Source organism: Takifugu flavidus, chromosome 4, assembly GCF_003711565.1.
Source record: "Takifugu flavidus isolate HTHZ2018 chromosome 4, ASM371156v2, whole genome shotgun sequence".
NCBI lineage: Eukaryota > Metazoa > Chordata > Actinopteri > Tetraodontiformes > Tetraodontidae > Takifugu > Takifugu flavidus.
The window spans coordinates 4190962-4260091 of NC_079523.1; the positions used below are offsets into that span (position 1 = coordinate 4190962).

Here is a 69130-nt window from a genome sequence, read left to right on the forward strand (position 1 = left end):
TTGCTAAATAACAACCCCGGCGTGCAGGGGCTCATTTAGGTAAATGTTTGGTATATGTATCCATCACAGATGTTATATTCAACCTCGGCTCACCGCAGGGATCCCAACCGGCACACCGGAGAGATAATGATGCTTTTTATATTTCACCTTAGAAAACAACACGCGTTTGAAAGGAGACGCGTAGGCTAACTGACTGTTGCAATCAAGACCACTAAAGAGGCAGTGACTCGAGTTAAAGTTAGAGAAAATAAAAGAAAATACCGCATCAAATACCCAGGTTTTTTTTCCAAATAGGACCACATGTATAGATCTTTTTACTGGTGCCCATCCATTTAAGATTTCCTCAGTCAGAAGGTCCTGAGCCAGACTGCCGGCGAGTTTGATGCCACAACAGAAGAACTCGCTGTTTTCAGATTTCTCAGCAGGAAGCTAACAGGGCTGAGTCGGCTCAGCGTTGGCAGCATTTCAATTAAACAATTACTTGGTGTGTAAAAGCACACTTGATATATTTTTCTGAAATAGAAAATAATAAATTTAGACTATTTAAATTTATAGTTTCTGGATTTAAAAAAAAAAAAAACGAGTTGAATCTGTATTTATCCTGACTGCTGGACTGTGAGGACATGGTCAGGGAGCCGCTGATGGCGCCTTGTGGTACCCACCTCTGGGACCCTGGCAGTGGATCTGCTTGAAAGACCACAGAACCTGACTGACATTGCAAAAGTACCACCTTGTATCATGAATCCAGCCCTGATATGCTTCAGCAGACATGGCTTCCATTTAGGGGGGGGGGATGGTTCACATTCAGATATATCTCACCGGCAACTGGGAAAGGTGATGTGGATGGGACATTTATTCGCCTTTATAGCCCTTTATTCATCGACGCTTGATTGCTAACTGAAAAGCAACAGGTGTTGCAATGACAGGAGCAAAAAAAGATGTTCCATTAATGTGGAATTCGATAAAGCACAGGAATAACCTGCAGTTTAAAATGAACAGAGGCAAGAGTGTATCAGATTGTATTATTAGGCCATAAGCAGACATCCAACCAGGAGCCATGGGTAAAAAATATACCCTACTTTGCCCCCACACAGGGAGATCAGAAGAAGACTGGCAATCACTTGGCTGCCTGCTGTATTTACCGACAGATATCATACATATGCAGAAGGACGAGCAAATATATGCAAAGAAATGTCAACCTTAAAATGAAGATGAAACCAGGAGCATGAGCAGTGAGGCAGACACACGCTCCCAAGCCTGTTTATGTCACATTTCTGAATGAGCTGCGATCCACCCACTGGAATCTTTTGCCCAGGGGTGAAATCCAGGAGAAGAAGATGTTACCTGTCATGGCAGCTAACAGCCAAACTTCATATTAGAGCTTCAGTGGTGCAAGTGATACAAACGCTGATGAAACTGTGCCACTCCCAGATCTTCCACAGGGGCACCACAGAACGGCTTGGAGATGGGGGAAATTATTGGGTGTGTTCTTTCAGAGGATGGCATCCAAACCGATACGGGGTGCAACAGTGCTTTCTAGTGGCCGACTGGATAATTGCATGGTTAGGAAAAAAGACAGTTTCGTTATTTTTGCTGGGGTTTCGTGACTTAATGACTAATCTTTCCAAAGGAAATCATTTCTGACCCGTTTTCATTTCTGTGGGTATGAATTGAGATGAAGCTTGTTTTTCGTGTTTTTAGATATCGATGTCGATGACTGGATGGAGGCAGTTGGGTAATGGACCGCTGCAAGTGACGCTCATGAAAAGAGACTACAGAAGAGATTACACTTGCAGGGGGCACTTTAGAAGTCATATGCGTTAATACACATTATTCACGGTCACCCATGCGGGGAAGAACAATTCCAAGCTCGAAGGAAAAGGTGGATATACGTAGTCACCAGAGAACAGCCATCCATGCACTTTTGACACCAGGCTGAGTGTCGATTCGCTCTCATTCCCACGACGCCACATTTGAACATTTAAATGGGTGTTTTGCCAACTCCAAAGTTGTTTCACACCATTGCAAGTTTTCAGTTGAATCTAGGCCAGAGGAGCCCAGAGCAGAGCGCGAAATGTGGGTCAAATTGAGCCGCGCAGCATCTTTTACCCGCTCTGAGGAGTTCCAGAAGGGCCTGTGACTGCAGCTTTGTTTGATCACTGCTGGCACAACGTGCAACAGTCAGTCACGTGAGCTAAAATGAGAATAAACGTCAGGAGTTTGCATTGATCTTGAAACATTTCAACGATTAGAGCGGCATTTTGTGGAGAAAGTGGCGCTTCCCAGAGGACCACTGGTGTGAGATGACTGAGGGTTTTCTCTGGAGCGCCACCTTGAGGTCACCTCTAAACTCTGCTGATGCTGATTCCAAACACCACAACACTCGGAGAGGTGATGATGTCTGCTCACAGGGAAAATATCACTGGCTCTGCCCCTCTGTACACAGATGGTCTTGAAATGAAGTGGCTACGGCATTTATGGCGACCTCGGGCCGGGTTATAATGACTTTGCTGACCTCATAACATTTAGCAGCATCAATATTTTGATCTGACAACGGACAAAGTGTGTTTCGCTGTCCCCTCACGTTAACCGTTTGGTGTCTCGGTTAGACGCCTGCGTTCTCTTCTGCAGCACATCATGGAAGTTAAAGACGAGCGACCAGACTTTCGTCTTCTGGGGAGAAAATGAGCCAGACGCGGCCTGTTGCCTCTCATTAGTGACATGCAGCTCCTTCATTTAAACAGACAGACTGCTCTGACTGTGCGTGACAGCTGGAGACCAGCACTTAAGGAGAATAAAACAAATCAGAGCTTTTTTTTTAACGATGATTTGTTTAATTCGGGGGAGGATGAGGAGACGCTCTAACTCACTCTGTGTGTGTGTGTGTGTGTGTGTGTGTGTGTGTGTGTGTGTGTGTGTGACTAGCTATACGCCATTCCAAATCTGTTTATTCTGCACAATTTGGCATCAAACACAACAGAGTGCTGAGCGCTGGCTGCTGCTTGAGGTGCCCCATTAAAAATGGAATTTATTGCAGCCTTAAGAGCAAGCCCGGGCCCCGCATTCTGCGCTCCCCCTCTGAGACGCACTGTTTCTCCCCCGGTACTGTTGGTGCAGGGCGCCTCCTGCAGCAGCTGTCAGGCAAGCCATCAGAATGGCTCATTACAGGCCGAAACGGAGGCATGATGTGGCTGGCGTGCCCACCTACCTGTCAGCACATCACCGCTCATGTGCTGCTTATACATCGAGCCGTCAATCAAGGCAGAACAAGCGGAAAGTTGAGCTGGTGCAGTGTCCAGCACCCCCGGATGTGGGAAATTCCTTAAAACCTTGCGTGATAATTAGGCCACAATGACTTAAAAACTTTTCAGCTGTTTAGTTCACACTTGTAACCAGATTGAAGAGCGAAAAACGTGAACTCGGGGCCCACATCGTGCTGCATAAATCTCCTCAACCAATGATAAATTCATATTTAATGGCCACGGCTATCGTCTGCGAAGGAGGAGCATTCTTTCATTATTGCCTCTTTCCCCCGCTGCTTGGTCGAGATAATTGATTTCTCTGTGGTAACAAGGTATCGACCACGCACGGTAGCAGGCTGAGAAGATGGTTCGATTCAAAGGAGGGGTGGAGAGACGGAGCAGAGGGCAGAAAAGAAAAATGGAGAGAATCAGGGATGGAGCTGGAAAAGAAGAAATAAAGCGAGCGAAAGCAAATGCGCCGAAAGCCAACACGCCAGGCAATTATTTGCAGTTTGGAAAAAAAAACTGCCTGGCTTTAGGTGGGTGTAAATTGGACAAAAACTTGTTTTTTAGGGCTTTTATAATCCTTGTGCTGAACATAGTTTGGTATGACAGTGTTGTATGTTTAATTCACCAAATGGAAAGCATATTGATCGCAATCTGTCCCATAATTCTCTGAAAACAGTGTCACCAGCAAATCTGGACGGCCGCTTTTCCGAACACATGCTCGGCCGCTAAGAGAGCACCGGTCCCGCTTCCTCCCGCTCATTCATGCGTGACAAACTGCCCGTTTTTATGTGATCCCAGGGGTGGATTTTCAGCTGGGTTCAATAAACATCCAAACGTTTCCAGTTGGTTCTCCAAATAAACAGAACGCCCCCCCCTCCCCCTCCCCCCCGGCAAGTCACAAAATATGCAAACAAGCAAACAACAAATTCAGGGCACTTAACGAGATTTTGTGCAATGCTTAACGCATCGATCCCGCACGCGAGGATCCGACATCTCGGGCGATGACGTCACCGGCCCTGGCCTCACACGGGGGTCGCCGCGCGTGCACGCAGGCCGCAGTATCAATCACTCGATAATAACTGAATTAAACAATCTATTGATTCTCGAGCTTCCGCAGTGGTTCCTCCTGCCTGTAGTCGACTGTATAAATAGAGCTCAACAGTGCTGCTGCTGTTGTATGTTTACCAGCTTACATTCTAATTTATTTAAGAGCTCTTAATTGGACTAGTAACTCATTTGGCCCATTCTGGTCCCACAGCAGAGTAAAGCTCCATCACTGTACACCGGTGCATGCTGGGATGCGGCGCTACCGAGACCCAGTGCACACAAGCATCTGTTTGATGTCTGCCGCAGCCGGGCGCGTGCTGCACTCGCGCAGCATAGATAAACACGCCATTTCCCCGGCGAGAGGACAGATCAACACACGGGGGACCCCATTTCAGGCTAATGAACTATTAATGCTGATTTGAAATTCAAACATTTTTTGGGAGGGGGGGGGGCTCCGCGAAGCTCCTCCACACGTGGGAGAATGTGGACGGACTCCGGCAGCTGTGCTCCACGCGCAACGGTCCTCGTGAGCGGTTGGATTGAATGAGGTCATATAATATGTATGTCAATGGGCTCAGGCCGGCTTAGCAGCCTGCTAATGGCGAACCTATAAGATGAACAAATGACCCATGATTTATTTCCTAATAATGTTAGACCTCACAGCCTGCCCACTCAACCCAATAGATTATGGAAATATCTATAATGACTATTGGAACAATGAGCTAAATTGCATTATCATTCAGCGCCATGTCGGCCTTGGAATAACTGGCGCTGCGTTTCTGCTCTCCAATAAAGATGTGGGATGACAATGTCCCACCTTCAATACGCGCCAGGAAAATGGTGTTAAACATAAAGACGGCTTCAGTTCCATATTTCAAGATGAATTAAACTCACCAAGGTAAATAAAGCAGTTGTTTTATTTTCAGCTCAGTCATGATCTTTTTTCTCTCATCCACGATGTGACAGGGAAACAATCCTTAACATTTTTCCCGCAGATTATCTGGTGACATTTTCAGCATCAACTACCTGCTATTTCATTAGAAAAATAATAGATATAAGGAAATATACATACAGAGGTATATAAAAAAATGTGATTAGGATTTTTTTTAAGGTATTACAACTTCAAACACACATGTGCAAAACACTTATCTCTTCAATAGGTAAAACAGATTTAAATGAGTAAATACTGTGAATTAGTATTTGGCAACGTTACCAGTGATATGAATGAGAGATTCAGCAAAACAGACATTTAGTGGTAAAGGAAAGCAATAGTGTGCATGAAAATCACTTTTCACATTAAGAAAACCCAGATGTAATTGAGGAGGTGTTTTGTTTGGGGAGTTCCAGACCCTTGACTAAAAAAAATATAGCAGCGATTTGCACAGGGGATTAACTTATAGTAATTCCAATGATGTGTTAATGTGCCTGTGTAATGATTGTCAAAAAACTGCCTGCGTGCATCATTTACAGTAGACTCTTCAATAAGCTTGTGCATCGAAACTGGCGCAACGATGCCCTCTAGTGGCGATCTCTCCCAAGTCGAGAAAACTGGCTGCAGGAAGCAGCGCAAAGTGTACAAGTCCAACATCCCATTTAAAATTCAATTTGACATAAAAGTAGGGTTTAAGTAAATAAAGTGTCATGATTGGTTTACGTCACTGCGAGCAATCAGCAGATAGATAACCAAATGGCTAAAAACAAAGATTTCAGTTTGAGCCAAACTGCATAGGAAACAAAATGTCAAAAATGGAAACCTGGTCTATTCAACACATTTGAACAGCCTTGATGCTGCAGTTACAACCACAGGTGCAAAGACTGACCAGAATAACCTTAAACACAAACATATAATATTACAGAGAAGACAATAATGACCATCACACAAAGGTCTCCACTGTTTCGCTTAATAATAAAATCAGTATGAGATGATATTTAACATTTATATGAATTTGAATAATTAAATGTAGGTGCAGAGTAAGATATCTGATTAGTTTTTTTGGATTCAGTACAAGATTAAAGTGAATTATTAGTTATATGGTTAAATTTGCACAGCTGTTTTCCCACATGATTATCTAAAGGCAGATATTGTACTTTAAGTTACCTGTGGGTAAAACACAGGAAGGTATTTTCTTTGGTCATTGCCTGTTACTTCAGCTGCGGAGAAGGGAAGAAGTTGGCCTGATCGTGAGACGCTGCCGTTGCTTTCTTGCTCCCAAATCTGAAAACAGGAAGTGCCAGACAGAAAGTTTGATTTCCATGAGAACCTTTGTAGTGAAATAATCAGCAGTCTGCATCTGGCGCACGCTTTACGTTCAATCCTCCACCGTGCGCGTCAGATTAAAAGCAGACTTACAGGGTGGTGCTGGAGAAGGTGTGCATGACACGCTGGGACAGCGAGCTGGACGAAGGCGTTTTCACCATCTTCTGCTGCTCTGGAGTTGTCAGTGGGCCCAAAATGCTCACTAAAATTTGATAAGTTCTTGGTTTACAACAGCAGACAAAGTGAGTATGACAATATTCTACATCGCATGTCAAAGTCACCCTGATTTACCTTTTTGATCTGGAGTCTGGGGAACATTGTCCATGCTAATATTATCTGGATAAGCAAACTGGTCCCAGTACTTGCTGGGAATACTGAGCAAGCGCTCGATAACCTACAGTAGAAGGTGGGGGAAAAAACCCAGCATTTTAAATTAAAGTTGTAACGTCTGTTTTGTACTCCTCAGAGGAGCCCCGGCCTTCACTTTACCTTCGGTTGTCTGCTCGTGTCGTTCAGGATGGTCATGGGGTCTGGGTCAGGAACAGCATGGCCCACCAGCGTGGGACCAAACACCCTGGCCAGGTTTCTCACATCCATCTTAGTGTCGATGCTCTGTGAGACTCTGAGGGGAGGTAGATGGAGATAATGACAACATCATTACGGGCTTTTAAAGTTGAGACATTTTGGCTTTAGCTCACTGAGGCGACTACAGGAACTAAACTTACTTCTGCAGATGGATCATCAGACAGGCTAAAGTGTCTCTGTTGGGTCGAGGCAGCTCACTGATGGCTCGATACATCATGGCCAGACTGTTGCCATCATCCATGATTTCTTTAAAGAAAAAAAAAGACATATTAATAATAAGTGCCAGGAAAGAAGCACCACATACAGACACACGAATGCTCTGTGTCATTAGGTCTCACCAGCTGCTTCAAAAAAGGCTTTGTTGAGCTGGAAGGTGAGCAGTGGCTCTGGGAGTCTCCTGAAGAAATCCTTTAGGACACCCGTTATGACATTGATATCCTCTATTTTGCTTAGCGAAGGTAAAGTTTTTCCTCTCACTAACTTCTCCTTCAGCTGTTTCACCAGGCGCTCGGGGCCAGAGAGTCTGTAGAGACCCACCTGCACCAGAGGAACGGGATCAAGAAATGAGCTCCTACAACACTGAAGGGAATGGAGGACAGGTACGAGACCAGCGTCTTCTCCTCACCTCATGGAGGCCTCTCTGCTCGATCTCCTTTATGCAATAAATAACCAAAGCAGGTATTTGGGGGGAGGTCACTGGAGCAAAGTCGGCCAGGGTGACCTGTTCAACACAACACAACCATTTAGTTTCCCATGAAATTAAAGGCCTAAAATTAGGATGCAGAGAAGTAGCTGAAATGCTGAGCTGCACCTCTGTTGTCTTCATGGGAGTGCTAATAGCGATGGGATTACAGGGCATGGGGCAGCGGTCACGGCACTCTGGGTGGGTCACCACCCGACAGTCCTGGCAGCGAAGACACATCTTTCCAAACTTTGTTCTCCTCCCACAAGCCACACAAAACTCAGACTTGATCACCTTAACAGAGGAAACACCACGTTCAGTACATGATCCGAGTAGCTGAACTATAAAAACTATTACAAAGGTTATATCTAGACCCGAGTCTTACTGTTTTGGGGATAAAGTGGTGTTTTTTGCCTCCTCCAGGTGTTTGGAGGTGAAGTGGTTGTGAGACTGGTGTGCTGGGAGCCTCACTGGCCGTCTCAGACTGGTCAGTCGTGGTCGTGTCAGCCCATGTTTGGGCGGCTGTAAGGATAAACAAGCAAGTACAAATGTTTTGTTGTAAGGCTTTAAAATAAATGTATAGATATTTTAAGAAGATGTTACCGCTCTTCCTGCTCCGTGTCCAGTACGGCACAGTTTCAATGGTGGAGACGGCTTCAAGAGCACGACCGTTCACAGGCAGGGTGATGGTAGTTTTAGTCACAATGGACTCGTTCATCTGGACATTTGATTAAAAATAGGCATTTATTATTCTTAGAGGTGTACTTATTCTTGGCCATATTTGTGTCATTTGTGTCTGAATTCAACTTAAAACATTCGGTACTTTTTCAAATGTATAATTCAGCGTTACCCTTTCGGCTGTGCGTCCAGTGGAGCGAGGTTTCTTCAGTGCTTGAGGAGGGACCTCTGGAAGTCGTCTCGATGAGCGCTGGGGTCAAAAATGATCGTCAAAGGTAACTTTTTAGACACCTATTCTTCTCTCATACATGTATTTCTTAGAAACTATGAGGAAAAATATAAAAAATCTCTATATAAAATACGTAAAACTATGTGTGCTGATTATGCTAATAAGTGATGATCACGTTAGAGGTAAAACATGATTTTTAAACACTTGGAAATGCAGCTTATGAAATAACTGAGAATGTAAATAGCTTCAAGCAGGTGATCAACTAATCAACAAACACTGGTGGGTTTAATTAAATTAGTTAATTGAACATATTTAGCAAACATTATCAAAAAATATAGACATAGGGTCAGAAAATCTCCAGAGTGGCTGAATAATTTTAAAAGCCTGCCCAAATGTCCATCCTTACATCCCACATATTGGGTATATTCATGAAAATGTACAACTCAATGCATTTTATTCATATATCAAAGATTTTACTCACTCTTTTCTGACGTTTTCTTAGCCTCACTGTCCTCATGACAGAGGAATCCCAGTCCTGCAGTCAAAGTTCACAATCACAATAATACTGATGCGCAAGCAGCAAATCTAGTCAAATATTCAGTAATTCCTCAAGAACTCAGTTGGTTTACCAGTGAGTCGTCCGTTTGGTCATAGCTGATGTCCGACAGCAAAGAAGTCGATTCATCGATGGTGGTTAACCTGGAAAACAAAAAAATCAGGTTATCCTCAATAGGCTGGAGCCCTTAAAAGATGATTGTAAAACATTCACACCAGCTGTAAGCAAAAAATTGATTTTATATAGTTAGTTGGTCTTTTACAACATCAAATGTGCGCGTTTATTAAAATTGCATGATGAGTATCTGACCTTCGACTGGAGTTGAGGTTGTTTTTAGCAGCCTGTGCAGCCTCTGAGTGGCTACTGAGGAAGGCCAGGGCTGAGCGCTGCTCTTCACTCAGGTGAACGCTGTTGCCGCTACTGTCAGAAGTCAGCAGCTCCTTGATAAGCTGCAGCTGTCGTTCCTTTTTCGTCCACAAAACCCAGAGCAAATCCATTTGTAATGAGACCTGTTATTTCCATATGTCCTTAAAAGTGTGCCTCTGATACAGTGTTATACCCACTAGTTTCTCATAGACTGCCTCTGCCTTTTGACGTCGGCGGATCTCCACATCGACCTGGTTGCGAGCGTGCTTTAATTTAACTTCCAAGGCCCCTCGCTCTGTCTCTACCTTAGCCAGCACCTCTTTACAGGAAACCAGCTCCTCATCTGTCCGCATCCACTTTTTACGGCAGTCTTCAAAGTTCACTGCCATCTGGATGAACTCTGCATTTTAAAATAGATGAGATCATTTCAGAAGTTTAGACAGATGATTAATGCATTATAAAACATAAACGTAGCACTTTCGACATCACACTCATCATGTTTGTTTGTACCTTAACACAACATGACCTCCATTGTGTCATGCACAGTCCTTAACAGTTAGAACCCGCTCTAACTAGACTAAAACACCCAGTGTCTGCTGCACTGTCACACAGAGCTGGCAAATAGCAAAGCAAAGCGTGGAAGTAACTTACGTGGTTCAATGCTCTCATTCAGACCATCCACATGGGCTCTGAGCAGCTGAAACTGGTTGTACAGGTTCATCACAGGCGACTCCATTGTGTATTACTGCAGCTTGATTAGCTAAAGTTGACATGTACTTCAATTAGTACAAGGAAAAGTTTGATGATCCTCTTCAAGATTTGTTGACAGAACAGTGAATATTTGGTGCCTTTCGATATGTCAGTACAGTATCACCAAAGCACGAACATTTATGGGCTGCATGTCGGGATAACGCAAACAACTATGCGTGATGATGACGGTATTTAGAACGCATTCGTATTCTAAATAAGGAATACCAGACCTAAAGGCTGAGTATTTGTTGAATTTATGTACATGCTAACGTTAGCTCAACATTGTTGATCTAACGTACCCACTTCACCCCAACGGTGTTCAGAGCAAAAACAAAAAGTGAGACACCTACCCTAACAATGTTTCGGCTTCGTTAGTGGTGTTGACATGTAAAAACACCCACTTTCGTCGTGAAAGGCAAAGGATCGATCGAGAATCTAGAGTAAGAGAAGGCAATGTCACACCTCCCTGATAAACCTGTGTGTTCTTCAAACTTCAAAATCAGCGCCGGTTTTTCTTCTTCGTTGGTTTCCTGCGGAAGGTGACCGCTCGGCCGCCACCCATCGTTGAGATCTGTAACTGCATGGGTGCGCCGACGGTTTTCAAATCAAGTTCTTTCTGTGCCAAAATATGAAGCCCTACAACAACAACAATACCATCAACAATAATAACAATGTCATTATAGACATGTAAACGTATAGCATGTTTTGGCTAATTACTTAAATGCACTGAATAGCACTCTGCCCTACAGCTTTTTGAAGTTCAATACTTTCATTATGTGGGTTGCCTTTATTGATTTTACTATCGAAGCCCATAATTAATTTAAAATTTACTCAACCTTTATCCATGTCTAGAATTTCAAAAGGCCTTAAATTATCCAATATGGTGTTGTAAATCTTATCCACATATAATGCCATCAATCAAAGTTCATCTTAATCTTAATCAGATATGGATGGCATATCTGGGTGAGGCAGCTCTCCGGTGCATCATCTAATGGGTATAAGTCAGACAGACAAACTCAGACACTAAATCCATTTCTTGTTAAAACATGGATGTGCCATTAACACATTAAGAATTTTTATTTTTTTAAAAGCACTTAACAGTAGCTTCTAAATAACTTGCCTGTACTATCATATATATATGCAGGTCCATTAGTTGACTTGAAAATAATAGAATTTGTCAGTCAGTAAGTGCCCCCTGTCCTAATCAATTATTACAGTATCTGTATCTGAATATATCCTCCAGCTGCTTATTAATGTCTTATCTTAACTTCCACAAGCTATTTATGCTATCTCCAGGAAAATAAGTGATTACAAAACAGAGCCATTACCAAGAAATCTGTTTTAAACCATATTTTATTTGACAGACAACATAATCCAATGCACCCCAACAATCATATAAAATGTTGCACACTAATAGATTGTATGAGAATGTCTGTCCATGTTTCCAAGCTGTTTTTAAGACACAATATTTACCTGAAGAATGAGTTCACAGATTTTAGCTGTCTTTCTATAAGTTGCATGGATATGTCAAGTCTGTAGTTTTCAAAGTCTGTAGTTTTTAAGTGCATTTGGGAGTGAACAGATTATCGAGAGGCTCTAATGCACCAAAGTTTTAGAGAAAGCTCCGGCAGATTGTGCTGACTACAGGGCCAAGACCCAAACAGTGGAACCGCCTGAAGCGTAATGGATTCATAAACATCCTCAAGGGAAACTGGCAGATATACATTTACTTAAGAGGCTCCAATAGGTAGAACACACCCTCTTTACATCCTGTGAGTGTTTGTGCTCAGAAAGCAAATCATTACAATCTGGATATAAAGGAAACAAGAGTTTGGTGTAGCATTTCTTTAACTTTGGCTCATTCACAGGGGTCTTAAATCAGGTAAAGTGCATAGACACACCAACACAATCTACAGTTTTGTTTTATTTTGGGATATATTGAGCCTTGAAATAAACTGTGTTCTCTTTGAAACTGTGGAACATTACTGCATATTGTAAAGTTTAGCTCTGATTTTGTCCAGATTGCAATATCATTGTATAATAGCAGTGAGGTCTCAACAGGATTTGCATTTTTAAAGTGTGCTTGTTTTTAGTGTTCGTCAGACACAGGTTCTTTAGAAAATGAATTAATGTTGCTTTAGTCAACAAGGTGTTTTTACAACATGGAATGTGATGCTGCTTTTATCACCTACGAGTGTCAGGTAAATTTGTTCATCCTTAGTGATCCTGCAAGGAGGAGGAGAAGCTCTGGAGCACATAATATGCACCAGGGCAGCCCAAACATCCCATTAATTGGATCACAAGTGGAATATCCCCCTCAGAGTGGTTACTGGAAAGGCTCTTCCCTTCACCCCTTCAATAACAACAAGATTTCTATGGTCCATTTTTGAAACCTGACACTTGGTAAACACTCAGATTCCAACATGTTCATAAGTAGATGAAACAAGTCATTTCGTCCTGGCTTTGGAAAAATGGGGAGGGGGTGTTAGAAAAATACATTTATTGAAGCAAGATGGGTGTTTGTCCTAAGAAAAGGCAAGATTTTCCCAGATAAAACTGCAGCACCCGCACTGTTTATAGTATACCTGTATTTTAAAAAAGAGATGTAAAGCTCAGATCTCTCAAATATGTTCAAATAATTCCCACTGTTTCACAGAGAAGGCAGTGCTAAAGGCTGAAGCTAAAGTAGAAATCTTGCTTTTTCAACTCACTGGAGTTCCCAAAAGCAAAACCTGTGAATTAAATAACAGCAACAGATAAAGCATGATGATTCACTGTCAGTGCACAAGGAAGTGACTGAAGTCAAAGTGCCAATCGTCTTGATTTATTATTTAAAACAACGATCCTGCATGCAGAGAACTGTAGAGTTGAGAACTACAGAGGCTCCAGCTGTCTCGGTCTCGCACTGACAAACATCCATGAGACAGCGTGCCGCCGATACTGTAGCTGCTAGAAGCTAAGAGAGTCAAAACAGGCAACGGTGTGGGCTTTTCCTGGAACGCTCTTCATGACCCCACAGTGCAAATGAGAATAACAGCGATGAGAATGATGGCCACGGCAGTAACGATGAGTGCAAGCAGTTTGCAGACCTTGACCCGGCAAAGGGCGGCCTCTTTCCGCCGGAGAAGGCCACCGTAGCCTGGGGTGTAGATGTCTTCCATCCAGAACTCCATGTTGTTGGGGTTCAGAGACTCTTCAGCCTGAGCAGCATCGTGACAAACATTTTAAAACATATTTATATACATATATAAAATCAATCCAAGCCAGTTTTATCCAAGCTATAAATGATTTTGATACGATGTGGTCTATGTTTGGACCAGTAAAGCTTACTTGTAAACCAACAGGTGTGACCCGTGACTCTCTGTCGTCTACGGTCCATATGGGCCTCCCCCTCCCCTCGACCATCCTGGGGTCCACCATCTTCCCAGAGATGAGCCCACCTGACATTTTGCTTTCTTTTTGGTGGAACAGAGATGAGTTAAACACCTGTTCCACCAGGTTGGAGGACTTTTGGGAGATAAGGTTAGCTGTGCTGCCTGTCTGGTCTGCCTGAAAAGAAAACGGAGGTTTCATTTATAATGTAAACCTGACAACACATGCACAGCTTGAAAGTTCAGGCAAATTTTATCACAAGAGTAATGAAAAATCTGCCAGTTCTTCTATGCAGCCCACACCACTACATCATTTACTGTTAGGGTTTAACCAAACCGCTAAGTGATCTCCACGGGTTGCTAACCAGCCACGTGTGTGGTCTTGGGTCTCTCCAACAGAACACCAACATACTGGTAAGACTAAAGACATGGTGATTAAATGTTAAGAGAAAAACTAAAAAGGAATCCGATAAAAAAAATTTGAATTACTCTACCTGTCCTTGTGAAGATTTTTCATCTTTGCTTTTAGAGAAAGACACCGTCCAGTCTCTTGCAGAGGTAGAGACGTTTGCCTGTTTGTCATCAGAGACAATTTTCTCCTCCAGCTGCGTCTTGGAAGCACGGCGAGACGAAGCGTCCTTCTTTCCTTCTTTCCTGCCCTTTGAATCGGCCTGACTTTTGCTGCTCTCTGTTTTCTCCCCAGGAGTGTTCCATCGGTTCCAGTCCAGACTGCTGGTGCTGGTCCCTGGGAACAGACGCCCCGATGACAGAGGCTGCGGCTCTGATGAATCAGAAGGCGTTAAAGGGTGGCTCATAAATGAGGAGACCCCACTGAGAGGCTCCAGCCATCGCCCAGTGGTGTTCTCCCCTCCCCCACTAATGGGCTGTTGGATCTTTTCATCCAGTCGTTGCAGAGCAGAAAGCACCTGGGAAATCTCAGACTTTACATCATTTAGTGAATCCAACTGTCGTTCTATCTGGCTCATACGCAGCAGCAGCTTACAGACGCTAGCTTTGAGCCCATCATCGCTGCTTTCCAGAGAGTGGAAAAGCCTTTGTAGTTGTCCGAGGCGGCCGCGTCTGGCCTCGTGGGTGTCCTGATTCACACCTCCGATGCCATCAGTGGCGTGCAGGACTCCTGTGGAGCCGCACATGCTTATGTCATCTAAGAAACGAAAGATGGCGCTGATATCGTCATCTGCGAAATCGGGATCATCTAACGAGGTCATGAAGGACAGGCGATCGGCGTGGACCAGGCCACGGAGTCGGCGGGGGTCTGGAGGATCCGTCTGAGTTCCCTGAGCCTTAAATATTTCACCTGTACTTGGCAATCCACTGTCCTCACTCTCACCCTCGCAGGATTCCCTCACACTGCTGATAGCAGGGGATGACCGTCTGGGAGGTTCCCCGCCTTGTGACTCCATCCCAAATCCAGCGGTGCCCCGACCTATCCGATCTTCTAGACTATGACTCTTGTTACTCCAGACCAACTTCTGGTTCTTTGGAGGTTTCAGATGCTGAGGGGACCACTCTGGGATCGCCCCAGGTCCAAAATAAGTTGAGTCCTGCAGATCATCCAGGCTCTCATGTTTAGTCCGTTGCTCTGGCGACTGGTGAACCATTATCGGTGACGGATAAGGATTTGGGATCGCATCGAAACTGTGATGGTTAAAGGCTTTCTGACCCTTACCGGGACTGGGAGACTCGTTGTTGATGGTGACTTGTGGTATCAGAGGTGGTTGATTGTGAAAGTCCTTCCGAAAGATGTTCCTCCTCTGGTTGACGGATGATGCCTGGTCAGTCTCAAACACATCCATGTGCACTGACTCTCCACTCGACTCGCTGTCCGTCTCCAGAGGCAGGTAAATGTTCTTCATGTTTTCGCTGAGGACTTGACCAGTCGAGTACAAATGTGTCGTGTGAGGCAAATCGAAAGACACAGCCCTCGCCCTGATTGGAGGGGAGGAGACGAGGGAGATTGGATCGGGAGGAAGACTACCTCGCTTGCGGACTGAGTAATTTGATCTTGGAAACAACAAGTGCTGGTCAATAGGTCTGTCGCTGGAGTCAGAGTGGGTGCGTGTCTTTTCTGGACCATAAATATTCATTTGGTGGATTCCAGGCAAAGGAGGGCCTGGGAATTGGTCGACAGGGAGGACCGTTTGAGCTCTGGTTGGTTGGATGGTATCATAAGCCACGCCCATCATTTGAATAAGATTGAATATAGTTACAATGTCGGCAGCGACGCCTATAGGCGACAGCCCCTGACCTCTGGCACTAACCCTGTCTCTGAAGAGAGTGGCTGGGAAACACGGGTCCCGGCTGGCAGCAGCAAATAACAAACTCCTGAGCTCAAGAAGGTGCTCCAAGTCAAAGCGGGTACTGACCAAGCGGCAGAGGTCTTGGAAGGAGAGCAGCTGACGCATACTGGCCAGTTCCTCCAGAATTCCCAGGAGGACATCAGGATATTCCTGCTGCTGCAGGTTATCCATGGCTGATCACCTGAGGACACAGCAGGTAGCCCAAAAGGTATCACGTTAGGGCCATCCAAAAAACAGAATTACAGAACGACTACAGCCGACCAATAAGATTGTTAATGTGCTCACTTTTGTTAAAGTGTGTAAAATAGCTTCATTTTATGCTGCCACGTGACTTTGGTTTTGTGAGTTGTCTGCTTAATGCATATTAATGCAATATAAATGACATTTTTAAAAGGTTAGATTCCCTTGAATGTCGTCAGTTTCAGATTTTCTGTAGCAGTCGACTTCTTGAGTTTGCCCTCAGATGGAGAAAGCCCTTTGAGTGTGACTCTGGAAAGTGACCTTGTTTTTGCACCCTAAAATAACCTACAATCATCTGACTGCTGACGCCATCACACCACTTCTTTACCTTTGCAATTCATTGACATTTTCTAACAGCTGCAGCATGCATTGATTTAAACAAATATATCAAAATTATTTCCATGCACCTGAGAATTAAACCGTCTCACGAAGACATAACGGTGTGCCGTGTGCATCGGCTGTTGTATTTGATGGAGAATAATGCCGTGGAGGAAATGAAATATGGGTTGCAGATTTTATTTAAAGGTACAGCCAGAGCTCAGCTGCCCCTCAGAGTATTTCCACTTACCTGAATTTACAGGACGGACATGACATTTACAGCTTCATTCACAGAAAATGAAAACTCTATAACATCCATATCTATGGCAACGGCGTCATATTGCATAGATCCGGAGCGACTCGTGCTGCCATTCTTCTCGCGCGGGCTTCTGTCTTGGTAGCAGCGATGAGAGGACAGTTGAACCAGAAGAGAAAATTAGAAATCAGGTCATCTTCCCACAAGTCCCTGCAGTCCCCTAAGGGACCTTAAAATACATCCGAACGGTTCCCCCCTCTCCAAAGATCAGCTACGGCAGAGCAGAGTGCTGCAACACCTCTAATTGAAGCGTTGGAGGACTGACAAAACACTCCTGGCTGGACTCTCACGTGGATGAATGGGTCAGCTCCACAAGCACGCTTTCACAGGACTCCAGAGCGATCACTCCTGCCGTTGACCCTATGTATAAAGGTCAGTTTAAAAATTGATGTTAGCAAATTGATACTCCTAAGACTTGAAACTGACAGTAAACCATAAAGTGTAGGCTAAATTGACTGCTCCCCTCCCAGACTTTTCACCATTACTTTGCATTAACATCCATAACGGATTCCACTTGAAACCCCATTAGAGGAAAGGAGACGGGCTTTCACTGCTGAGTACTAGCACTCTGATACAATCACAGCGGACGTCTCTTGATTCAGCTAACAACTCACACAACTGCACATCCATCAGCCGATTCACCAGGAATCAATGGGGTGAGAAGTGATGGGGCTGTAGCTATAATGTATTACCAACAGGACTCAAAGGTGAAAAAGAAGATCAAGCTTTCAGAAAATAAACTGTATTTTAAATCAATTTGATGATACATGAATTTAACAGACTTCAAACTTTTATAAATGAGGTTAAGACTTGAGTTACAGAAGAGTACCGACAGATATGGGGGCATTATTATATTAACAAAGTAAATGTTGAATTAAAAACCAGTCTGCCAGATAAAATACAAAGTCGCCCCTCAATAAAAGCAGCTGGGATTAAGTTACATGAAATTAAGATTTCCGATGAGAAATACTAATTTCGAGATTCTCCTTCTCGCTTCTTGGGTTTTGTTTTCAACACTTGAGTGACAACAGTGGGAGTCAGCGAAGGATTCAAGGCCGGATCCAGTGCTGGGTTGAGGGCGAGCAGATCCAGAACTGCGACGCCATCATTACCTGCAGGAGAATGACATGATGAAGCACTGAGACACACTCGCATGTCCATGTTCTTACTGTAGGCAGTGAAAGTGCTGACCAGTGTTGTCCTCCTCACAGCTTTCGTCTGGATCTAAACTGTGCACAGAAACCCGAGCCAAGGCTGCCAGCTCCTTTATGAAGCTTTCTTCTTCCTCCTAATGGACATAGAAACACAGCGCTGAGAGGAAATACCACTGCAGGCCTGTAAGTCATGTGATGGCCCATTTACACAGTAAAAGCAAAGAGGGCAGGAAACAAACTAACCAGCAGCTGTGCTTTAATTCTCTCCATAGTCTGACCCTGGGCAACTTTCTTTTTCCTCAGTTCCTCAAATATTGTCTCCTGTTCTAGATCACACTGCTCCAGCACCTTTCTCTTGTGGTTTTCCACCCTGGTAATCATAAAAAAGACCAATCTGCTTCACTCATAATACACGTTGTACATCCCAACGTTATGTGCTGACTGTTGTTACCGATGTTGGAACTCAGCAGAGGTGGGTTTCTTGCTCCAGTTCAGCAGCTCCCTGAGCAACGATGTGTGCTGCCCATGCTGGTCGTGTTCATCTTACCCCACAGAAATAAAGATTAAAGAAAGAAATAACCAATCTGATGGAGGACTGAAGGTCATGACCTTACCTTGGCTTTTGCTGGACCAACTGTGACGCAAAGGTTTGGTCACATCCTGCAGGTTGGAATGGTAGCTTTGAACCAATGCGGTGAGGGAATCTTTGGTTACATACACGCTCTCCGAGACAGCCTCAGTCAGGTGGCGCTTTTAAAAAAAAACATGCTTTGTATAAACCTGATGATACTGACAACTGATGCAAATGCTGGAGTATCCAAAAAGCTATTTTACAGGACTTAACAGACTCCTTCTTGCAAAGACACAGCAGAAACTCGAACCTTAAAGCTGGTGTCCTGTTTGAGAGCAGATTGTGATTCAGTCTCCATCTGTTGCTGGATGGAGTGGCTCAAGGCGTTGCCTAGCACCAGCTGTGCGTGGTTCTGAAGAAGTTCTGTCCCTGTTTCCAGCTCAGACAGGAATTCTTGCTGGTAGCTGTGGCTCACCAGGAGGCTCTCTGGGCCCAGGTGCTTCTCTGCCAGGCTGGCAATGTTGTTCTATGATCGATATGGGGAATGTGCTTAATATGTGATAAACTTCATCTACGACACTGTGAATTTTAGAGTTCCTTCTCCCACCTTGAGAGCTGAGTCGGCACATGACTGGATGTGCTCGGGGTCTTCAATTATTACAGCTCTGAAATCAGTCTGAGCGAGTGCCTTCAGCTTAGACAGCCTCATTTCCTGCAGCAGGTGCAGACAAAAGTGTCTGACCACAAAGGACCTCTGCACTGCTGCCAAAAGGTGCTCATGTTTCTCCTCGATCAAACGACCCACTTGGCTGAAAGAAGATTGTGTTGCATTGCATCAAGGAAATTCCCTGACATTGATTTGCTTCACCACAGAACACAAGCGTGTGATGTAGACACACACAATAAAGTGTGATGTCATTGTTGGAGTGGGCTTGTTACTACTGGTAATAGCATTTGAGAGGGGCTGTGTAAATTCACCTGCTGAGTGTATAGCTCTGTCTGGTTACCATTGCCTTCAGAATCTTGGCCTGCTGAACCTTCAGATGTTTGAGACAGTTCTGCACCAGAGCCATCTCCTCGCTCCACACCTACAAAACAACAAAAAAAACATCAAGGTCTAATCTTACTGAGGGTTTACTAGCTGTTCGCTACCTTCCCCTCTTCGTTCAGCTGAGCTGTCATCGCCTCTAGTTGCTGCTTCATGTCCTCTTCTGCTTGCTGTAAGTGCTCAGCCAGGCCCTGCTCCAAAGTCCCCCACAGCTCCTCACAGCACTGAGCAGACAGGTTTGACTGAGCTGGGACTGAGCTGATAAATACGCCCTTGGCTAGCTCTCCGAACCTCTTGGACCAGGACATACGGAGCTTCTGTAGATAACAAAAAAGCATCCTGTAATGATCATTCTCTATCCACGCCATACAAGATAAGGCACTGGCCCATTTTTCTAACCTTCCAGTGGTCACAGAGGTTTTCAGCCATTCTGCTGTCCTGCTGGAGCTCCAGTTCTCTAATCTGCTGCCTGTGTTTCATCAGTAGATCTTCGTAGGCCTGGAAGAAAGGTTAAAGTGATGGTCCACTGTTGATGTACAGTAGTTCGTGACGTCGGCAGATATGGAGAGCTGAGGGATTCTGACCTTCGTGAACTGCTGCAGGTCACACTCAGCCTTTCTATTTTCAAGGACTTGGCTCTTCTCCTTTGACTGGCTCCTCAAAAGCTTCTTTCTCTTTGACTCCATCCTGCTACATTTTTCATTCAGCAGCTCTTTGGTCTTTCTTGTGCATTCTGAAAGGTGGTAATTAACACTGCAGATTACTCAAGACTATGAAGCGTTTAGTCTGTCCATTTGCCTTGATCAAGACTTTCACTGAATTCCTTAAATCAGTGAGAGGGAAGTTCATTCCAATCTACCTTACCCTCATTGCATGTTTGAAGGGCTTCATTGAGAGTCGTCTGCACCTCTGAAAGTATTGTTTCCATGTCACTAAAAGTCAACGCATCATCGCTCGTTAGCTGCTCCATCATTGTAACTATTAATCCCAGCCTCAGAGACACTTCCTGCTTCAGTAATGCAGGCTGGGACTGAAGAAGCCCCATCAGCTCCTCCCACCACAGCAACCTCTGCTGAATCCTCTACGCATGGGAAATCACACGGGTCACAATTCATTTTTTTAATGAGTAAAGTTCTTCTTGTGACAAAACTAACTGCTTCTGTACCTTTAGATCAGCTTCCTGTATGTTCTTCAGGCATTTCTCCACCAATAAAAGTGCCTGAATGGTAGAAATAATCATTTCTTGGGCTTCAGCTGGAGAGACGACACTGGTTTTCTTCAAAATATGTTGGCACAAGTCTTCCACCTGCTTGCTAAAACGTTTTGACTAAAAAAATAAAATATAAATATTAAAATAAGATGTGTGTTTTAATGAAAAAAAGAGATTAGCATCAAGTCTGCGTAACATTTGGCTTTTACCACTTGTAGGCCACTTTCAAGAAGGTCTTTGTGAGTTCTCTCTATTTCCTCCAAAGTACAGGACAAATCATCGTTCTTTTCACCGGCATTGAGTCCAGAAGACAAAGCTTTCTTTAGCTCACTCAGCTGCTACAATTAAAACAAGTGCATTTAAATCATTTACAAGCTACATTTCAAAACAACTTTTGACTGACAATGAACAACTATCATTTTTAAAACAGCGATACACTTCTATCTATCTCAAAAAGCTGACTACACTCAAAAAGGGACCGCAGGACGTGAGCTCCTGCAACTGTTCTCCAATGAAAGAACAAGTGAATTGATAATGGAAAAGAAAGAAATAAAGAAGGACAATAAAACGCACAAATAGAGATTTTGTAAAAGCTGTACCTTTTCTTGCATTTGAAGAAGATTCTTGGAGCAGTCCACATTATTTTTGGGAAATTGATGGTTTAAAATCATTTTCAAAACCTGAAGAAAAAGCTGTTGCAGGAAAAAAGGGATATATATATATATATATATTTATTTTTTTTAAAGTATAAACTATTTGAGCACATACATGACAAATAGTTCATGTCAACATTATAGGGAATTAAAGAACTAACCAGACATTTGTCTTCATGAAGCTGGAAACAATGTTGTTGTATCTCTTGCAAGGCCAAACAATAAAGACTGATTCTACCTTCAAAACTGCAAAGACAAGAAGCTCACCACCAGAATTCTATCTGCTGTGCATCCATTCAGGGCGCACGTTAGCTGCAGGAACTTGATCTTAATATTTCTAAAGCACTGCATTTTACCTTGACTGTGTCAGCGTGTGGGGGTAGTGAGAGACTCTTGTGAAGCTCTGGTTCTGCAGGCATTTAGGCACCAGCGACGAAGAGACAAACTGACTGCTGTCATCATTATCCTGCTCTTGACTCAGAGACTCTCCATCCGAGGGTGCGGATGAGTCCTCATTAGGCAGGGCTGGCAACTTTGAGCGCTCACATAGCGATGGATTGGAGGCTCCATCTGCTAAAGGCTGACAGGTTACAGGCAGCATTGCGGTGTAATACCAGCAGACAGTCAGACGTTATTTGCACAAATGATGGCAGAGGTTTAAGTCTGCGGTATAATATATGTATGCATGCAGTGCAGGCTGTGGCACACTTACTCTGTATTTTTGGTTGATGGGATAAACCACCTTTGCTCTGGTTGCAAATGCAGCAACATCACTGTTCATGGGTGTCGGCCTCTTCTCCTGGAATATTGGGGAGGGAAAGAATTAGATGCTTTGTTCTCAGAAGTAGACACTGCAAACCATTGCAGCCTGCAACTTCATAGTTGAAGTAACTAGTGAATACTTTATCGTCGGTCCCGCTTGCAGGCCCTTTTCTGCTGTTGCTCACGCAGTCACTTGGGTTGTTGTCCACCGCCCCATCATCTGGATCGAGCAGGCGCCTGGCGTTGTAACCCTGTCAAGATGCCAGGGGATAAACACACCCGGAGCTGGAATGCGATGGAATGCAAGCCTTGTGTTACTCGCTTACTTGTCTCGTCAACAGCAGATGTTTCAGACAGTAGGTGTAGAGAAGAGCCGCGGCCAATAGCCCCGAAAGCCCTCCGCAAACTGTGGCCACGGTCAGCAGCCCCGTGTAGATGTGAAGAGACTCGGCGAAACTGACCAGCACGTCAGTGCCGCACTCCGTTATCGGCTCTCGGTTGGACATTCTTCCATTAAAATGGGAAACATACCGATAAAAGGAGGTTTCAGCTGCAGCATTGAGCTAACATCCAAGTTAGCTCAAACCCCTCCAGCTCGTTAGAAGCAGCCCAGAGGAGATAGTCCCACCTAAGTTTGTGGGTATCAAACGATTTTTCCATGTTAAATGTGGTACAGAAGGAGATACCACTGACCTAACGTCGATAAAACTTTTCCATTAAAGTTTTCCCCATAGATACGGATTGTAAATATTTTTTACCTACGAGTGGGCAGATTTTTGAAAAGTCGAAAGTGGGCTAAAAACAGTAAAGTAACGAGAATAAGACCTGGAAATATGAAAAATATTCTTTCAGTATAAAACCACAACAATGCTTAATAAATTGACAATTTATCAATTTTACCCCACATATGAATTAAATTAAGGGGACATTTCATGCAGTACTGAAATGTTCCATTTTTTGTGTTATATTATTGTATGTTTTCAATTCCCTTCTGCGGGCTTTTATTTTGAAAGCAAGATGCGGAAATAACTACACGTACTTTTCTTGTTTTGACGCTCATCGGTTCAATTATTCGTTTTCCCAAAAGTTTGGAAGTGTTTCCGAACTCGATCTTCGGCGGTGATGCCTGTGGATTTTGTACTCCGATATTTTTTAAACCTTTTGAAAAACTTGGCGTGCAAGTAACATGCTCTTGTTCGTCCGGTACTGGTCCATTTGCTGTTTTTCAAAGAAGGAAAAGGGACTTGAACGACGGCCACATCCAGAAGCAATGCAGCCCGTTAGCTAGCGGCTGGTGAGGCTGGCACACCGACCTTACGAATGCTTCTCGGACACTTAAACGCCAACAATGTCGCGGTATTGTGCTTGGTGGTGTCTGTTCAGGTGCTATGTTGGCTACCACCTCTTTTACTTTTGGACTGGCGTCACAATGTAACCGGTGTTTTGGAGCACATCCCGGGACCTTTGGAGTGTTGCGACGCTGCGGGTCGGGACGCACCAAACCGGGCGACATCTCCTCTGTCGGACGTGCAGGTATGGAAATACAGCAGGATTTATAGTTGGACAGTCGGGTTGTTGAAGTTTGGCTGAGTTTACATACTCATGGCGTGACTATATTCTGCTGGTTGGTCATTGATGGATGACGTTTCTTCCATTTACCAGAGTTGCTCCAGAGTCCAAATTACGCAACATCATCACGTAAAATCAGCAGAGTGCTCATTGCTTCGGAAGGATGGTAAGTTCTTCATCTCCTGCTAAACACCTATCAGTAATTGGGAGGAAGCACACAATGGTCAACTCAAATCCGAATCCTACATCTTGTAATAAACCTCAGGTACGATGGCGAGGAAGGATTCTGCACTTTCTCCAGTCTCTTCAGCGGCTGTTGATCCATGGCAACACTCCTTTTCCAAATCATTGGGCTTCATGTCCAAAATCTTACACCTCCAAAGCCGCAGAAGGACCGTGACCAGACATAATTCAGGCCTCTCTCTTCCTCAGGTGCGAGCAATGCTAATGCCGTGCGTGGCCTTTCTTTTAGCTCTTCAGTTGTTCATAGGTGCCGTAGTGTCTTGGAAGGATGGTGTGTGGGATGATGCTCTCTTTATAGCGAATTGAATCGTTCTGCAGGTTCAAAGCGTGGCGCCATCTTTTGCGTTTGGCATCAAGTTTCATAAGTGTGCGCAGGTACGCCAGTCTGACCTTTTATATTCTGCACCCTCCAGGAAGAGTTGTATGTTCTCAGTTAATACTGTTTGTCTCCAGCTGAAGCTCGGCAGCGAGCCTCCGCAGCTGACATTTTACTTGATGATAGACAACTCGGGCCCTGCGGGGGGCAGCGGCACCAACCTGTCTCAAGTGGCTATTCGGGATTCCACCTCTGGAATAGTTCCCATAAGAACTGAAGGCAGGGTGGTGGAAAGAGGCTACCAGACGTTTTCCATTGATTCACTGTCAGGTAAGTGCAGAAGTGAAAATGTCACGGGTTTAACTTTTATCTTCTTGCTCCATCTGGACTAAATTTTAATCTCTTTATTGACCTTTTTTTCCCCCAGCTGGATCCCAAGTTATTGTCAATTACACCGCTCAAATAAGGAGTCATAAGATTGAAGTTCTGGACCTTCCGGCTTTCCTTACCTTTTCTAATGCCTCACAGGTATTTATTTCTTTATGTATTTTTGAACTGAGTGGAAACGGTACAAAGGCAACTGTGTTTTCTCAACTTCATAGAATGATGTCAGCATGTTTGGACCGTTGACGACTAATCTAACCCTGAGAGTGAACTCAACTGACAGGGTAAACGGCGTTCTGTCAATGGAAACACACCGCCATCTTTTCATGTTTTTTTCATGTTTTGTTCTTTTGTGCTCACGTTTTAGATTCATCCCAACCACAGTGCTCATTTTGCTGGATTTGTTGTGGGATTCTTTGTCACGATAGTCCTGCTGTCTCTGGGCTTTCTGGCCATGAATCTAACAGGTTCCAGAACCAGACTGAACCTTCTTCAACAGAGAGTATAAAATAATGGCTTTTATTCTCATCAAATAACAAAATAAAACAGTATTTCCCCCCCTGTTAGGTGCAAATATCCAGTAGGTTAAATTGAAATATTATGTGTCATGTTGTCAAAGAGTAGTAGTGTAAGAGTTGTAACTAAAACTATTGTGCGCGTGTGTAATTCAGAGAAAAAGAGAAGATTCAGACCCAGATGATGCCGATTGCAACATAGACGAGACTATAAAAGAGGAGGCTGCATTTGAAGACAAGATTGTGGATACGATGGTACTGGAGGAGCCCCAGAACATGTATCAGAGTTTAGAGAAGTAAGGAGATTTGAAATGAGGATTAAAAGAATTCACTCAATGACTAATATGATGTACCAGGGACGGGTGTTAACTCTGATTTTAACCCACAAGCCTTGAAATGTCTACACTGCTGCGCGCCACCAACAACATGGAGGCTACCCGGATTCAGATCTACAAGGATGTGATGTCTTCATTGCTTGGCGGCCTGCTGTCCCAGGGTCACGCCAGCATGCAGACCCAGCAGAGGCTGCTCAGTGTGCTCTACGGGCAGCTGCTGGGCATGGAGGGCCGTCTGAAGGAGGAGAGAGCGGCTCGCATGGCCGCACTGGCCAATCAGTGCAACCTGGAGTCCAGGGAAGAAATGGAAGCTGAGCATCACAGAGAAACTGCAGAGAAGGCTCAAGCTGAGCTGCTGTACAAACAGGCAGACCAACAGGTGATACACGCTCTCAGCCCCTTTTTTTAACCTATAAATGTATTAATTTTTGTGTTTTTTGGATAAAATATTGAAGTTCTCTCAGTGAATGTGTGAGCGTATCAGAATACTGTTTGTTTGCTTGTAAAACTATTGAAACGTGTCCCAGGAGCTCCTCCGCTGCAGTGTCCTCCTGGAGAAGCTGCACAAGCTGAGACAGAGTCGGCTCCAGGCCAAGCTGTTGGTGCAGCATGAAGAAGCCTCAGCGAAGGTCCAGAGGCAGATCATTGAGTGGCGCCGGGTGGAACTGCACAAAATCTTCTCTGAAGAACTGGAGGAGGCCACCCGGATGGGTGAAATGGAGAGGAGCACAGCCAAGAGTCTTCAGCACGAATATTTTGACTGTCAAGTGAGATTTGTACATGTGACAGATGCATAAAGAATATGAACCATTTTAAACATTACTTATTTCCTCTCCAGGATCATCTAGAGGAAGTCCTGGATGTGGTTCTTGCCAATCAGCGTTATGTGTTGGCTGAGCGCCATGCCCAGAGGAAGTTCTTGGTTCACAGCCTTCACAGCCTCAACAGCCTCATTTCTGACACCTTCTCCATTACTTCTAATAATTTAGACAACTGGTTTTGTCAAATCAGGAGGTGTGTATTAAACTTCTCTGTAAATTAATACTTTTTTAATAGAACTTCTAATGATCAAAACTTCAAAGCAAAATTAAATGATCCTATAGAAACCAAAGTTATCTTGAGTTTTACACGCTTTAATTACATATACTAGATGTTCTGTGCTTCGGCCACTAGGGGGAGTACTTTACCCGTAGAGAAGGTTGACCAGCTTCAGGACGAAGCCCAGAAAGAGCTGGTGATGGTGAGGCAGAGACTGGATGAGGCACTGAGCCTAGAGAAGAGATCCATGCGTTGTGGACTAATCAAGAAGAGGCGTGAGCTCATCTCTGCCATGGTGAAGAGACATTTAATCGAACCTGACATAAATATTCGAATTCCTAAATTCACCTGTCGACTATTTTTGCCTTCTGTAGTTGAGGGTGCACAAGCAGAGGCAGAATGAGTTGTCAGGAATGTGCAAGAGCCTGGAGGGAAAGATGGAAGTTGCCCGACACCTACAGCGCTGGCAGAACCTGCTGACCGCTCACAGCTTGGAGCTAGCAGAACTCATCAACAACTTGGATGAAGAAGCCGCCGCTGATATCCGCAAGGTGCCACGCTTCACCTTTGTGACACAACTAGGCTCACGAGTTGAAATGACTTCATATGCCTGTCATCTCTGCATTAAAGGTGACCATGCGTGTGATCCAAAATGCTGTAAATGAAGTTAAAGCCATTCAGCCCTCCGCTGCCCAGGACCTGCTCGCAGTTCTTCCTCCAGGGAGTCCTCACACCCTGCTGCAGATAGAACCCGAAGCAGGAGCACCAGGACAAGCGCAGGGACAGGGAGTGAGTAGCCTCCTGCAGGGTCAGGAAAGGCTGCACCAAGAGGGCAAAGCGGCCTTGCAGACACTCAGCTGCACCAGAGAGGCTCTGCAGGAAGCTATGGAGAGAGAGCTCCAGGAGCAGAGAGAGCACAGAGCACACAGCAGAGCTTTCTTCAGGTCGGTGACACGGTCGCACTTTTATCAGACAAGTGTTGCCGCACATCCGTCTACAATTTATCTGCTACTTTTCTGTCCCAGTTGTTTGTGTTCGTCCCAGTTGTCTCTGTGTGAAGAAGACCGTCTCAGGATGAAACTGGAGTTTCTAAAGTGCCTCTCGGTGATGGACCGGTGTCTGGTGCTGCCTCACGCTGTCTCCAGAAAAAAACTGCACACCACCCTGGCGGCGGAGAGGAAGGAAAATGTGGAGCAAATGGTGAATCACACATCATCGTGTTCAAACGCCATCACTGCTGAGTGTAGCATCTGGTTATAGGCTGCTTCCTTTTCCAAATTCCTCCAGCATCACATTTGTGCTGCCTTAACCTTTGTTGTGTTACAGTTTTTATGTACACTAGCTTTTTGACTTTACTAGTTTTGTGAGGATTCTCCCAATTCTTTGCAGTCTTAGTTCTATTACTAGAAGTCTTACTCCGCTTTACACATATTGTCTGTGAGACAAAGCGGAAATCTCTTATTTTGAAAATGCATTCATATAAATGCTTTTCTGTCTGTTCATTTTGTAAAACTAATTTAGGCCAGGAGAAAAATATCACCCAAATCTCAAGAAAATGTATGAATGAACTAAAAAGTAATCATTTATCTTTGAAGTTGTTTAATTGCACAGCAGTTGTCTGCGCACATGGCATTAACGGTGCAGTCACAACACTGGGACAGCTTGCTCATCGACTCTCCTCCATCTGCTGTTTGGATATTATGGTCTCTGCAGAGAGATGTCCAGTTCAAATGGAAAACCAGGGAGAAGCGACTGAAAGCGGCACCAGCTGACCTGCTGCTGTTCCAGAAAAGCCTCGAGGGCAGAATTCAACTCTTTGAGGAGGAAAAGGAGATGGAGAGCATCATCATGAATAAAGTAGTTGTTCTTCTTACGCTAAGCCACTTAATAAGTGCAGTGAATTTCTGGGGGGAAAGAGGAGGCCAGTGTTTATCAGCAGCAATGTGATAACACCATGAAGTGACTGAGACGCATCAGCCTGTATCATGTCAGGTACAGGAGGAGATGCAGAGGGAGAGGGAGGAGGACCTGCGCTCTCGTGCCAATAGCTTGGCGATGCAGATGGCAGCGCTTCATTACCAGAAAGCTGAGAGGAGGACCAAAGTGCTGGAGACCTCCAGGGCCACACTCACTCTGCACAGCCTGCTCATACAGAACCTCAGAGAGCGGAAGAGCCTGGACAGGCAACATATGGCCCAGTGCATCCAGAACCACTGCTTGGTAGGCGGTGCTTGAATCTCGGGTTTAACACCTGTGGTAGGTTGACTTTAATTGAACTGATCAGAGTGTAAATGGACTCACAGGCTCTCGAGGAAGCAGAACAGCAGCTCCAGAGAGAGAGGGCAGAGCTGCAAGGCCTTTTAACAGCTCAGGCTGGACCGAGGGCAACAGACTCTGGAGGTGAGGAGGAGGAGAGGCTGTTCCACGTGCAGCGAGACTGCCGGATGGCGTCCATCATCCAGGACGCCCTCTACAAGCGGGAACAGGTGCTCTCACTCCTGGCTGAGAGGTGAGCTGTCACAACAACGTTGTCTCTGGATTGTCCAGCTCTGTGGATGTTGGTGGAACCTGACTCATGATGACGTCTTCAGACTGCAGGAAAGGACTTCTCACACTCAAGCCATGGAAGATCTGAGAGAACAAACGAGGCTCACGCAGCTGGAAACAAACTGTGACCAGGTCTGGATGAGTTGGGTGTTGTTTTCAACCAACATCCAAACAGTCAGAAGACGGAGTCGTGCTTCGCTCCTGCTCTACTGTCTGTTCTGCTTCTCAGGATCTGGTGTTTACGTCTCAGCTGGTGAAGCAGGGTCGGGTGTCTGCCGAGCTCCTCCTGGAGGCTCTGCGCCTCCTCCTTCCCGTCCTGCCGGAGAGTGAGCTCCTCTCCATCACTGATGCCCTCTGTTCCAAGCAGCCCCCCGGTTCATCACCAGCAGAGCAGGAGCAATCGGAGTAAGAAACATTTACATGGAAACATGCCTGATATTAATTATTCCAAACGACACTTGTTGTGCCATAGCTATCGGTCCACAGAGCTCTACGTCGTAAACATTTTATTCTATATCTTAGAAATTCAAATTTGCGGCACTAGATTTGTTAGTTTGCTATATGAGATATTTACTTGACATGCAATGGTCAAAGGTTATAGTTCTTCCTCTACTATATCCTGCACTAACAGACAGTCAGTGTCAGCACTTTTTAAAGCATTTTAATTTCAGTCTGTTTCTTTGCAAGTAAAAAAAAAATCAAAGGCCAGAATACGGCTGAAACAGCCAACTCACACCAGTTGTTGTAATGTAATCCAAGCAGCGCTGTTTGAACTGGGACGTTTTCCCACCGCTCGGATGGAGAGATAAACGATTCCACTCATTTTATTCACTCTGCTCGGTACACTCAAACATTGTCCGGCTTAAATCCCTCCGAGTTTATTATTGCACCAGTGATTAATGTCTCAGGAGGTCTCTTTGGATGCCAGCCACTTGGAAAAGAACAGCCGTATTGAAGCAGTTTTTTGGCATTTTCTTTGCAGGTTAGAGTTTAACCCCTTATTGATCCTTTTAAAACATGTTTTAAACCTCCATCATGCAAATTTAAATGAATATTATAAGTATATGTCCACATTTTTGCCAAACTGGGTTACCCACTAACCACTTGGAGCGTTGAAACTATTAATATCAATAGAATTTGGTTTAAAATACCTGTAAACCCTTCTCAGCCGGCTTCAGTTCGAAGGAAAAAGGTTTCTAACTCAAATGGTTGGCATTGCTTTGCTGATTTAACGCTCGCCAGCACCTGATGAAACCCGCTAAATGCAAAGAGATAGCACATGTGGGCCAGTCCTATGGAACACATCTGTTTCCCTCCTGCTTACAGATGTTCTACTTTATGTTTTTACTGTTTCACTGTACCGATGACAGCTGTGCACGATAGCTGGTGCTTTGCTCCTCCCTTTCTTGTGAACGCAATATCTCAGGAATGCTTTTTTTGAGGGGAATTCCTTGACTTTTACCACAAAAGTCCCCTTGGACTTACTCAGGACCTGATTAGATTATGCAGGTCAGAAGTCACCGACCTGAAGAGGATGAGAGCTTCTCTGCTGCATCATCATCATCATCATCCTTATTTGAAGTCCCCCCCCCCCCCCCCCCCCACCCACCACCACCACCTAGTTTATTGTACATTAATGACTGTTTGTGCAGGTTTGCTGAGAAGGTGAACAGACTGATTCCTGGTAAACTGAGGGCAGATGTGGTCCGCAGTCACATGCCAGAGATTTTCCCCTGCGTGGTGGACGGCGCGAGGTGAGATCTGCTGCGTCAGAAATGTGCTTGTTCATGGCTTTCATAGCTGAGCTACAGTGAGGCGTGTATAGTTGAAGCACTTTAACACTCCAGCTCCTCTAACAACAGCCCCTTTGTCCTCCAACGTTCAAAGACTCCAGGAAAGGAGGCAAAGCCTGATGGGAAAACTGCTGCCCCGATCTTGTTTCCCAGTTCTGAGGAATGTGCCACCACTGCTGGTGGAAGGCAAAGGAAGGGATGGCGGTGCAAGTGCGGATCGCTCCGACACAGTCGCGCAGCAGCTACGCAGCAGCAGCAGCAGCAGTGCGGGCGTGGGAGCCAGAGTGGAGGCAGAAAATGAGGTTGGAACGCCTGGCTCGGCCGGCCTCGAGCAGAGCTTCCCTGCGACGGCAGGAAAGCTGTTTGTGTTCCGAGACCCACCTCTGTCATGTGACCTCGAGGAGCCTCCGAGAAGAAAAAAGAAAAAGAACTTCCTCAATCTAAAGAAAAGCTCAGTGGCGCCAACAGACCTACCTTAAGAATCTACGGCATGTTTTTGTTTTGCAAGTTATACAAGTAATTAAATATATTCATAAAGGTACCTGTTCATGTAGAAAATCTTTTGGTTTTTTTTTTAATTAAATGTGTGTACCATCTGTTTTTGGCATTTCTTTTTTTTAAGTAAAGGCAGCTGAAATGTTTCCAGACTCATTTCCTTTTTACAAATTGGAACGTGATTTACAAGCCTATATAAACCCTTTAGTCTTTTATATTCTTGTTATGGGGACAGAGTAAAAACTGCTTTCAGTGTGCAATTGCGACTCGTTTTATGAATGTAAAAACATTAAATATCGGGTTTTTTTAATTGAAAATCTGCAACAGTTTAAACGCTGATTAAAATAGATGTCAAGTTCTCCTTTTGCTGCTGCTGGCATGTCAGAGTTGTGTGAGGGGAAATTTTGCAGAGCTGCGAGCAGGCGGAGTAAAAAAAACATCTCCTGGTATGTGGAGCTTCCAAAACAACCATGTTTTCCTGCGGCCTTTAAACGCGTCATCGTCGGTCCTTTCCCCCGACCCCCACCCCTCGACCACTCCACCTCTGGATCCAGAGCCGGTCCTGCTCGCCACTGTGCGCGGACCCTCATCGGGACCCTCTGCTGCAGCGCGTCTCGGAACCATGAAGCTCGCGGCTCTTCTGGGTCTCTGCTGCGTCCTGCGCCTGTCGGGCTGCGCGCCCCCGACCTGCTACTCCAGAGCGCTCGGCCTCAGCAAAGAAGTCATGACCCTGCTGGACAAGATCCACACGTCCGAGCGCACGGTGAGCATCAAGCACACGCACACGCACACGCAGGCACGCGTATAATGTGTTTCACGCGCCCTGTTCAATTCCAGAAAACGTGTGCCGAAGTTCTACCCACCATCTTCCTTGACGTGCACGTAAGTCTGAACACATGGGTGAATGTGCATGTAACAGATATTAAGCTTTATTATTTTAGCCAGTGACATCAGGCTGCAAAAATAGATGGATGATTATTAATTATGAGTCGCCTAGAGACAGTGAGCTTTGGGATATCATGAAGCATCTTTCATTTAAATTGAACTAAATGTAATCCCCAAATAAGAATTAGGACTGATAAGTCGTTATAGGCCTTAAGTTAATTATTCTTTTGTTAATAAATCAGTTGCAGAGCAACAATCTAAAATTATTGATAAATTATTCATGAGTTTTTACGGTCAGCTCAAAAAAAGTTTGCGTCCCTCATTTGCACCAACACCCTCGTGTGAATGATCAGAGCAAATGTGAAGTGTTGTTGGTGTAATCAGTCATAGGTAAATGCTGCCACACCTCCGATTCCATAGAACTCGTGCGTCACCAGCAAACTGCGGGACTTTCTGTACGTGGTCCTGAACCACCCGGACCAGTCGTGCAGGAAGCGTCCCCGGATGATGCTGCTGAAACGGAAAGTGCAGAACTTGTACACCATCATCACCAGGCTTTGCTACCGGGTAAGAACCTCTCAGACATGGCTGCTGTGTCCCAGCGTGCAAGTCAGTGTGTACATGTGTGTGTGTGTGTGTGTGTGTGTGTGTGTGTGTGTGTGTGTGTGTGTGTGTGTGTGTGTGTGTGTGTGTGTGTGTGGTGTGTGTATTGTATGTGTATGTGTGTGTGTGTTTGTGTGTGTGGCAGGACCTGGTGTTTTTCATGGACGACTGTGAGGCCATTGATACTGGACACGGCACTCCTCACTACACAGAGGACAGGCTACAGCTGTTGGAGGAAAGATGAGCAGGAATGGTTTAATAAAACACACACACACACACACACACACACCACACACCACACACACACACACACACACACATGCACGGTGGTAAAGGACAGCACACCGACGTGCATCAGCACACGCGGGCCTGTCCTCACCCACCTCCTGCTGCAGACACGTTAGCCAACTTTGGTGGCTGCATTCCAGCCTGGTGTGCAGAAGTTTCCACAGGAAATTTGCTGGATACCAACCATACCAAGTCTCTCAATAATAAAACTAATATGAGAGGCTTGTGAGCGCGGCCTAAGTGCTGCTCGCTGATCAAAGCGTCAGGCACCATTAAGAGAAATATGTCGTGTTGCCCTAACCCCAGCTCTGCATACATGTCTTAAAGGAGCAGCAAGCAGCTTTTTTCTTTTTCTTTTTTTTTGATAGCACTGTGGTTACCACTGTGACTTTTTTCTACTACTGTTTTCATCTTTCACTTGTTTTCTTTGTGGGTTCTTCAATATGGTACAAACTGTAATGCATTCTTTATAACCGTACATGTTTATGTAATAAAAGCATTTTACATATCATCTGTGTCTGATAGATTTTATTGTAGCCATTATTTTAAAGTATATCAATATGCTCAAGACAAATATTGTTCCATTTATGTCATTGTTTTTACACCCGGGTAAGTTGTTTGGGTTGGTTGGTTGGTTGGTTGGTTGGTGGTTGGTTGGTTGAAATTTGTTGTGGAAGAAATTTTAAGCCTGTTTGTGCTGCTAGAGGAAATTGATACTGACAATCAGGTAAGATTAAGATTGATTGTTTTTTTCCATTGTTCCTAGTTTTCTTTAGCATTTGCGTTGTCTGTCTATGGCACAGTTGGTCCACTGTGGTCAGCTTCCATGGATTTAATCTTCCGAGTGCGTCTGCTGCCCCCTGCTGGTCATTTATGGTGAGTACTTTCTATCATCTACTATCCCCCAACACACACACACCACAAAACGTGTGTGTGTGTGTGTGTTGTGTGTGTGTGTGTGTGTGTTGTGTGTGTGTGTGTGTGTGTGTGTGAATAAAACGTGAATAAAAAGTTGAGTCATCGTATCTCAGCGGTGTTTCACCGCTTTTTTTTTGTTTTTTTTTTTAAATTTTATTTTATTGTTTTTGCTACATGGTGCTGCGGTTTGTCTGCTTCCACTCGCCTCGCTGACCATTATCACTGGCATCGTTTCTGGCTGTTGGGTGCATTTGTTGGTCATCCAATCAATCAGGGGTGTTAAATGTTTTATGCTGCATTTATAAAAACCCAATTCACAAAACTGACATAGGTCCATCATTCCAACATGTAAAATGTTTCGTCTAACTACTGATCTGGAATATTCTAACCTTGGTGTCTGCTGCTTTCTGTTTGATCTCGGTGGTTTTTTTAAGCACCAGGAACCTATCACACCGCTAATTAAGCAACCAGCCCCGTAAAATCTGAAATATTCTGCAGCCGCTTGTGTCTGTGGAGAAACGAGCCCGCAGCGAGGCTGTAAAGTTGCCCCGATGGTTGATCGTCATTAAAGAATCTATTTTCTTCCATTAAGTCAAATTAAAAGCAGAACACAAACTGCAGTTTGGCCTGGCTGTCTAACCGTTTTAATGCGCTGTGACGCTGCACCCAAAAGGCTGAATTCTGCCCAATAAACCTCTGAACAACTTAGCCGAACGGTGACAGTAATCACTCTCTGCTTTGTTGAAATAAACGGCCTAGTAAATGACAGATCACTCAACTATTTACATGAAGTGATTCAGCCTGTGACTTATTCTGGTTTATGGGCTTTCCGGGCAATTTTCCATCACATTTAACACTTTTATTGCGCCTTCAAAGATATGTTGCCTCATTAGTCCACATAAGAGAACGTTGCTCTTATTTTCCAATATTGGCAAAACGCTTCGGGCTGGAAATTACGGTGGGATAAAGCTTTATTAACCTAAGATTCAAAACATCACATATCTAAAACAAATAGACATTAAAACTCATTATTGTTGCACTCATTTACGAGGCACAGTCGTTATTTGCTGGGTTGATGAGGGAGACGATTGCCCGAAATCTTGGCAACCAGAAACAGATACAATGGCGCCCTCTAGTGGACACAGCACGAACACCAGGTGGTCTGTATATCAGTACTTAATAACACTTCATCTCAACAAAGCGTGTTCAATCTAGACATGTAGAAAAGTAACACTCATTTAAATTACTATAAATAACAATTATCCAAAAGATGAATTCTATGTCTTAACCACAAAAATAGATGTGATTGCTCTTTTCCTGCTGCATTATCTTCAATCATGATTATTTTTGCTTCAGGTTTAATTCAAACTTCTAGTAGAGGCAAAGGCCTCTAAAATTAGGGAATTAAAATATGCTTTGTTTTTTTTTACGTGAATAAGTGACAGCAGACTGACAGAAACATTTTAAAAGAATAATTTAGATTTGATTTTATGCATTTATGCAATAATTTGTGCTTGCAGACATTTTAAAAATATTTTACAGACAGTTTAGAGATCCAACAAGAAAGTGTTGATCATACTTCAGGGCTTACACTTTTGATTGCCCATCTTACCATTTTGTCTTTTTTAAAGATCTGTTTTTAGGTAAAATAGAATGTATATATATTTTTTATAGATAATTTAGTTTTGTTCAAACGTGATTATTTCATTACCAACACATCTAGAAGCCCCATAAATGATCTGAGATGAGCCAATTTTAAGTTTGATCTGGTTTTACTGTAATATACAGGTTTACAACAGCAATCGTCATAATCTAGATCCCCTTAAATAAAAGCATTCCGTTTCTTCCTAAAATCGGATCCGTGACGTGACCTTTACGCGTATTTGGAACAAAAGTCTGCGTGTTTAAACAGCCACAGACTCCTGCGCTTCAATCGTCATTCATCTTTTATGTAGGCGACAATAATAACCCATTTACCTTCGGATCAGGAGTGGTTTACAGCCCCCTCTGTGATCTTTTGGCTGATATAAACACTGACATTTGTCTTTTCTCCTTGGCTCCCGGCAAGATAGACAAAAGCAGAGAGCTGGGTTCCCATCGCTGGGCGAAGTCTCCTTTGAGCTTATTTCCAAATATTGTTTCTTCCTATAAAATGGCTCAGAAGGTGTCAAAGTCTGAGGGGGGAACAGCTTTTTGTTTGTCTAAATCTGCATGTTCCAGTTCGGCAGTGGCGCAGGTGACAGACGGCTTTTTGAATGAAGCAGCCCGTCGTTGCTGTTTAGGACAGCAGCCTGTCAGCGTGCGGCAGGAAATCACAGCGCCGTTGCCCGTCCCAGTCCCTGGTTGACATTTTAGGAATGATAAAAGTTCCGCCTTGCCTGGAGCTACAGCCACGCTGGAGCCGGCCTCTGTCTGCGGCAGATTGCCTTTGCTCATTACAGCAATTATTTCGCTGCAGTTTAACCCCTGCCTGAATGGCAGCGAAGGCAGCAGAAAGCCTTTAAAACTCCTCTCGGAGTGCTCTGTAATTTTACCCCCATGTGATCCCTGTTCTGTCATTGAAGTGTCCGTAATAGTAGAACAAAACCAGAACTCTAGCTCATCTATTTGCTTTACGCACTGCAGTCAGGTAATCTGGCACACCCTCTCCTCTCCATAATGGGGGTGTCACCGGACTCATTTTACACCCTAAATACACCGTAATTACACTCTGGGGGCTTGTTTACACGCAGTTTAACCCACAGAAACGATTTGCCATATTTATCGTTTAGGCGTCTGCACAGCTCAGTCCAGCTCCGTCTTCCTCGGCTCCACAAAACGCTCCTGGCGCCAACCAAGTCTGGTCCCGAGCAATGGACACCAGCTGGAGCCATACATTCCAGCACACATCGGGAGGTTTGCGTGGCATTATTAAAGGCGCAGTGAAATACCTGCAGGATGGCGACGGTGTCGTCAGTGTCCGCTGACCAATTCAGCTTTAAAACCTTATTTCATATGTTTTAGGGCGTTGACAGGCCTGAAATATTATATTTTCAACCCTTGTCCCGCACGAAACCGTTTTCCGTAGAATATCCTTTGGAACTGGTTTGTTTTGGTGTCAGTGCGAGTCACAACGGATTCATGGAAAAGAATAAACAATTTATTAAGTTATATCACAAATATATTCATAATATAAATGAGGATATTCTTCAAATATACAGTATTTTACAGTACACATTTCCCTTCCGAAGGGAATCATTCCAACAACAGACAGTGCTGTTTTAAAGACAAATGCTGTGGTTCCCCAAATTCTCAAAGAGCACGTACTGGATTCATTTACCCATATTTACGCATTATTATGAATGCAAAAAAAAGAAGGTTGGCGTTTGTAGCGACAGCAGCCTCTGAATGAGCCCAAAAACTGATGGCGCAAAAGGTCCAGCTGCGTTTTAGTCTGTGAGCTGCTCCAGCAGCCGTCTGAGCCGGACTGGGAGCCGGACTGGGAGCCGGACTGGGAGCCGACACGGAGGCGGCGGTGACGCACAGCCCAACGTCCACGCGTGACTGTCCGTGGGCCGTGGGGCCGCTCCCCGCCTCTTCACCGCAAAGTAAAGTCCGCAGAAGAGTCATGAACTCGAACTCGGATTGATCAGCTGAGTTGAGCTTCCTGCTGCCGGTGTGGTGTTTTTAATTTCACGTCCACGGACACCAGATTTCAGATAAGTGACCGGGGGACATTGGGCTGTTTTCGCCGGGGGAAAACTCGGAATGTCTTCAGGGGAAAAGGCCCTTTTGGAGGTCATGGCCGCACGGAAAAAAGTAACACTGATCACGCAGCGAAGAGGGTCCCTTAAGCCTCGTCTCGACTGTCACAGGGCCTCTTTCGTAAACCCCCGTCTGACCCCTCCGTCCTTGTCAGGCCAGGTGGTACATACTGTATCCGACGTGAGCAGCGTACAGTCCCACGGGGGAAACCGGCAGCGTGTGCCTCTGGAAAGGGTGCGACCCCGCATAGGACGCGGGGACGTGCGCACCAAGAGGAAAAGAAATCCCGAAAGCGGGGGGCAACATGGGCTTTGCGGCCATTTTCAGTTTTTCCAGTTCTGCCTCCTGCAGCCGCTTGGCCTTGGCCCTTCTGTTCTGGAACCAGATTTTCACCTGGGTTTCCGTCAAGTTTAAGGAGCTGGAGAACTCTGCGCGCTCTGCAATGGAGAGGTACTGTTTCTGGCGGAACTTCCTCTCCAAGGCCAGCAGCTGGGACGTGGTGAAGGGGGTTCGGGGCTTTCTGTTCGTCTTGTGTTTTCGCAGAGGACACGCAGGCGGACTCAGTCGCCCTGTAAAATGTCACCCAAAACCTTCAATAAGATTAAATCATGCGCAAACAAGAGAACGTTAAAGTTATCTAATGCGTAGAAAGCAGAGTTTACGTGTTCAAATATCCAACCTATTGATTATTTATGTTGAGATAGCGGCTTCAGTTGGCAAAACTTACGCGGAGGAGTCGAGGAGAACCGAGGACTTTGTATCCATGAAGTCCTCTCTTTACTGTCCGGACTGTCCGGTTTGATCAACACGTCTTCTGGCACGTTCATGATGTCGCCCACGGAAAAGGGACTCATGGCAAAACCAGGAACCGAAGTATCCACAGCACCGAGCGCGCCCATCCTCGGGCTCTTCCCCATCACCTGGGACGTCCCGGGCACGGACGTAGCCCCGGCGGGTGACGCGACCTCTCTGCTGGGTTTCCTGTCAGCCATGAGAGCCTCGACGCTGAAAGGCAGGATCGCAACTTTTGGCTTGCCGGTCTCCTCCGCGGGACTCAGGCTGGTCTGCATTTCGCCTCTGCCGACGAGGACCGAACGCGCAGGAAGGTCTTCGGTTTTCAAACCAGCCATCAGAGCTGACATGGCGGTCGATGGGGCCATGCAGTTCCGCCTGGCACGAATGAGGTGACTTGTTGACTCTGGTGGGTGCAGTGGAAAGACTCTCACAGGGTTTGTGCCGCGCAGCCGCTTGTCACGATATCCTCATGTTTATGTGACCAAACCGGAGCTGAGGGCTGTAATAAGGCAGGCGTGGGGAGGGCAACAGCCAATCAGCAGCGAGATGGGCCTGTCCCGCACACAACTCCGAGGAGGAGAGAGATAGTGGGGAAGTTCACAATAGTTGCTTTTTTAAACAACCCACGAGACACAAATAAAGGCAACTCGCGATGTAGCCTGTTTAATCGAGATCCAATCCCTTAAATTCCGCCTCAGCAATGTCATTTTCTAATCCGATCATAAGCTTTGTGCCACGTTTCCCAACATTGTTTGCCCAAATATTTAACTTCATTCACGAGGACTCATCTGTAATAATTGACTTTGTGCGTGTTTGTGAAGAGCCTCTTGAATGTTGCGCACTTTACTGCCCTCTCTTTACGCGAAGGACCTCTTGCGGGGCGCTGTTTATTGATGGCTGCGGGGCTCTAATCAGATTGAAACACACAGGCCTTCGCAGTCATTTAGGGGTAATTACCGGGCTTGGGGAGGGATCACGAGGATTTTTCCCCCCTTTGACTACATCCATTAAAGTCAAAAATTATGTGGAGTCAGGAGGAGGAGGGAGCGGAGCCAGGGAGAGATTTAAGCCAGGGCTGTCGTTGATTTACCTGGCTGCACCACTCTGCCTTCTCATTATGTGCTGTCCATAAAAGTGGGGATTTCTATTATGTCACCGACTCTGAGTCACGATGCCATTACCCCTCGGGATGGGAGAAAAAGTAAAGATCAAGTTTGATTTCACCTACAAGGACGTTGATTCGTAATCTAATTTTTTAAAAGCACTCCACAATTGCTGGAGCGCACGTTGACAATGGATCCCTTTTTTGCCTTTTAGATCTCAGGAGAGCGTCTGTGTCACCAATTGCCAAGTATAAACACTCTGTCACGATTTGTCAGTCTCCCTAATGGGCAGACAAGTTATGTTGTTTTTAGGCGCCAGCAGCGCGCACATCAAAGAGCTCGACTTTTCTAAGACTATTGAAACAGTTGAACCCGCACCGGGAGCGCAGCACCGCCTCCTCCTCCACCCTGCCTTAGGCCAGGGACACTGAGCCATTCAGCCTGAACATTTCTCTTTCTCTCAGCACATCGCACGCCACAAACAGCCATTCAGGCGAGCGCCATAGTCCGGTGTAATAGCAGGCTGCTCGGAGGGAAAAGGTCAGCGGCCACTGGCTGCTCCCAGCGTGGCTCGACTCAAAAGGATTCCTCGGTGCGAGTGTTTCCCAAGATACGCGCCAGATCTCAGAGCTGCAGAGGTGTTGCGTGTGGATTTGAGGGGCGGTGTGGGGAGTGTGAGACACCACCTCAGACGGCTATAGAGTGACTGCGTTTCTGTGGCTTTTATTACATTGTTTTCTTCTAAAGAGAGAAAAGCTAAAAAAAAAAAAAAGAAAAGTTGACAACATTTCCGACAAATGAGCAGCAGATTCTGCAGTAAAGGTCATGATTTCAAGGCTGTATTGAATTTTTTAATTCTTCTTGGTGTGTGTGTGTGCGTGTGCGATATTTAAATACTTTTTTAACCTCGGGTACACGTATGACGCGCGCACTGGCTCCACGGTTCTAGCGCGCCAGCGGTGCGTTTGGTTACACTTAAAGTCTCTTTCTTACCTGCAGTGGGTGTCTTTCTCCGGGACTTTGAAGTCCCCGGAGCCTCTGGGCTCCCCTGTCCACCTCGGGGGCCCCCTGTCCGCCCCCCACCCACCCCGTGACCCCTGCGTCTTAAAACAAGTGTAAAAAAAAAAAACCAAATGAGGCGCATTAACCGCAGGAAGGTGCCGCAGCGACGCGCGGTGTCCCCTCAGCCTGCTGTTGCCCTGACGACGGTGAAATTACTCTTCCCTTTCATTCACCGTGCGGTCTGATTTGATGGATGGCGCCACAATGTGATCACGGTGAGATCGAACTGGTGATTGGTTGTTTATTTGTCTTGTGATCAGAGGGAGCAGCCGCGCTGGAAAACAAAGTTGCTGGTAATTAGCATCCCAAACAGCGGCCTTTGGGAAGCCTGGCGCACCGTGGAGACACCATTACCATACCGTTTTATTTAAATCCCGAGGCTGCAGACGAGGACCGAGCGGAGCTGCCGAACAACTGGTAGGCCCATCGGGCCCTTATTTCACTTTATAAACTATTTTGATTCCCAGTCAGGAGGCAGGGACTTTCCACAAAGGCCCATTGTTGCTTCCTCTGAAAGTTGTCTTTGCTCCTTTCACGCAGGCTCCGTCTCTGCGGAGTGTAAACGCATTCAAGGCTGCGTGGATGTCAAAAGGCATTTTCAGGCAAAACATTAACACTTGTTACAAGTTAATAACTCCTTTATTACTAATGGCATGCGAGTCAGCACAGCTCCTCGGGGTTCTGGAATCCACGTCCGCGTAATGTTTTCTGATCTCTGGATCTTTGTGGCTAATGTTTAATGGAAAAGCCTGTTCTTCTATTGGAAGAGTCAGAGGGATAAAAGACAACAGCCTCGGGTCCGACTCAAACCGTCCAAATTATACATAATGTATCCTATTTCAAAGCAATTAGCGCAATCGGGCGGATCGCTGCACTTTGTGGCAATAAGTGACGAAACCTGCGGGGTAGTTGCGTCACAGCCGCCTCACCTGTCGGTGGTGGCCCCGTCCCGTCAGACCAGCAGGTGTGTCCAAAACTCTCCGCGCGCTCCCCAGATTTAATCCCCACACGTAAATGATTCTTCACATTTTAAAATCTACTTTGGCAGAGCCGCGACTGGTGTTGATGTGATGTTTTCATGGTGGTGACGTGAGCTTTGGTGGCTTTTACGCGTTGATCGGGCAGTTTGTGACAATAATTCAAATAAAACCACTCACGTGTGTGGGAATATCGGCTAAAACACGCAGAGCTGCGCGCACAGCAGCAGTCGGACCTCTCTCCACCGGACTCCAAATGAGAGGGCGCGCTGGATGAATGCTTTTCAACTTTGTGCGATCAAACTGGGAGGAGGAGGAGGAGGGGAAGAGGTTTTCCTCACTTTCCCCCCCTACAGTCACCCTTTTACCGGGTGGCAGGCGGGATGAATGCGCCACGGCAATGATTTAAACCCTCCTGCGGTTTGACAAAAATGTTGTCGATGTTGTTGATGGAAGGAGCTGGGGGGAAGGGGGGTGGGGGGGCTTAAATGGAAATATTTGCTTCATCAGGTAATCGTTCTGACAGCATGGCAAATTTAGTCGCTGAATTATTGTTTTATTTCTATATTTTTTATATATATATATTTTTTCATCAGAAATGCTTTTAAATTTGATGTTTAGAGACGTGGGCGGGCTGGTTCCAGTGCTGAACCCTCAGCACACACACCACACACACACACACACCACACACCACACACACACACACACACACACACACCCGAGACCACAGCACATTAAGAGTCATAATCACCAACACGGTTATTGTTTGTGTCTTTATTATTATTATTATTATATTATTATTATTATTATTATATTATTATTATTATTATTATTATGGGAGGGTGGGCACATCCTGACTTTTAAATAGAGACGCACATGCGCACCTGAGTTGTACCCCTGACCTCTCCGTGACTTCATAACGTTATCATGGGTGCAGCATCGTCCATTCTTCTTCCCCTTTTCTCTCTCCCCCTTTTTAAACTGATAATACTGCAAATTAAAAAAAATTACAACATTCCTTCGTTCCATTAAAGGACATCTCAATTACCAGAGGTATTGGTGTGAAATTGAATTATCGTCTCTTTATTTCTTTCAGGCCATTAAACAGGAAGCACAGTCTAATCATTTGAAAGTCACTGGCCCGGCTAATATGGTATAGACCAAATAAATGCACTGATTAACAAATGACAAATCAGGGGATTTATTTTGATAAGTCCATCATTGGTGCTTTTCAAGCGCCGAGTGCTCTTGTCGATTAGGAACTAAATTGTGTCTTCAATGAAATGCTTAATAAGCGAATAACGAGCAAGAGGCTACTTACTCATAATTGGGCACACGGGGATTTAAAATGCGTTTAATGACGAGGAAAATGACGCGCAGCGTCCAAACGCTGACACCCGCACTTCCCCGCACTGCAAACAAATTAGAGGAATAATGAAAACATGTTTTTAGAATAGAAACGCTGCTGCGAATTTATATTCTTTCTATATGGAATAAGCAGGCCTACATTAAAGCTTCTACTAATAAATATTATTATATTATTATGATTATTAGTATGATTATTATTATTATTATCAAAATAAAGTGAGTACGTTGCAATTTTAGATATTTAATTTATATTTAATATAAGGTCTTAAAAGTGTGATTTCTTTTCTGAAGCAATTTGAAAATAAAGATAGAATTTTAAATTAAATAAAGATAAAACTTAAATTCTGAATGTGAGCAGAGATCCTGTTTCATCTGGAGATTCCATTAATATTTTCCATCTCCCATTAAACAGGGTTTCCCTGAAAAACTTTAATAATTTCCTATTTCCATCGAGATAGGCTAGAATAACAACTGTAGTTACTGTAATTGTGCTGGAAATTGATTCTGTGAGAACGGACATCAGATAAAAGGACAAAAAAAGAGGTTCTGAAATGCAATCATGAGGATTTATTCATCATTTTATAATATCATCACAAAATCTCCGCATTGCCCTTCCAGTGACTCCGCGGACATAAACCATCCTTCAGAAAAACCTTAAGCTCATCATTTTGGCTCATTCCCTCCTGCTTTAGATCTGGCCAAACAAAAGCAAATCAAAACAACAAAGCGGGGAGAGAGGGGGGGGGGGAGACGGCATCGGGGTTCGTCTGCACTCCGACGGCTGCCCCGTCCTCCGGATCGCAGGGTAGCAGACTTGGCTCCATCCTAATCTCACAAGTCTCAACAGTCTGCAACTCCAGTTTATCCAGAGGGGGTCGAGCCTCTCTCCGCCACCCCATCACCGTCCCCGCTAACCCTCCCCGTCCTGCCTCTGCCTCCACCCACTGTCACTGACCTTTTTCTGACTCCACCTAAGTGATTCCTCAGTAAATGTGGGCAAAGCCTGACGTGATGAGGAGTGGAAAAATCAAAAAGTCCTCACTTTAATGCTTGTGACGGCTTTGACAGCCCCCCCCCCCAAACATAAGCCCATATGTTCCATATTGAGGACCATCCATTGATTGCAGGCCCCTAAAATGTCACCATTTTCTCATTCAGTGTTAATTTGAAGGTTATATCTGAATTCCTGGTGCCGCCAGACGTTGGTAACACTGCATCAAAGTAAGCAGTAACAGATTTCAACCATTTCTTGCGAGGACCCACTTCAGTTTGGCCTCACAGTAAAATCTCAGGAAATTTGAAGGGTGGTGCGCGCTCTTGTTACTTTGCCCTGATTGAGGCTCAACAGAGAGAGCCGCCAGGGTGGTGTCACAGTGGTACGAGTCGCCAGCGATGCCCCTGAAATCACTGATCCCAGACAGTGAGCTCATTGGAGCCCCCTGTGCCAGCCCTCCTTCCCTTTCCCTCCCCTCCCGGCCCTGCTCCTCTCCTGAGGGAAACATATTTAATTTAATTAAAGCCTGTCAACAGTATTGATTTTGGCACTTTCAATTATGCCCAGGCCGTTTATGGGCTCCATGGGCTGTGGATCTACTGATCTGTGATGAGGGGGCCCTATCAGTGTGGGACCACATGGATGAGAAGCCTCTCTGTCTTCCTTATGGCCCTGCGCTGTCTGCAGGAGACACTGACGTATGACTGGGACCACAGTCCCGCTCCCCTCCCGCTAACCATAATTAATCCCTCATTAGACAGCTCTTTATTGTTTAATTTGTGCCGTTCATAATCAAATTGGGCAGATTAATTGCTAAACAGAAGTTGAAAACGAGGATGAAAAATAGCCGCTTTAAATTGCTTTCTGGTTTTATAATCCCAGAGGCTCTCAAGGGAGCGCGGTGAGATTTCCAACACCCTCCAGCTTGTTTCTTTCTTCTTTTTTTTTAGGCCAGGACCACCAGTATTTTAGTAACACGCTGTTATTTTTCCTCCAGTTTCTTAAAAGAAATGACAGTAGAGGCTCGTTTAATTTAAAGATCCATTTTCCTTGCATTCCCAACTCACAAAAGATCAAACATGTCCAAGTTCCTGCTTTAACTGATTCCGTTAACATTCTCACGCAGGAGCAAATGTAAAATATGACATGCAATAAATGTGACACACACACACTTCTTCGCCAGTAACTTGTTACTGCACTTGAGAAGGTTGAGCAGCATAAAAAAAGGGAATCTGGGTGAATAGATTTAGGTGTGACGGTAAAACCATAACAAACGACTTGCTCGACACATTTTACAGCCCGTATTTAAGTGGTGACTGAAGCACCAGTAGCTGCTGACACTTAATAAAGAAATACATTTGGGTGCTTTGCACAGGCCCCCTGTGAATTCAGCCCAGATTTAAGTGATAACAGTCACTTTGTATTAGTTGCAGCTCTGAAATGGCAGAAAGAAGAATAAGAATAAAAAGAAAAAAGCAGCACCACATGACATGTAATTTTATATAAATGTGTTACTTTATTATTTGTGCAAGGCCTCTGGGTGTGCGTATGTATGCAGAGCGTCATGTTTCGGTGACATCATTTAATGAGAGCATTAATGTCAGAAAGGGGGTAATTGCGTCGCTGTCGTGTCACCGTACACCTTCGCAATTACAGCGTCACTCAGCGATTATGGTTCATTATCTCCCGGAGAGGCCGGGCAGTCCAAACAATGGAGTCGAACCAGCCTATTTGCTAATTGCTAGCAGACTCAAGTAGATGCATGGAGCCGGTTGAGGAGGTGTGTATTTAGCTTCTCTTGAGTGTTTGGGAATTATGAGGCTGACTTACACAAATATGATCATTGCGTCTGGACCCGACGGGCACACGAGCAGAGCCCACGCTTGGGTATGTTACCTGCGGTGCAGCGGGAGAGGATTGGATGGCTTAGTGGAAACTACTAAGAGGCACTTGAATGGAAGAATTAGGAGTAATTGAATAAAGGGCATTGACTCAGATGCGCCCCCGCCCTTTTTTGTGTCTAAAGAAAAGCTGATGAAAAGTTGGCTTTGCTTTGAATAATTCAATCCCAAAGGGTTACACGGAACCTCTCTGGAATGGTTTATAGTAATTCTCTGCAGGTAAAAAGTTTTTCCATCAGTCAGCTGGTACTGTCCACCATCTCTTCCCCCCCCTCGCCCTCTCTGCACCGCTCCAGTCCTTTTAAGGCAGCACAGATACTCCAGACTTGCATGCTTCGTATTATCTTCACAACCCGCTTTCTTCAATATCTCTGATGATTATCTTAAATTTTAGGGCCGTGACCAGGAGCCTCTGCCCTTTTATGCACAACTGGATCTCGGTTTATGCGCTTTTATGTCGTAGCCTGATAGACGATGAGCAGGGCTCCAACAGATGGATGTTTGTTTTTGTAGAATTTGTTGTTTGGAGACGTGCAGATTTAATTCCAATTTATCGTATTTCACTATAGCAGAGTCAGATGTTTTACAGCAGCTGCTTTGAGACTTATGACCAGGCCAGGTGTCGACAATCAAACGCAGCACATGCAGATATTCTCCATATAAACCAAACTGTGTTTAATCAAACATGAAGCCAGAACTTTGACAGCAATTTAGCAGGTCTAAAATTATCCACAAAATTCCTTCAAAAAACTCCTCTGCCTGCTAATCACACGTAGACACATACCATTATAGGCCTAGTGTTGTCACTTATACATAGTCTTTTTATTGTTTACCTTGAGTGATTTACAGCTGATCTGGCATGAGTGTAAACAGGGCTGCCAATAAAGGGGGGAAAGGGGAATTTTGTTGGACAATGGAGGGCCAGCAAATGTCATGTCCTAATAACGCTCATATAATTTATTATCATAATTTTCGTCATCATCTATGGGAACAGTAGAAAATGTTGTTTCGCCTGCTTTGGACCCATTCGATGAGCCTCTTTCATGGAGGAAAAAGAGCATCTGGCCTGTTTGGGCAGTTCAAGCATTAAATGAATCATTCTTTTTGTCATGGGCCATTTTTGTCAGACAATGTCAGAATGTAAGCTTGTAAATAATATCAACACTAAGCCATCTCTCCTCTCCTACACCACAGCTTCTTCCCAAATATTGGGAAAACTATGACCTAAACAAATAAGAACCTACTCCCTTTTATAACTATCAAAGTTATGATTTAGTTAGCAAATTGGAAGCTACGCTAATTACGGTAACGTTAGCCGGCGATGACGGTGGCGCGCTCCTCGCTGTGTGCTAGCGCCACGGAGGCTGCACAAACATCTCCTCGGAGGCCCCCGCTCCTTGTTTAATGAAACGCTGCAGGGGCCCTGCGACTCCGCTCCACAATTTGACGGACAATGTCACGGGGGCTGTGCCAATTATGTTTTCAGCAAAAGTCCTCTAACCCCCTCCTTCCCTTCTTCATCTGTTGGCAGTATCCCACACCTCCTTGTCCCAGCCCAGACATATAATAACAGGACACAGATATGATTACTAATCCGCCCCCCAAAAGCCAAACACTCAAAATGTTGGGAATTGTTTGCTCAGTCATCGGGACGTGTTTCCAACTGAAGAGCGGGTCCATTGTGGGGGGAGGATGGGGGGGGTTGGTGTAATGAAAGTTTGCAGCTTCAGATGTTTGTTTTTGTTCTGCCTGGATTGCGTGAGGCTCCGTGTGTCTCCGAGAGCTCGCTGCTCTCATTATGGATGTAGCGATCTGCTTTTAATGGCTGCAATTTGTTGCGTGCGCCGGGGTTATCAAGTACATGGAAACCGGAGCGAGTAATCAGCTCTCCTGACTCGGCTGCGCGGTCGTTGGTAAATGTGTTGTGCTGGCACCGTGGTGAAAGTCACGGCCGAGACATCTGAAGATCATTCTCCTCCCATTGTGCTTCTCGGCTCTCAGCTACGAACAATAACTTCCTCCCCTCTCAGACGCCTGTGCTACTCTTTCCACATCAATGAGGATGTGATTGAGCACCGGTCGTATGGCTTTATTCTGTTAGCCGACAAAGGTTTTATATCCTCCTGACAAAGAGCGATGGATATTTCATCTGTCAAGTTCTATAACTGAATAGAGAGGTGAGACATCACATATGTAACTGAGCAGAGAGCAGGAGAAAGGGGAATAGAAGAACGAGCATTGGAGACTCATCTGGGTTGAATGTATAGAGTAGATACAAAAGACTCTAGATGCCAAGACCTCAACAATCCTGAACACATTATCCTAAAATGTATGCCGTGAGCTGATAACAAGCTTAAGTGTGGATTTCTTTAGTCATATTGATGTATACCCAAGGCAGGTATGTCCACCATAAAGTGGTGGACATACCTGCCTGCATCCACTTTAGCTGGAAATCTTTGAACTTTTGGACGGAGTAACTGCATTTGTAAAACTGGATTAGAGAACAGACAAAAGAAGGCCGAGGCTAAAGTGACCTGATTACGGTCGGTGTCGGTTTCACTTACTGTAACAGTTTGAAGAGCTACCTCTTTGCCCTCTTTCTCTACAAGACTGCTTCACCTGCCCACAAATCCTCCAGGCGTAACTTTTGGTGGGGCTTTTCATGGCTGACACGAGGGCCTCTTCAACTCCTCCACCCCCTGCAGCACACAGCTCATTGGGCATAAGAAACACAATTAAGTTCAGCTAAAGCTCAGCTGCTGACAGCTCAGCTCCAGTCTAATAGGCTTAAGAGGGGAAAATAAATCTAATTGCGTGTTATTGGTCTGAAGTTAATCCCCCATGGCGTGACTCAGCAGTTTTTCGCGAGGGCACGAGACCCGGCTCTGTGGTACTGAAGCGAGCTTCAGATCGATACAGCGAGGGGTTTTATTTTGTTGTTTTGTGGTAACATTGACGGAGGTTGAAAAACCACTAAGTGTCCTATCAAGTGCACCCTCCTGAACGAGGCGTGCAGCGTGCGTGAGTCCGGTGACACCATGATGTCTGGACCACAGCGCCGCGCGATATAGGATTTCATTTTCTTCTGCCGTTCGACCCCGGGCCGAGGGGGATTATGAAAACGTGATAATGTTTCAGCGACTGTAGGCCTGAGAGGTGATGTTATGAATGGCGCGGTTCATTACATAATTTTGAGGCCGTTGGCGTTTGATGGGATTAACAGGCAGATACTCTGTCCTGTAATGGCACCTAATCTGAGGCCTGTTTGAAATGAACCAAACAGATATAAAACACTTAATTTGCTGTTTGGCTCTGAAATGGTTTCCAGTCATGGAGCCGTCCTGTGAACCGTCCTATTTTTCCTCCGGTCCTGCTGTAATTGGAGCCTCACTTTTGCCCTTTTGTACGTATTATTAAGTTGTTAAAACCATCAAGTCCGTTGTTGGGCATTCAACCGTATCGCCACACGGATTGTTAATCCTTGCGTTGTTATTTCAATTTGACAAGATTTGGCCTCTCAAGGTTTTGTGCACAATACCTTTCAGCTGTGCATGTGGAAGTGGATGTGCTGGTGTGAGGTGGTTAAATGGCTCGTGGTGTAAATAGGACCCAGACGATTGCGAGTGGATGGAAACAGTTTTCTAACTTATTTACTTTGGAACAATCTAGAAAACCACCCATTTATTCCAAGGCCTCCCTTTTCCCCTCCTCCTTTTTTAATTTTGTGAACACTTTAACAACCCAATTCTAATATTTCTCACTTTAACGCCAGTCTGCGTGTGAGATCCGCAGTATTTTGACGCGCTTATTTGCTTTCAAGCAAAAAGAAACGGGGCCACTTCACCCCAGATGACTCTGGAAATTGTTCTCTGGAGGAAGTTTGCTCTGTTTAACCCTCCAGAACTTTCCAGATCTTTCTAACTGTGGGACAGCTGTCCCACGGTGCCCTTCAGCAGGGATTTTGACAGAAAAAAAAATCTGATTTTCTAAAGTGTAGCTTTCAAACAGATATTTTTGTGGCGTCACTGTTTGATCTTGGCCTGAACTGAAAAGCTAATAAGGACTTTTTTTTACCCTCTAATGAAGCTGTCACCTGGAAGTGAGCCTAATCTGTTGAGCCACCCTGCAATTATTGGAGACATTAGGGACACCTGAAGAAAGGTGGGACCTATTTGTGAGGTGTTACATGAATGGAGGTGTAAATGGGACTAAATCTACCTGGGAGAAAATCCCACAACGGTGCTGCAAGTGACCAGTAAAGCCACTCCAGTTGTTTGATGATAGCTTCTCACACAGCAGCACTTGAGGGTAGAGGATTTTACTGACCTGTTGCTGGTCACTATTATGTGTGTGAACCCATCTGTATGCATGTTGTGGTTCAGGAAAGATGTGGCTCAGCTGGAGTGCAGCCCACAACAGCGAGATACAAAGCTGCTAGTAGCAGTTAGTCAGTAAATCAAAGAGGAGCCACAACTACAAGGTTAGACTGTAGAGGCGGTGTGGATTTTCTGGGGGTCACGACGTGAAATGAGACTGTGGAGCAGCATCATTGTGCTGTGAGAATTAATGGAGGCCCTGAGAGGGGTGATTTGCAGTAACTGGTGGAAGGTCTTTGATCTTGATGGAGGCCCAGACTGGACTCCCATCCCCTAAACACCTTAAACATTCTCTTTAAGACAAGGGGAAAGGAATTGGGATGCACAGAGTATTTGAAATGAGCTGTACCTTAAAAAACAGTTCTTTCACATGCTCCTCCTACCTAGACTTTAAGTCAACATCTCAAAGTTACTGGTGGGAAGATAGCCCGTTCATAATTGTGCCAGTTTAAAACTCTTCCAATAGCGACATCAGGACATCAGGCCGCCGGCAGAAAGTCGAGTTCAAGAACCAGCTGATGGAAAATGGAAAGCAGGAAAAGAATGCCACATAAGTCACGTGGTCATTCTATTTGACTTCACTCAGATCTCAGTTCTGAAGGAAGCAGAGGTCTGACACCTTCCTAGGAAGGCCAGTTAAGTGCTTATCATGTCGAATGGGTACCGGCCACCAGTAATTAGCACAATCAGTAGTCTTGTTAAAAAAAAGACTCCCTTGGAAGTAAAATTGAGTCTTTGATTGCTGAATCATCACCTGAGTTCTTATCAGGACTCCTCCTCACTCCAGGACTCTGCTTAGTGTTCAGACACCATCTTCGTTAGACGCCTGTCGTCTTCCTTTGTGTGGTCATGCATGGAGGTGTCGGACCCTGGAACAGAGGCTGCGCTGACTGTGCTAAACCCCAGAGATGTATTTATTTAACACTCAGTCCAGCTTTGGCAATGAATTTTACAGAAAACATGTTGTGGACATATTGACCATCAGTGCAGCTGATTTATATGCCTTATTTTCTCTCACAGGTCTGGAGGAAAAAGGTAGTTTGCACGTTTATGAAAGCAAAATCTGTGTCCTCGAATGTTACACCAGTTACCCCAGAGGCTATTAATTCTGACCTCTGAAACTTGAGTATGGAAATATCTTTTAATCAATGCGCTGGTGCAGTTTTTCTTTCTTTTAATCAGCATATTTCCCACTGACATGTGTTGTAACACAGTTTAACCCATCATTTCTAAACCACACTGCAGTGGTATCGCCGCTTTGATGATGTGGAAACAACTGTGGCATCAAAATCAGTCCAGGACTCAATTTATGGCCACAGAGGGGTTGGGGGGGGGGGGGGGACATCTGCTGTCTGAAGCCCTAAACCAAGTTAATTGTTTTAATTATAACTTCCATCTATTCCCTGCGACAGCAGTGGGATATACTTATAACTGAGGCACATTTCCTCCCTTTACCACTCCTCTCATGCTCATTAAAACCTCCCCACACTTTTATTTCATGAGATTAATGGGAGCTTTGGAGAAGTCGCGCAGAACTGAAGAGACCCTTTTAAATATAGCGAGAAAAAAGTGTTTCATCGTCAAATGACTTGCAGTGTAAAAATTAGGTGTTTTTACAGACATTCTCTCTCTCTAGGGTGTGTGTGTGTGTGTGTGTGTGTGAGAGAGAGAGCGAGCAAGAGAGAAACAGGAATGTCCTCTGGTAGCTAAATGATTACAAAGAATCTCTTTCAAGCTGTAGCGCCCATTGCTGTGACCTGATATGATTTTTATCAGATGCTGAAATGCTACATTACCAAGTGGGCAGTAAATTATGTCTAAACCAATTACAGCAGGACCCTTTGCGTCCCAACGGCCACAGAGGACCAAGTGGGAGGAGGCGGGAGGGGACGGGGGAGGCAGGAATGAGAGAAGGATATGAAAGGGTGGGTTCAGGGGGGTGGCTGGAGTTTGTCTTGATTAGTGGAGTCTGGGGGCGCATGAGCATTGTGATAAGACCACTTGCAGCGTGTGTGTGTGTGTGTGTGTGTGTGTGTGTGTGTGTGTGTGTGTGTGTTTGTGTGTTAGAGAGAGAGAACTGTAGCAGAACCAAGGTCAGCATGAGTGTTTATCTTTTATCTGAATGCGTGTGGATTATTTAAGATTCTCGACGGTGCATTTGTGTCACAGGTCAGAGAAATTTAAGCAGAGTCGCAGGAAAACGCATCTCCAACCCACCAATAACAGTAAACAATAACTCATCCTTGGTTCATCCAGGGGGACCTGGGTCGATTTGAAGTCTCAGGCCGGTAATTGAGTGTACGGTGTACTGCCACCTTTATATCTGACACTACCAACGATACACAAATTGCTTTTAAAACAAGACAAAGAGACAAAATAATTGTCCTCTTTTTTATATTGTACTTTCTCCTTAAGTAATGCATAAAAAGACACAGGTATTTATTTAAATTTCTATTTAAAATGTCAAGGAGCAGCAAGATTTTTATGATTCGGATTTAGTGACGTTGACCTGGGAAATGAAGACGTTATAAAAATCAGCTATTTTTTTTAATGACATGTACAGGAGTTTTAACAATATATAGAAATTATTTGAATTCACTGCATGAGGTTGAACAAATTAATTATGTTCCTGCCAATTGTTAGCGGTTGTTTCTCATAAATGAACATTATTAAATAAACTGGGATGAAGGTTCTTCCAAGTAGTTTAATGTGGCAAATATAACACATGTCAAACACAAAGGTTTTTGTACCAAAGCAGCTCAGACTCTTTATTTATTGAAAAAAGGAGCAGCAGATTTATTCACCATGAATGTTATGTGACATAACATCTAGAGCCTATAAAACAAAACAGACACATAAAGGGACCGGAGAAGGCCATAAAGAAGACATTAACCGTTTTCAGGAAAGTTGTGTAGGTTTTCGCACACGTGAGTGTGCTTGAGTGTGGCGAAGGGGTTCGTCACACACTGGCTGCCAACATCATGATGTCAACACGACGCTCTTGAAGGCGAAGTCCAAATCAGGAGAGCGTGAGGTGAAGTGAAGTTTAAATCAGCGGCAGAATAAGCACAACGTGGTCTGGAGACAGGAAAATCCTCATGTTTGCTGTTTAATCCAACTCCTTGTGAATGCGTCGTGCATGTGTGTAGAAGCATGCGTGCATTATCCAGTCCATCTATCCCCATTTGTTTATTCTCATCCTTCTCATAAACACCATTAGAGGCCAAATAGGTGATGTGGAAAGGCTCTCCCTCCCATTTACTCTGATGATGGAGATAAGATGTAATTAAAACAACTTTTTCTTTGGGCCGCGGCCACTTTTGGATGGAATAACCATTTTTACTGAACCGTGAAATGTGGCTCATGTTTACCTCTCAAAAGATTGCAGGATACGTCTGTACAGCAGTGGTTATGAATGAGAAACCACAAAACTAGTGCTAATTTGATACACTTTAGCTTCCACTTGGGCATTTATCCTCGTTTGTGCATTCAATCAATCATCTAAAAAACTGTTTTCTTGTCAACTTTAATATACCGACAAAGAAACAAACTGCGTCAACACACCTGAGCTGGAGGAGGAGAAATTCACACTTTTGCCCCCAATGTTTTGTGTCTATTTTCACATTAGGGAGGAGGGAGGAGGTTTAAACTGAAATGAAAATCCCCTCTCTTTGTGATGTTTATCCTGCCTTTTCCCATATCCGTTGCCGCTCCGTCTATAACCTCCCGCCCCATTCATCCTATTCCCGGATGCGAGCAGCTTGGAGCCAGCGATTGACGGCAGATGAAAGGGAAGACAGAGCAGCAAAGATGGTAATGAAGCAGGGAAAGGACGGAAAGAGACAAGAGTTCCCGGCGGGGACTCAGACCACCTCTCGGGACCTGTTTTGCCATCCGACCACGCTGGCCCCCACGTCCGCAGCTCCCTGTGGAGAAGATGTGTCAGAGGATGTTCTGGGTCAGCCATGGGAAGAGACCATCTGAGCAGATAACAGCTTTCTGCCAAATTACTGCTCATGCTTTTGATGTGGGGTGGATTTGAAAGAGGGCCTTGAACAAATTTAAGCCTAGATGTGTGTAAACGGGCTCGAGGAACCGATGAAGTGGACTGGATCCGACTTTGATCGGTCAACAGGCGAAAAACACAAAACCATAGAAACGTATAGTTCAAATACCGTTGGAATATTTCACCCTCATCGAGGTTTTCTCAGCGGTTTCATCGTCGCAGCCCCTGCGAGTGACAGACAGCACATGCTACGTCATGCAGCGCACAGCTCTGCTTTTGCTCAACAATCTACCACTTTAAAAGGCCCAATGGCCAATCTGCAGACAATCGTCCCCTGTAACACTATCTGGGCCTTGTTGATAAAATGCAGATGTGGCTCCTCTCAATGTGAATTTGTGGCCCATTAAGAGGAGCCCCTCCTCTTTCCTCACCACTCCATCCCCTCTCTTGGCAGAGACCCCAGACCGCCTTTTCACATGCATTCCCCAAAAGCAGGTATGTGGATAGTATCAGGCTAACGAGTCACAATGGTGAATTTGTTCAACAAGGAGAACCGCATTACTTAAATCCAAGTGTGGCTCTCTCTCCCCTGCTTTGAGATCGTCGGATGAGATTGGCGCGTTCTCCCCAGCGTCTCGTTAAGGGACGGACAAAAGGTGAATTCATGCGCTCCCTATGAGGTTCACAAGCGCTGCGTCTGGGCTGCCAATGCCAAATCCACCCTCGCTCTCCAAAATCTGGCAGCGCCCACTGCCATGTCTTCTGTAGACATTTGGATCTCCTTTACTAAAAAGAGAACATCTAAAGCAAATTGAATAATATTTATAGAATGGCCCAAATCCATGTGGTTAGTTGTGTCCCGACTTTCTCACATTTATCTGCCTCAATCGCTTTGATCTTGATCAAACTTGGCAGCGTGCATTACTGTTTGTTGGTTTTAGACAAAAGAATATTTTAATTTGAGGGTATTTTAGAGTCAACAGAAGAACGAGTTTTGCGAGGTTATGCAGTCCCTGTTGTCTCCTGCTCAGCTAGAAACTGTGCAGAGAACATTATACAGCAGCAATGAGGCGTGTTTTTTTCTAAGGATGGATACAATTTTAATCATTGTTATACATATTATATTTCAAATCTGGAAAGACAAAGATTCTAAGCTCAAGAGGAAAGGGAGCTTTATTTCAAGGTTTACTTTAATAATTTAATTACCATGAACATGGACATTTGTGCACACAACAAAGCTTTACGTTTTTTTTGTGTGTACCTGACAAAGAAATCTGCGTGTCGGATTGTAATAGTGAGGCAGGAAACAAGCAATCACAATCCTATCCGTACACTTGTCACAACACATCCTGAAAATTCTTGACAGAATATTTCAACTACTCAGTGTTTACTCTTCTGCTTGTCATTCATTCTGGACAGACAAATTATTCATCTAAGTAATCTTTTCGATTTTTACCACCACTCTTGCTGCACACTGTTACACAGATGCCACAGGAAGTCCATTCTTGGGGTCCTGGTGCAATGCTGTCACAACGCTAATGTAGCCGATGCTGCTAATCAAGGTCATTCTCACCCACATCATCATCCGCATCTGCCCAACTGGCATGAAATGGTATGAAATTATACCTTTGGAGGGAATTTTATGCCATCCTGGTTCATTAATCCTAACTCCAACCTTATATGAGAGGGGCCCATTGTCACCACAAATTGTCATGCAATGACGGTTTTGTGAGGTTGTTGGTTGATATTTGATGAGCTAAGCCTGAACCTGCAAAAATGTGTGCATCAGAAAGTGAGTGACAACGTATGAATTAGTCAGTCAGATTACATCATATGGAAACTGTGCAGTCCTGAACTGATCCCCTTAATGCTGAAAACAAAAGCTTTCACCTCACCATGTGGCGATTAGTCATCTTAGGTCAAGCCCCTCCCCCTAGATCCTATCAAGTGGGACAAAATAACACCTCAGGTTTCAAACTCAAAATGAAGTGGAGGAGTCAATTGTTTTGGCATCAGAATGGTATGATCCACTTTTACTTCCGTTTCCAACGGCGTTCCACACCCACAAGTTGTCAAACTAGTTGTGCTTCCCAGCTGCTCGACCTGGGAGGTGATCAGAGGTGAGCCGCCAGAGTGTTTTCGCTGTCACACACACACACACACACACACACACACACACACCACACACACACACACACACACACACACACACACACACACACTTTAATTAAGCAGAGTCTTCACTGCAGTTTTCACACAGCTAAAACCAAAAATGGGGCCCTACATTCACCATTTCTATGTCTTTCTGTCTCCCTGTCTATGTGCTCCTTGTTGAAACATAATCTGTCCTGTTCAGGAGAAACAAGCCCACAAGTGTGCACAGACACTCTGTACTTCTCGTGTAAGTAAAATATTGCGGTAAGTTGATTGAATGAGTTCCATATCGTTTAATTAAATTTTATTTCGACCACTCTGATCGCTTCTTATTTGAAAGTGACCAGATAACAGAGCCTCAACTGTTTATACTGACCTCATTGTTCAATTTGTGAAGACCCCCCCTTTCCCCCGTCCCTTTTCGGCTTGGCCCGGTGGTGCTCCTGGCTATGCTTTTACATACCCTGTGATCTAGCTCATTGTAGCACTTCATAGTGAATAGAGAGCGTTAAAGTCAACCCCAGGGCTAACAGGGGAGAGCATTATGGATGAGCAGCCGCTGAAAAAGGCCCATTGAAGGAAGCCTTTGACAGTTTAATTGGCTGAATTAGTCACGTTATTCAAATCATCTCTGTTGATTAGCCAGCGACTGGAGTGTGTACTACAGTAGGCCTAGCTAACAACATAAATCTGTCCAGATTGTGAGCTAGACACATCTCCCTACCTCTTCTACACTGCCAGCAACCCCAAAACGAACACTTTAGCCAGCACGGCGCTTTGAAAAAGCCTCGCTGCCACTTTCTGGCCACGCAAAAAAACATTGAAAACCCCTTTATAATATCTGTCAGCTCCAACATAAACAGGTGTTCCACCCAATCCAGCGTATTTACTTATGTCAAAGCGCTGCTTACATATACAGACGCTCAACACACTTTTAACATTCTCCTCAATGCGACGCAGTCGAGGAGCGCCTGGCATCAGCATCTGTGGTCGGCCGCACTGTTTCAGGAAGACAAATTAAACCAATATAATTTGCTCGCTGAAAGACTCGCTCTGTATCGCAGGTGTCGCCTGCTTAGAGCAGGCGTTAACTCCCTCCAGAACAGGACACACTCTCACACAACATGTATGAAACGCAGACTCAAAAAATATCTCAAGCAGTCACTTAAGATCGCCTGGCATGGTTGTAAAACATGCTGCCTGCACACTGCTCCAGCCTGTAATAACTTGGTGATGACAGTAATATGAGTTTTCTCCTCTCTCTCTCTCTCTCTCTCTCTCTCTATGCACGTGTGTGTGTGTGTGTGTGTGTGTGCAGTTAACGTCTGTAATTGTGAAGGATGTGTACAAATGTGTTGGTTGGGACAGAAGGATGAAGATTGAGGATTTAGACGATTTGTTTATTTACCTTTTCCTACATTCTCAAGTCGATGATGATGTCTAAATTTAACTTGGTTTCTGGTCTTTATTGTGCAACCTTCTGCAGCTACATGCTAGCTGTTCTTGTCTGAAATTTCAAGCCGCGCAGGTTACTTTTGCCGAAAGCTCCACGTTGTGGCCGAAAACAATACAATGACAGCGGTGAGAAGGAGCTAAAATAGTAAAAGTTGTATATAAACAAGAACATGTCATTGGCAATTTGGGGTTTTGGGGGAGTTACGCACGTAGCTATGTTTTAGCTGGCAGCACTCGGGTGTAGTGCCCAGAAGCCCGAAGAAAGGGTCGGTGTAGTGCTGGTGCAGAAGCTTAAACATGAAATCCTGAGTTTAACAACGACAGCAGCCCAGAGATCCAGACAGAGATCCTCCAAAAAAGTCTTTGACAAGTCTGTGGTTGACGGCTTCTTTAATATGCTAAGCAAGGCTAAAAAATGCATGGACCTCATCTCATATAGCTCCAGTCCAAGAACAGCTTGGACTGGATCTGGCTCTGTGTGGATATTAGGAGGGCCAAAAAAGGCGTCTATTATTTAAACATAATTTCAAAGCTGTATCAACCAGGTGACAATTGCTCTTTATTCAGTTAAAAATGGTTAGCTTAACCATGCAGGCGTATTGGAAGAGTTAATTAAAGCAGATATGCACTGGCTCAACAGGGCAACTGTTGCTATTTCCTAAAGGGTGAAGTGTCCTTTTAAAAAGACAGCGTGGGGTATCGGATCCTGCGGTGTGGGATATGAAGAGGGTGAAAAATGGAAGAAGGGGAGGAATACAGCTCCAAGATGCCTAAAGTAATAATCTTTATGGCACACAAAGGCGTGCACTCCCTGGTGTTTGTATGTGTGATAATGTGGCTTGGCCTTCAGCCACTTCCAACAGTTGAAGAAAGAGCTCAGGGGAACAGAGGGTGTCCCCTCCACTCCCCCCCCCCCCCCACCCCACCCCCCCGCTCCTCTCTCTGACTCTCCATATAAATACTTGGCAGTTTTACGCATGGCTGGGAGCAATTTCCCACAATGTGTAAATTAGTCAATCTCCCAAGTCAGTAAAGTGGCCTTTGATGGGGAGGACATTAATGAAGTGTACCATTAGGCCTCACATTTGTATTCTTAGGGGCTCTCCAAGCTTTTGATGTCGCAGGGCCCCATGGTTGATTATCCACATGCCAGCGCTGCATGCCTCTGTTACTTGGGCGAGCGGGAGGGGAGGAGGGCCAAAGCTGCGATGCTGGATGTTGAAACTTTCCTCTCTCCGTCTCGGACTGTCCACATCACCCTGCTGGCCGTTTAAAATCTGGCAAAAGGAGAAGGTGGAGGCAGCCGACGAGCCGGACACTTCAAAGCGCTGTCTGGACTAAATTGCTGTGGACCACTTCATTCAGAGTAGAAGGGTTGTCCCATCCTGGATGACAGTTGCATGGTGACAAAGTTCAATTGGCACTGGTAGGAGTGGAGAGGTGTGTGTGTGTGTGTGTGTGTGGGGGGGGGGGGGGGTGTTGCAGATCAAAGTACGGCCATTGTGATGGTTTTGTTCCGTGGAAAATCGCTTTTTGTCCCGAGCCTTTTCAAGCCAGCTCCTGGCTCCAGTCAGGGTAAATGGGATTTTTAACTCTCTTGTGTGGGTGGAAGGGCGAGGAGAGGTGGAAGAACCGAGGGAGGGGAGAATCTTAGCCTCAGGATAAGGAACTCAAGACCCTCCTTCCCCTTCCCCTCCCACTCCCGTGCACCCTCCAACCACCCCCCAGCTCTTCTCCCCACGCTCTGACAATGCAAAGTCAACAAAGTTGATGGCATCGGGCCTTTTCATCTGAACCCGCCAAGGGAATTTTGCATGTACATTTAATGCAGCACTTTAGTCTTTGAACGTCTCTGTTTGTCGTCCCACCTGCACCCGCTCGCTGATGCAGAAGCCAATGTTTGCTCTTTTTTTGTTTGTTTTTTACTATCTGCAGCCTCACGGCTGATATCTCGTTTCATGACAAGCTGGTTGTTAATGAAACTGGATCTGAGGCCAGTTACAGATAAATATGAGATATAATTCCAGATCTCCTCTCCCTCACATGCCCTCGTTTCTCTTTCTGTCTATACTTTCCTGACAGAAGAACTCTATTGTCGGCTCTCTTTGACTACGTACAAAGGATCAGATTGGATATGGGGAAACTCTTCTTTATTTAGAAGGTTTCTCAGGATTTCAATGGGCCTTCCTGACTCAACAGTTGATGCAAATGTGGCCTAAAATTAGTGAGACTTTCTTTCTTTTTTTCTTTTTACAATTTTTTAAAGCAAATTCAGAATTCACAGTTTTCACTGGTTTACTTAACATCTTCTTTTGACAAATTGCGTTTTTTAAAAAAAAAAATTTCTAATTTCTTACTCCGTCTAGTCAAATTTTTCACTTTTTTTTAAACATTCTGCAATTTTTATGTCCACATTTTGCTTACTTGCTTTATAATCGAAGGTATTGTGCAAGGAAATTACCTGTATCTTTTTTTCCCACAATGTTATGTCAAGTACTTCCACTAAAGTGTGTTTTAAATACTCAAGATGCTTAAAGCTTAACAACGAATTTAAATGAAATATGAATAGACTTTGAATAGTCTTAGCATAAGCACTTAATTATAAATGTACAAGAGCACAATTGAAATGTGCAAAGAGAATGAAAGGGAATATATCATGAACATATTCTAGATAACAACATGTATAACTGACTTTGCTGTTCACTTTCACAGGAGTTGTATTGAAAATGTGATCATCATAATGACTAATTGATGTAGCTGCAACAACTTGAGCTAATATTTTTAAATAAATGTTAGTATTAAACCTGTTTTACAGTTAAACGGTGAAGCTTTTATATTAACAAGCTGTCCCAGTTTCTGATTTTATCATCAGTGACGCTGAAGCTGAAACAAAGTCAAAATTTCAGCTCCACCCTATTTAAAGTAAATAAACTTAAGAATGTTGCCATCGCTGTAGCTGTGAGCCAGAGTGCACGAATGATTGAACCCGACAGTCAGAGGGATTCTTCGCTCATTTAGCCAGCCTGTTGTTGGGCCTCCACATAAAACGGCTAAAAAATCCTCCGCAACCTGACACAAACACAATGGAAGGCATCACGTTCGAGATTCTTTCTTCTGCAACCAGTTTTTGGAACATCTGCACTTTGTAAATTTACTGCCGCCTTAAATAAGAGAGGTAAAAAAGCAAAAGTTGCTAAAACATTTGTGGGGTATTTTAGCAGGCTGTTTAGCTCCTTTCACTGGCTCATAAATGCAGCATCTCACACTGAGAAATCTCATCCAGACGACATAAAAACGAGATGAGTTGAGTGAAACTGCACAGAAGCAAAATTTCAGAGGTTTTGTCATTTATATTATCTTTTATTGCACAGAGGAGGGCATGAATGAATATGTTTTTAGGCTTTACATAAGTTCATTTAACATTCTTGTAAGCAATTCAAACATTAATGTAAAACACTCAAACTCTCCTGGCAAGAATTGAGTAACTGAGGGTATATTCACTTTAAATCTGAAAAAATTAATGTTTACAATGGACCTATTAATCTATGTTCAGCATTTATTGCACTTTTTGACCTTTTCCTAGGTTTTTCCCTCAGTGCCTTTAAATTTTTATAGTTAAAACATTGTTGTATTCCAACCTTTCACATGTTGACTTTGATATGTTTGATCATTCTCCAGTAGCCTCATTAGGACTAAATACCAACAGAAGCTGAAGGAAGAATGATGGTTTGCTGTACCTTTATCAATCCAGGTATTGATTAGCTGGCATGTCAAGTCAAAGCTAAGTATTGTACCTTGATCATAAAGTGCTAACCCTCTCATAATCCTTGGTTTCAGGAAATGAAAATAACACTTAAATGTTCATATTTCATTGCAGGATTGGCAGTTTCTAACTTATATTGCCCCCAAAAAAGAGTGTGCGCGTGTGTGTATGCTTACACAAGGTTCGATGATATTTTAGCTACCAAGTGCGTCAGACAGAACTTCCGTGATTGACTGTACGCGCTCCTGGCCAAAATGTCTTCGGATTTTTCCCTTGAGCTTGAGGAGAAAAGTGTTATTTCTTCAAAAGCCCCATTTGAGAAACCCCACAAGCCTGTAATTGCAAGGGAAAGGGCTGCAGAACCTGCCAAGCCAAACACTTGAGAGGGAATTGGAAATATTGTAAACAGTAGGGTTACCCACTCGCTGTCGAGACGGAGGACGGGGTAGATGTGGGGGATGTTGGAGGGGGGCTGTAGTGGAGACGTACACCAATACCCGCAGATTCTCACCCGCTGATAATGAGAATCGCTTGTTTTCTCTTTTGAAGCTCAAGAAAAAAGTTGCATGGGGATTGTTTGCAGGAGGATAATAGCACCTTCTGCAAAGCCTTTACCGTCTAAAACCTCTTAGTCCTGTGTTGAAGTTGTCATCTCAGTGCCCCCCCCCCCATATTCTGAACAGAGAGCGTGCTTTATGATCACCAGTAACCCCTTTTATGTGCTGACACAATATTTTTCTTGTGCTGTCAAATAAAAGCGGGGGATTATTTTTCTAGTGCGACCCCATTTTCCCGTCTTAATGACCCGAGCCGTTCTCTCCTGGAGTAGCAACCGCTGAAACCCAGTTTGGGTTCAGTGCAACTCAGCAGTCCTGTGGGCTTGCTTCTCCCACCCCCACCTCTCAGCTTTCCGCACAAGGGTTTTTTTTTTTCCACCTTCCCCTTTTAAAACCCAGAATCCCCCGACACCAATTAGGAGGCAAAAACGGAAATCTTCGGCCAAACATGACATTTACGGGCCAGAACTCAAGCCTTTCAACAGCTCCCCTCAACACGCAGGGGCTGATGTGCAGCACACTGTACCGGTCTTAATGCAAATGAATGCCGTCCACAGTTTACACGATTTGACCCTTAATAAAATATCCGTTGTGTTTCATGTCTCGAAACTCCCCTTTCACTTATTACCTCTCAGTTTGTCAAAACAATTACCAGAAACCTGAGCCAATCTGGCAAGTGTCATTGAATTTAATTCATTTATTTATTCATAAGAGTAATTTACCTCCAGCTCCTTGTAGAGCCAAGGAGGAGCCTTTTGTCTTTGATGCTGTAGCATCTGTGGCTAGCGCAAGGCTAGTCCATCCATCCACCCATCACATACATAATGAGGGAGGAACTGGGACGTCTTGGTGGAGGTCTGATCTCTCTGTGCGCCTCCAGTTTTGTCATATGCCAACCTGCCACCCTCGGAGCTCTCTGCATGGGTTTGTGTCAGTTTGGGTTAAATTACAGACACTTGTGTTCTCATGCTTGTGTTTTAGCGTCATGAACCACAGCAGTAAATGCGACGGGGACACATCATTACCTCAGATCCCCCTCGTTGACTCTCCTTCCCAGCACAGACCTAGAGAGCAAAAAACACAGAGGAACAGTTGCGTAATTACTGATAATTAACTCAATTACAGGCAGGCTCTGCCGCGCCTGCCCTGGCTGGCGGCAGCCATTTCAGGGTGCACCAAATATTTGAACAGTGCAATCCAAATATTCTCAACAGCCTGTTTTTCTCTTGGGTGCACGTCACCCGCCAGGCTCGCTCTGACACTGGCCGTCGGCGCAGCGAGGTGAGCACCGGCGGCGGGGGCCTTGATGGGCTTCAGCATTAATGACGAGGCGGTTAGGCAGTTTTCCCCTTCCTGCGGAAGGGCCTTGCAATTTCATCCCTATCATAGTTTGCTTTGAACGGTTTTCGGACAATTGTAAAAAAAATTGCGGAGCAATTAAACTGTTGACTTTTTTCCCCCTCTCAGATGCTATCTGGGGCTCCTGCTGTCATGGTTGACAGAAAAGAGATAAAATGGACCATTTACTGCGTCCTTTGGGGGTGGGCCCAGGCGGAGGCCAGCAGAATGCTACGCTCCTCCTGCACTGTCATCGCTATTTATTCAAATAATCGGCTTTGTGTCAGCGCAAATATTTAGTGATTTATATTCCGATACAAGTTGTAAAAACTCGTTTCACTTTCTGCGTACAGTGGTTTCAGTGTTAGCAGCATGTTGCGCTCCTCATAAGTCTGCGAGGGCGTTATTAGCTGCGTCTGATGTGGAGCAGTGGAGTAAAGAGAGACATGGGAGTTTATCAGATGCAGATTTGGTGGCTAACGGCAGCCACAGTGGGGAGTGGCCACCTATGTCTCTGTGTGGTTTTGATAAAGATAGAGATTTATGTTCTTCCAGCTTTTATGGGCCTGGGCCATTGTGGCGATGCCTACGCAGACCTGCCGCCACCTCTGTCTCGACAAGATGGGAGGGAGGCGGATGTTATTAACGGCTCCCTTTGCTCTTAGCCCACGTCTGCTTCTTTATCAACCCCATCAAGGCCAAACACCAACAGAATGAGCGGCTCGCTGCAAGCAGCCGCTCCTGATAACGCGTTCAGCATGAAGGAGGAACCCTGCGACAGTTTGCCCCGTTTGGTTGACCACTGGTCTGCATTCAACCGACTGAAAAATGGAAAAATGAACCTCCATCGTCTGGATCACATGTGGTCAGCAGGGAAAGCAGCTGAGATTGGGCTTCAGTGTTGGGGAAACTGGAAAATTACATTATCAGCTAAGCTAGCAGCTACTCGGTATAAATGTAGTGTTATTACACTGGAAAAAAATGGTCAAAGTAGCTTAACCACGAAGCTGAGATACTTCAAGAAAAATCTGTTAGGTGAAGTTAGTGAGGTGAAAAACCTTTTTCCACTGTGGATCTTTTCTTACCAGAAGCTCAGTGCACTGCTAACTGGTGTTTGTTGCAGCCCGACCACTGCGGCTTGAGTGGGACTAACAGGGGCACCGAGGGCAGAAGGGGGAAGCAGCGTGCCGCTGTGCTTCTCCCCCCCGGCTTATTGAATTACCTAAATGAGCAGAGGAGACCAGGCCGGGGCTCTTAGTCGTTTGAAGTTTACAAATCATTCTGACTGCTTTGGGGCTCGGGGGATGTTGGGAAGGAGGGAGTGGGCAGGGGGTGTCTTTTGATGCCTTAAATAAAAACATCAGGGAAACAAACAAACAAGAGAGAGAATAAAGAAGATGAAGATGAAGAGATGGTAAGGAAACACCATATTCTCATGGCAACTTGGGATTGGTGGCAGTGGCTGAGAAACCACTTCCTGTGTATGATGGGAAAATTGCACCGTGTGAGTGTGTATGCGTGTGTGTGTGTGTGTGTGTGTGTGTGTGTCCCAAGAAGCAGACTCATTTTTGTTAATATTGTGTGATTATATGTACAAAAGCAACACACAAAGCAAGATTTGTCCTTTGGCTACACTGCAAACTGCTAGATTTTTCTTCACAACGACGTAAATGTTGAGGCTTTTTAAAGACGCGCTTGGCAACTTTTTAGCTAAACGGTGGAAACAATGACGGTCTAAAGAGTTAAAACAAAGTCTTTGTTTTTACAGTGTACACATTCCATCCAACAGTTGAGACTGCTTTTGATTCCTCTCTGAGGCAATCAATAATTGATTGTGCCTTGACATGATGGAGAAAAGATAGGATGTTGTTAGTACAATCAGGGGCCTTTTCCAAGCTATTGAGTGGAACTAATTAATTATGGCATGGAAATGCATTAAAAGCTCTCTTTCTCCCAACATCCCGCATCAGAGTGGAAAAGCCTGAAATGTAATTACTTACATAATCAAAGCAAAATAAGCTTGGCTTCGGTGGAACCATATCTGTTCTCCTTGCGTGTCAGCATTTCCCGTCATCCTTCCTAAAAATAACTAAAACAATATTTTATTTTCTGAAGTATTTCGCCGTCTCTCAGAGTTGCAGTTCTTCTTTTTTTATTTTTTTTAGAATTTCAGGATTCACATGAGCGGGACCTCAATCAACGACTGTCTCGGGACGGAGGCAGCCCGTTTCAACTTTCTGACCTTCTGCCTCGACAACGAGACCTCGCTCTAATTAGACGACACAATGTCTGGGAGTTCTGACGCTGCACAGAACTCACGGCAAATTACCGCTCACTTCCTGTTCAATCTGAGGGGGCATTTGAGCCGTCAGGGGAGCTGTTGGACTTTGAAATGTGTTTGCTTTGCTTGGCATCTCCAGTAACCGTGACACTGTTTTAATGAAGAATAATTTTACCATTTTCCAAAGATCATTTTTGCACATGCCTTATTTACAATGGCCACAGTGCAGCCGTGCATGGAACAGATCCACTAATGTGAGAGGGTGAACTGAAATGGCCCGTGAGATTTACAGTAGTTAGCGAGCTTAATTTTTTTCCTGTTTAAAATCCTCAACATTAAAGGCCTATCAGAACATGAAAAAAAAAAAAACAGACGATTTTCTTGCAGCACATTAGGTGCAATAAGAAAAAAGATTTGTTAGTTTTTAGCACGGGAGAAAGGCAAAAAATAGGATATTTTCTGCTAAATGTGTGCACGTGTGGTGTATGCATGGCACACGGACACTTTAAAATGACATGACACTCACGTCAGTGCTTTTACTGTGAGTCATTCAAAGCCAAACCTGCAGGTTCTGCATGTGCACAGACGTCACCCCCCTGTAGTCACTTTTGTCCGGCCGAGTCTGCGTCTCTGCTGCTGCCTGGTGAAGGCAGCGTCCTCTGGAAGAGCATTGGTACTGACATCCGGCAGTTTGATAAAGTGGATTTGGTTTCTAAGGTACAATTTCAGGCTGCTCTCCCTGGGCGCCAGGTCCAGTCTAGTTAGTCTAAGGCCCACATGTGTGGGGGGGCTGCGAGGGACGGCTGATGCCGGTGTTCCATGAGGGAGTGTCAGTATGTACAGTACTCAATATATCTGAGTAGGTGCTGCATGTCTGCGCGGATGTTTTTGTGCGGTTTGTTGCAGAGTAAAGAGGAAGCGGTGAGTTCAAATGGAAAACAGCAGGCGCTCCGGCATTAACATTAATGCAAGTCTTTCATCACCAGCCCCCCTAGAGCACGGCCTCTCCCCTTCTAATTTACTTTAAACACACACATTAGTCTCATCACTAAGCGCTAAGGGTCTTTAAGGAACAGTTCCTATTTTATTAATGAAAGCCTCTTTTCTCTGCAGTGTCCGAGTCCGATTTTAATCCCCAGCATGAAACGAGCGTCGTTACCTACTGTTGACACTCTGGAGTCCGCCTGGACATTTTCTCAGAGGTTGGGCTCATTTGTGTATATCTAATTTCTTAAAATCAGAATTTTGATTTTATTTTCTAAGCGATGACATTTTTTTTTACTTAAAATTCCCCAAATGAAAAATACCTCTCATAATAAGTCTTCATAATTTTAAGTTTGTGTTAAAATAAATCCATTTTTATTTTTTATTTTTAAGTACAGCTGCGTCACTTAAAGTGATTCCACACTTCATGATTTACCTTTTTCCAAAAATTCCAAAAGCTTCTCCCAGCAGCGTGAAATCCCAGACACACAGATACCAGCTGACCCGCAGTGAGTCGCTGTACTTCTGCGTCTGCGTCCGTGCTGAACGGCTCATTTCTGAGCGTGTTGAGGTCTCGGAGGTTTGCTTCAGGATCGGCCCCGTGACAGCTGAGGTGAGGGTCAATGGCACGGGCTGGCTGTGGTGATGAAAACATCATGGCGGTTTTCTCACCAGCGCACTCTCACACACATGGGAATTCCGTACATCACCACGGAGAAGAGAGCCGACCCGAATACGCCGCTCTGTCCTAGCGTACACGAAGAAGAAGCTGATTTTTATCAGTGTTTAGGTCTCAGTAGGAGATTCTTCTTCTGCACCTTCTGTCTGGAGGTCAAATTGTCCAGATCATAGTGAAGACGGGTGGTTTGTTGTCATGACGCTGCGATGGTATAAAATGTGTCAAGACAATGGCAGAATTTATTTGATCACGCACCTTTGAACCACACCGAAATGCACAACTGGTTTGCTGTTTAATTAAGCCTCACTGGTTCCATCACACCCAAATCAAAACACACCAGGACACTCCCAGGTGCATGCAAGTGCATGTGGAGTCCTGAAAATGTGGACACTGTCATCACTGGTATGACTTTAAAAAACCTGGTTTCAGCGTTTCAGTTTGAGACGGTGTTGCCTTTTAATGTTCGACGGCGGTTTATTTCTCCAGCCTCAGCAGCAGCTGACAGAATTAGACGCGGCTAAAGTCACAGGACCCCTGACAGATGGAATAATTATGAATCACGTTAATTGTGGAGAAAGTGGGTGTGTGTTTAAAAGACAGTCCATCATCGTGATTGACGTCTGAGCTCCTGGCGAGCAGCCGCGTGTGCCAAACTCTGCCTCCAGATAATGTCAGGGAGGCAGCACCTGGTTGGATTTAGGAATCCAGCCTTTAAAAACAAGCAGTAAATTAGAGGATGCTGATTTATTTCTGTTGCAGCTTACGCTCCAGTCATACCTGATTAGGAGAGGCGGACGAAGATTTTCCTACTGAGCGAGGCAGCGGAGGTCACATGACCCAGGGTGCTTCTGCAGAAATGAAAGCCTGTCGCTGTCTCACAGATACACAAATATTGTAACAGTGACTCACAGGGTGAAAACAGGCTGCCTGATGCACTTTCTTTCCAGCTCTGATCTTATCTTTGCATCTTCAAAGTGCCGACGCTGCCTAATAGTGTCTCGGCTGCTTCATTACTTCCTGGCAAAACAACAAGCATTTGTTTAATTTTAATTTTCCTTTTGAAAAGAAGGCGTGTTTCAAGTCAAGCGCCACGCAGCTCTTTAGACGTGGGACGCTAGACCCAGACGAAAATGCGCCCGACTCGTCTTTTTTGATAAGACGAATCCAAAAATCTACAAGGCTGCAACCGCCTCCCCTCCCTTCTTTTCTCTCTCTCGTCCATCAATCCCGTCTCTGTCTCTCATCACTCAGGAGGAAAAGGCTCCCGGTCAGGCCTTACCTCACCCGTAGCATTGGAGG

General features: G+C 44.8%; 6 protein-coding genes across 9 annotated transcripts; 2 read left to right on the forward strand and 4 right to left on the reverse strand.

Annotated features, from left to right (window-relative positions):
* Positions 1-5192: 5192 nt before the first annotated feature.
* Positions 5193-10894, reverse strand: LOC130524196 (rac GTPase-activating protein 1-like). The gene is made up of 17 exons (XM_057030051.1): positions 10752-10894; positions 10303-10411; positions 9849-10051; positions 9595-9749; positions 9359-9428; positions 9211-9264; positions 8673-8750; positions 8426-8540; positions 8208-8344; positions 7952-8116; positions 7766-7861; positions 7479-7677; positions 7281-7386; positions 7045-7177; positions 6847-6949; positions 6649-6757; positions 5193-6513 (listed from the first exon to the last, which is right to left on the reverse strand). Exons 2-17 carry the CDS (start codon positions 10385-10387, stop codon positions 6441-6443), a joined length of 1881 nt encoding a protein of 626 aa, XP_056886031.1. The 5' UTR covers positions 10388-10411; positions 10752-10894; the 3' UTR covers positions 5193-6440.
* Positions 10895-11736: 842 nt separating this feature from the next.
* Positions 11737-17651, reverse strand: minar1 (membrane integral NOTCH2 associated receptor 1). Of its 3 annotated transcripts, none has more exons than XM_057030048.1 (4): positions 16902-17650; positions 14267-16274; positions 13732-13950; positions 11737-13601 (listed from the first exon to the last, which is right to left on the reverse strand). In XM_057030048.1, exons 2-4 carry the CDS (start codon positions 16262-16264, stop codon positions 13407-13409), a joined length of 2412 nt encoding a protein of 803 aa, XP_056886028.1. In that variant the 5' UTR covers positions 16265-16274; positions 16902-17650; the 3' UTR covers positions 11737-13406. The 3 variants fall into 3 exon arrangements, with proteins under 3 accessions (XP_056886028.1, XP_056886029.1, XP_056886030.1); XM_057030050.1 differs by having other exon boundaries at positions 13461-13601; positions 13732-13946; positions 16902-17651; XM_057030049.1 differs by lacking the exon at positions 16902-17650 and having other exon boundaries at positions 14267-16494.
* A 42-nt stretch (positions 17652-17693) lies between these two features.
* LOC130524194 (evC complex member EVC-like) lies at positions 17694-23172 on the reverse strand. Of its 2 annotated transcripts, none has more exons than XM_057030047.1 (20): positions 22692-23172; positions 22506-22616; positions 22316-22402; positions 21960-22183; positions 21765-21849; positions 21550-21642; positions 21160-21285; positions 20906-21067; positions 20605-20821; positions 20325-20473; positions 20140-20238; positions 19845-20057; positions 19671-19780; positions 19300-19501; positions 19003-19218; positions 18736-18871; positions 18573-18663; positions 18365-18491; positions 18159-18255; positions 17694-18079 (listed from the first exon to the last, which is right to left on the reverse strand). In XM_057030047.1, the coding sequence occupies exons 1-20, from the start codon at positions 22869-22871 to the stop codon at positions 17937-17939; spliced, it is 2868 nt and encodes a 955-aa protein (XP_056886027.1). In that variant the 5' UTR covers positions 22872-23172; the 3' UTR covers positions 17694-17936. The 2 variants fall into 2 exon arrangements, with proteins under 2 accessions (XP_056886027.1, XP_056886026.1); XM_057030046.1 differs by having other exon boundaries at positions 21160-21288.
* A 233-nt stretch (positions 23173-23405) lies between these two features.
* LOC130524193 (limbin-like) lies at positions 23406-31746 on the forward strand. The gene is made up of 23 exons (XM_057030043.1): positions 23406-23898; positions 24028-24100; positions 24200-24366; positions 24496-24552; positions 24631-24823; positions 24921-25021; positions 25096-25161; positions 25245-25379; positions 25549-25688; positions 25782-26106; positions 26255-26494; positions 26566-26741; positions 26901-27060; positions 27140-27316; positions 27396-27709; positions 27791-27965; positions 28479-28622; positions 28758-28985; positions 29069-29274; positions 29357-29444; positions 29542-29717; positions 30965-31066; positions 31200-31746. The coding sequence occupies exons 1-23, from the start codon at positions 23686-23688 to the stop codon at positions 31582-31584; spliced, it is 4041 nt and encodes a 1346-aa protein (XP_056886023.1). The 5' UTR covers positions 23406-23685; the 3' UTR covers positions 31585-31746.
* Positions 31747-31976: 230 nt separating this feature from the next.
* Positions 31977-33887, forward strand: LOC130524197 (uncharacterized). The gene is made up of 4 exons (XM_057030052.1): positions 31977-32363; positions 32438-32482; positions 32906-33052; positions 33234-33887. Exons 1-4 carry the CDS (start codon positions 32049-32051, stop codon positions 33330-33332), a joined length of 606 nt encoding a protein of 201 aa, XP_056886032.1. The 5' UTR covers positions 31977-32048; the 3' UTR covers positions 33333-33887.
* A 3524-nt stretch (positions 33888-37411) lies between these two features.
* On the reverse strand, positions 37412-39317 carry msx1a (muscle segment homeobox 1a). The gene is made up of 2 exons (XM_057030833.1): positions 38766-39317; positions 37412-38607 (listed from the first exon to the last, which is right to left on the reverse strand). The coding sequence occupies exons 1-2, from the start codon at positions 39196-39198 to the stop codon at positions 38189-38191; spliced, it is 852 nt and encodes a 283-aa protein (XP_056886813.1). The 5' UTR covers positions 39199-39317; the 3' UTR covers positions 37412-38188.
* Positions 39318-69130: the final 29813 nt, after the last annotated feature.

Coding starts and splice junctions, on each gene's coding strand:
- LOC130524194 (XM_057030046.1), bottom strand. CDS start 22,871: ATGTCCAACCGAGAGCCGATAACGGAGTGCGGCACTGACGTGCTGGTC. Junction 22,184..22,315: donor CCATCAACCAAAAATACAGA/GTAAGTGTGCCA, acceptor GTAACCTGTCAG/CCTTTAGCAGATGGAGCCTC. Junction 18,664..18,735: donor TTGGTCCAGCAAAAGCCAAG/GTAAGGTCATGA, acceptor CTGTGGGGTAAG/ATGAACACGACCAGCATGGG.
- LOC130524196 (XM_057030051.1), bottom strand. CDS start 10,387: ATGGAGTCGCCTGTGATGAACCTGTACAACCAGTTTCAGCTGCTCAGA. Junction 8,345..8,425: donor GACACGGAGCAGGAAGAGCG/GTAACATCTTCT, acceptor TTATCCTTACAG/CCGCCCAAACATGGGCTGAC. Junction 7,178..7,280: donor CTGATGATCCATCTGCAGAA/GTAAGTTTAGTT, acceptor ACCTCCCCTCAG/AGTCTCACAGAGCATCGACA.
- LOC130524193 (XM_057030043.1), top strand. CDS start 23,686: ATGCTTCTCGGACACTTAAACGCCAACAATGTCGCGGTATTGTGCTTG. Junction 23,899..24,027: donor CTCCTCTGTCGGACGTGCAG/GTATGGAAATAC, acceptor TCCATTTACCAG/AGTTGCTCCAGAGTCCAAAT. Junction 24,824..24,920: donor TTCCATTGATTCACTGTCAG/GTAAGTGCAGAA, acceptor TTTTTCCCCCAG/CTGGATCCCAAGTTATTGTC.
- minar1 (XM_057030048.1), bottom strand. CDS start 16,264: ATGGATAACCTGCAGCAGCAGGAATATCCTGATGTCCTCCTGGGAATT. Junction 13,951..14,266: donor AAAAATCTTCACAAGGACAG/GTAGAGTAATTC, acceptor TTTTCTTTTCAG/GCAGACCAGACAGGCAGCAC. Junction 13,602..13,731: donor TCACACCTGTTGGTTTACAA/GTAAGCTTTACT, acceptor GATGCTGCTCAG/GCTGAAGAGTCTCTGAACCC.
- msx1a (XM_057030833.1), bottom strand. CDS start 39,198: ATGGCCCCATCGACCGCCATGTCAGCTCTGATGGCTGGTTTGAAAACC. Junction 38,608..38,765: donor GTTCTCCTCGACTCCTCCGC/GTAAGTTTTGCC, acceptor GACATTTTACAG/GGCGACTGAGTCCGCCTGCG.
- LOC130524197 (XM_057030052.1), top strand. CDS start 32,049: ATGTGGAGCTTCCAAAACAACCATGTTTTCCTGCGGCCTTTAAACGCG. Junction 32,364..32,437: donor TCCACACGTCCGAGCGCACG/GTGAGCATCAAG, acceptor GTTCAATTCCAG/AAAACGTGTGCCGAAGTTCT. Junction 33,053..33,233: donor TCACCAGGCTTTGCTACCGG/GTAAGAACCTCT, acceptor TGTGTGTGGCAG/GACCTGGTGTTTTTCATGGA.